General features: G+C 45.8%; 1 protein-coding gene, 1 long non-coding RNA gene and 3 pseudogenes across 5 annotated transcripts; 3 read left to right on the top strand and 2 right to left on the bottom strand.

Annotated features, from left to right (window-relative positions):
• Positions 1 to 13879: 13879 nt before the first annotated feature.
• LOC109943609 (uncharacterized) lies at positions 13880 to 14796 on the bottom strand. Its single transcript, XR_002266653.1, has 2 exons — positions 14561 to 14796; positions 13880 to 14342 (listed from the first exon to the last, which is right to left on the bottom strand). It is a non-coding gene; the product is annotated as an uncharacterized lncRNA (long non-coding RNA).
• A 16910-nt stretch (positions 14797 to 31706) lies between these two features.
• Positions 31707 to 32113, top strand: LOC103634455 (phosphatidylinositol/phosphatidylcholine transfer protein pseudogene; annotated as a pseudogene). The gene is made up of 3 exons (NR_161237.1): positions 31707 to 31780; positions 31891 to 31990; positions 32081 to 32113. The product of NR_161237.1 is annotated as a phosphatidylinositol/phosphatidylcholine transfer protein pseudogene (transcript).
• A 228-nt stretch (positions 32114 to 32341) lies between these two features.
• Positions 32342 to 32759, top strand: LOC114545230 (phosphatidylinositol/phosphatidylcholine transfer protein pseudogene; annotated as a pseudogene). The gene is made up of 2 exons (NR_161238.1): positions 32342 to 32429; positions 32585 to 32759. The product of NR_161238.1 is annotated as a phosphatidylinositol/phosphatidylcholine transfer protein pseudogene (transcript).
• Positions 32760 to 40824: 8065 nt separating this feature from the next.
• LOC100279582 (putative ENTH/ANTH/VHS superfamily protein) lies at positions 40825 to 44101 on the top strand. Of its 2 annotated transcripts, none has more exons than XM_035966170.1 (2): positions 40825 to 41032; positions 41862 to 44101. In XM_035966170.1, the coding sequence occupies exon 2, from the start codon at positions 41928 to 41930 to the stop codon at positions 43845 to 43847; it is 1920 nt and encodes a 639-aa protein (XP_035822063.1). In that variant the 5' UTR covers positions 40825 to 41032; positions 41862 to 41927; the 3' UTR covers positions 43848 to 44101. The 2 variants fall into 2 exon arrangements, with proteins under 2 accessions (XP_035822063.1, NP_001146051.1); NM_001152579.1 differs by lacking the exon at positions 40825 to 41032 and adding an exon at positions 41276 to 41576 and having other exon boundaries at positions 41862 to 44050.
• Positions 44102 to 48555: 4454 nt separating this feature from the next.
• On the bottom strand, positions 48556 to 49016 carry LOC109943819 (uncharacterized; annotated as a pseudogene).
• Positions 49017 to 71729: the final 22713 nt, after the last annotated feature.

The raw sequence follows: 71729 nt of genomic DNA, 5'->3' as shown, positions 1-71729 counted from the left end.
CTCAGGTCCTTTACCGTTCTTGATCCTCATTTGGTGAATAATATTCGTGAGAATCCCAGGTACACCAAAATGTCGCCCGAAGAAGTCCTAGGAAAATTCGTCAGCGGGCGAATGATGATCAAGGAAGCAAGGTATGTGGACGACGCCTTGAATGGACCGATCAACGAGCCGCAACCTTTTGCTCTCAAAGCCACAAGGAACAAGGAGGCGCTATCCAGCAAGGTGGCGCAAATTGAGGCGGCCGGTCTTAATGATGAAGAAATGGCCCTCGTTATCAAGAGATTCAAGACGGTGCTAAAGGGTCGCAATGGACAGCCGAGCAAGACTAAGACCAAGGGGAAGCGATCATGCTTCAAATGCGGTAAGCTTGGTCATTTTATTGCTAACTGTCCTGATAATGAAAGTGACCAGGAAAAGGGGAACAAAAGGGAGAAGAAGAAGCACTACAAGAAAGCCAAGGGCAAGGCGCATATAGGCAAGGAGTGGGATTCGGATTGCTCCTCCTCCGACTCCGACAATGAGGGACTCGCTGCCACCGCCTTCAACAAATCGGCCCTCTTCCCCAACGAGCGTCACACGTGTCTCATGGCTAAGGAGAAGAAAGTAAGTACTCGAAACTCTACTTATGCTTCGTCTAGTGATGATGATTCTAGTGATGATGATGAAATAGACTATTCTAGTTTATTTAAAGGTCTAGATAGAATTACGATTGGCAAAATTAATGAATTAATTGATGCATTGAATGAGAAGGATAAACTCTTAGAGAAACAAGAGGATTTATTGTATGAAGAGCATGATAAATTTTTAGAAGCTCAAAAATCTCATGCTCTAGAAGTTAAAAGAAATGAAATGCTTACTTGTGAATTATCTTCATGCCATGAGACAATTTCAAAATTAAAGAGCATTAACAACGAGTTGAATGCTAAGATAGAAATAGCTAGTAAATCAACAACTTGTGTAGAAAATGTTGTTATTTGCAATAGATGTAAAGACTTTGATATTGATGCTTGTAGTGAACACATAGCTTCTATTGCAAAGTTAAATAATGAAGTGGCTAGTCTTAATGCCCAACTTAAGACTAGCAAAAGTGAATTTGATAAGTTAAAATTTGCAAGGGATGCTTACACAATAGGAAGACATCCCTCAATTAAGGATGGACTTGGCTTCAAGAGGGAAGTCAAGAACTTAACAAGCCATAAGACTCCCATTCCCACTAAGGAGAAAGGGAAGGCTCCTATGGCTACTAGTGCTAAAAAGAACCATGCCTTTTTATATCATGATAGGAGATATTCTAGAAATGCTTTTAAAGGTCATGATGTTTTTGGTTCACATGCTTATGACTCTTATGCTATGACTGCTTCTAGTTCTCATGTTATGCCTGGTAGAAATGTGCTTAGAAGAAATGTTGTTCATCAAATGCCTAGGAGAAATGTTGTTCATAATGTTCCTAGGAAAGTAGTAAATGAATCTTCTACAATTTATTGTGCTTTAAATGCTTCCTTTGCTATTTGTAGAATGGATAAGAAAATTGTTGCTAGGAAGTTAGGGGCAAAATGCAAGGGAGACAAAACTTGCATTTGGGTCCCTAAGGATATTTGCACTAACCTTGTAGGACCCAACATGAGTTGGGTACCTAAGACCCAAGCCTAAATTTGCCTTGCAGGTTTATGCATCCGGGGGTTCAAGCTGGATTATCGACAGCGGATGCACAAACCATATGACGGGGGAGAAGAAGATGTTCACCTCCTACGTCAAGAATAAGGATTCCCAAGATTCAATCATATTCGGTGATGGGAATCAAGGCAAGGTAAAAGGGTTAGGTAAAATTGCAATTTCTAATGAGCACTCTATCTCTAATGTGTTTTTAGTAGAGTCTCTTGGTTATAATTTGCTATCTGTTAGTCAATTATGCAACATGAGGTATAACTGTCTATTTACAAATGTAGATGTGTCTGTCTTTAGAAGAAGTGATGGTTCACTAGCTTTTAAGGGTGTATTAGACGGCAAACTTTATTTAGTTGATTTTGCAAAAGAAGAGGCCGGTCTAGATGCATGCTTAATAGCTAAGACTAGCATGGGCTGGCTGTGGCATCGCCGCTTAGCACATGTGGGGATGAAGAACCTTCACAAGCTTCTAAAGGGAGAACACGTGATAGGTCTAACTAATGTTCAATTCGAAAAAGATAGACCTTGTGCAGCTTGTCAAGCAGGGAAACAGGTGGGAGGCTCTCATCACACCAAAAATGTGATGACGACATCAAGACCCTTGGAGATGCTGCATATGGACCTTTTTGGACCCGTCGCCTATCTGAGCATAGGAGGAAGTAAGTATGGTTTAGTTATTGTTGATGACTTTTCCCGCTTCACTTGGGTGTTCTTTTTGCAGGAAAAGTCCGAAACCCAAGGGACCCTCAAACGCTTCCTCAGGAGAGCTCAAAATGAGTTTGAGCTCAAAGTGAAGAAGATAAGGAGCGACAACGGGTCCGAGTTCAAGAATCTTCAAGTGGAGGAATTCCTTGAAGAAGAAGGGATCAAGCATGAGTTCTCCGCTCCCTATACACCACAGCAAAATGGTGTGGTAGAGAGGAAGAACATGACGCTCATCGACATGGCGAGGACGATGCTAGGAGAGTTCAAGACCCCCGAGTACTTTTGGACGGAAGCCGTAAACACGGCTTGCCACGCCATCAACAGGGTCTACCTTCATCGCCTCCTCAAGAAGACGTCGTATGAGCTACTAACCGGTAACAAACCCAATGTATCTTACTTTCGTGTATTTGGGAGCAAGTGTTACATTCTAGTGAAGAAGGGTAGAAATTCTAAGTTTGCTCCCAAAGCTGTAGAAGGGTTTTTGTTAGGTTATGACTCAAATACAAAGGCGTATAGAGTCTTCAACAAATCATCGGGTTTGGTTGAAGTCTCTAGCGACGTTGTATTTGATGAGACTAATGGCTCTCCAAGAGAGCAAGTTGTTGATTGTGATGATGTAGATGAAGAAGATGTTCCGACGGCCGCCATACGAACCATGGCGATTGGAGAAGTGCGGCCACAGGAACAAGATGAACGAGATCAACCTTCTTCCTCAACTATGGTGAATCCCCCAACCGAAGGTGACGTACAGGTACCTCAAGTGGAGGCGATTGATCTAGGGGGAGCACAAGGTGATCGAGTGATGGAGGAAGAAGCGCAACCGGCACCTCCAACCCAAGTTCGAGCGATGATTCAAAGGGATCATCCCGTCGACCAAATTCTGGGTGACATCAGCAAGGGAGTAACTACTCGTTCTCGATTAGTTAATTTTTGTGAGCATTACTCTTTTGTCTCTTCTATTGAGCCTTTCAGGGTAGAGGAGGCCTTGCTAGATCCGGACTGGGTGTTGGCCATGCAGGAGGAGCTCAACAACTTCAAGAGAAATGAAGTTTGGACGCTGGTGCCTCGTCCGAAGCAAAATGTTGTGGGAACCAAGTGGGTGTTCCGCAACAAACAGGACGAGCACGGGGTGGTGACGAGAAACAAGGCTCGACTTGTGGCAAAAGGTTATGCCCAAGTCGCAGGTTTGGATTTTGAGGAGACTTTTGCTCCTGTGGCTAGGCTAGAGTCAATTCGAATCTTGCTAGCATATGCCGCTCACCATTCTTTCAGGTTGTACCAAATGGATGTGAAGAGCGCTTTCCTCAACGGGCCAATCAAGGAGGAGGTGTACGTGGAGCAACCCCCTGGCTTCGAGGATGAACGGTACCCCGACCACGTGTGTAAGCTCTCTAAGGCGCTCTATGGACTTAAGCAAGCCCCAAGAGCATGGTATGAATGCCTTAGAGATTTCTTAATTGCTAATGCTTTCAAGGTTGGGAAAGCCGATCCAACTCTTTTCACTAAGACATGTGATGGTGATTTGTTCGTGTGCCAAATTTATGTCGATGACATAATATTTGGTTCTACTAACCAAAAGTCTTGTGAAGAGTTTAGCAGGGTGATGACGCAAAAATTCGAGATGTCGATGATGGGCGAGTTGAACTACTTCCTTGGGTTCCAAGTGAAGCAACTCAAGGACGGCACCTTCATCTCCCAAACGAAGTACACGCAAGATCTGCTAAAGCGGTTTGGGATGAAGGATGCCAAGCCCGCAAAGACTCCGATGGGAACCGACGGACACACCGACCTCAACAAAGGAGGTAAGTCCGTTGATCAAAAAGCATACCGGTCAATGATAGGTTCTTTGCTTTACTTATGTGCTAGTAGACCGGATATTATGCTTAGCGTATGCATGTGTGCTAGATTTCAATCCGATCCTAAGGAGTGTCACTTAGTGGCGGTGAAGCGGATTCTTAGATATTTAGTTGCTACGCCTTGCTTCGGGCTCTGGTATCCAAAGGGGTCTACCTTTGACTTAGTTGGATACTCAGACTCCGACTATGCTGGATGTAAGGTCGATAGGAAGAGTACATCGGGGACGTGCCAATTCTTAGGAAGGTCCCTGGTGTCATGGAATTCTAAGAAACAAACTTCCGTTGCCCTATCCACCGCTGAGGCCGAGTACGTTGCCGCAGGACAGTGTTGCGCGCAACTACTTTGGATGAGGCAAACCCTCAGGGACTTTGGCTACAATCTGAGCAAAGTCCCACTCCTATGTGATAATGAGAGTGCTATCCGCATGGCGGAGAATCCTGTTGAGCACAGCCGCACAAAGCACATAGACATCCGGCATCACTTTTTGAGAGACCACCAGCAAAAGGGAGATATCGAAGTGTTTCATGTTAGCACCGAGAACTAGCTAGCCGATATCTTCACTAAGCCTCTAGATGAGAAAACCTTTTGCAGGTTGCGTAGTGAGCTAAATGTCTTAGATTCGCGGAACCTGGATTGAATTGTAGCATACATGTATTTATGCTTTTGATCATGTTCCTTTTTGCATTTTGTTGCTTATTGTGGTGCTCAAGTTGTACAAACACTCCCTGGACCTCGCAAGTCCGTTGCAAAGTGATGCACATGTTAAGGGGGAGATGTGTTACAACTTGACCCTTTGAGACTAACCATGTGGTTGAGTTTGATGATTTAGTCTCAAAGGAGGATTGAAAGGGAAAAGGTGGACTTGGACCATGAAAGACTTCCACTGCACTCCGATGAGAGGGTAACTTATTCCAAGTCCATCTCATGAACTCTTATTGCCATTTGCTCTTAATTGAAGATTTTGGTGAGGCAATGGGGTCAAAAAGGGCCACAATTGATCCCGTTTTGGTGCTTGATGCCAAAGGGGGAGAAAATAAAGGCCAAAGCAATAAATGGATCAGCTACCACTTGAGAGATTTTGAAAATAGTAGAATAGAGTTTTTGTTGTGTCAAAAGCTTTTATTGTCTCTATTGTCAAAAGTTGGTTTCTTGTGGGGAGAAGTGTTGATTATGGGAAATAGGGGGAGTTTTTGAAATCTTTGATCAATCTCTTTTGGAATGACTCTCTTTATGCCTCAACATGTGTGTTTGACATAGAAATAGAGATTTGAGTTTGATTTGCAAAAACAAACCAAGTGGTGGCAAAGGATGATCCATATATGCCAAAATTGAATCAAAACCAATTTGAGTTTTCATTTGAAGTGATTTTGTACTTGTTCTAGTTGCTTTATATTGTGTTGGCATAAATCACCAAAAAGGGGGAGATTGAAAGGGAAATGTGCCCTTGGGCCATTTCTAAGTATTTTGGTGATTGAGTGCCAACTCAAGTGCTTAAATGTGAATTTATGCAATGGATGAACAAAGTGCAAATCTAGAGCAAAGGTATGTTTCTAAGTCTTAGTACATTGGTTTTGTGTACTAATATATTTGTCTAAGTGTTAGAAACAGAAAGAAGAAGAGAAGAGAAGACTTGGCTGTGTGCAGCCAAGGGGCTGCTTCGGTCTGGGGCACCGGACTGTCCGGTGGTGCACCGGACAGTGTCCGGTGGTGCACCGGACAGTGTCCGGTGCGCCAGGCCGCCTCGGCCGAAGAGGCCGCTCTCGGGTTTTTCTCCGGCGACTTCGGCTAAAATTCACCGGACTGTCCGGTGTGCACCGGACTGTCCGGTGAGCCAACGGTCGGCCGGGCCAACGGTCGGCCGCGCGATCGGCGCGCGACACGTGGCCGAGCCAACGGTCGGGAAGGTACACCGGACTATCCGGTGTGCACCGGACATGTCCGGTGCGCCAACGGTGCGCAGATCTGACTCAGACAGCAACGGTCGGATGCGCTGTTTATGGAAACAAATCGGGCACCGGACAGTGTCCGGTGTGCACCGGACTGTCCGGTGCGCCCGACGACAGAAGGCAAAGATAGCCTTCCAGATGTGTTCTCAACGGCTCCTAGTTGCCTTGGGGCTATAAAAGGGACCCCTAGGCGCATGGAGGAGAACACCAAGCATTCCTACAACTCTTCTAAGCACCAAGACATCAATCTCACGCATTCGTTTCATTGTGATAGCATATAGAGCTCTTGTGGAGTTGTGAACTCTTTGTGTTGCGTTGCGAGCTCTTGTTGCGACTTGTGTGCGTGTTGTTGCTCTGATTTTTGAGTCTTGTGTGCGTTGCTCATTCCCACCTTACTCCGTATTTCTTTGTGAACTCAATTGTAAGGGCGAGAGACTCCAAGTTGTGGAGATTCCTCGCAAACGGGAAAAGATCAAAGGAAAGAAAAGCACCGTGGTATTCAAGTTGATCATTGGATCACTTGAGAGGAGTTGAGTGCAACTCTCGTCCGTTGGGACGCCACAACGTGGAAGTAGGCAAGTTTTGTACTTGGCCGAACCACGGGATAAATCTCTGTGTCTTTTCTGTGATTGTCATTTTGTGCAAGATCTCCTCCTTAGCCACTTGGCAACTATTGTGCTAACCTCTAACAAGTTTTTGTGGCTATAAGTTAAGATTTTACAGGATCACCTATTCACCCCCCCCCCTCTAGGTGCTCTCAGAACCTTCGGACATGCTTTGTTGAGACCAGTGTAGTCTACACACATCCGCCATTTCCCCCCTTTCTTTCTCACAAGCACAGGGTTGGCAAGCCATTCGGGATGGAATACCTCTTTGATGAACCCTGCTGCCATTAGCTTGTGGACCTCCTCGCCTATCACTCTGCGCTTCTCCTCGTCGAATCGGCGCAGAGGCTGCCTGACGGGTCGGGCTCCGGCCCGAATATCCAGTGAGTGCTCGGCGACATCCCTCGGTATGCCGGGCATGTCCGAGGGACTCCACGCAAAGACGTCGGCGTTTGCGCGGAAAAAGTCGATGAGCACTGCTTCCTATTTGGGGTCGAGCCCGGAACCGATCCGGATCTGCTTGGAGGTGTCGCCACTGGGGTCGAGTGGGACGGCCTTAACCGTCTCCGCTGGCTCGAAGTTGCCGGCATGTCGCTTCACGTCTGGCACCTCTTTGGAGAGGTTCTCCAGGTCGGCGATGAGGGCCTCGGACTCGGCGAGGGCCTCGGCGTACTCCACGCACTCCACGTCGCATTCGAACGCGTGTTTGTACATGGGGCCGACGATGATGACCCCGTTGGAGCCCGACATCTTGAGCTTTAGGTAGGTGTAGTTGGGGACGGCCATGAACTTCGCGTAGCATGGCCTCCCCAGCACCGCGTGGTAGGTTCCCCGGAACCCGACCACCTCGAACGTCAAAATCTCCCTTCGGAAGTTGGAGGGCGTTCCGAAGCAGACGGGAAGGTCGAGCCGTCCGAGGGGCTGGACGCGCTTCCCAGGAATGATCCCGTGGAAGGGCGCAGCGCCCGCTCGGACGGAGGACAGATCGACGCGCAGGAGCCTGAGGGTCTCGGCGTAGATGATGTTGAGGCAGCTGCCCCCATCCATCAGAACCTTGGTGAGCCTGACGTTGCCGACGATGGGGTCGACGACGAGCGGGTATTTCCCCGGGCTCGGCACGTGGTCGGGGTGGTCAGCTTGGTCGAAGGTGATGGGCTTGTCGGACCAGTCTAGGTAGACTGGCGCTGCCACCTTCACCGAGCAGACCTCCCGGCGCTCTTGCTTGCGATGCCGAGCCGAGGCATTCGCCGCATGCCCTCCGTAGATCATGAAGCAGTCGCGGACCTCGGGGAACTCTCCTGCTTGGTGATCTTCCTTTTTGTCGTCGTCGCGGGCCCTGCCACCCTCTGCAGGTGGCCCGACCTTGTGGAAGTGGCGCCGAAGCATGACGCACTCCTCGAGGGTGTGCTTGACGGGCCCCTGATGGTAGGGGCACGGCTCCTTGAGCATCTTGTCAAAGAGGTTAGCACCTCCGGGGGGCTTCCGAGGGTTCTTGTACTTGGCGTCGGCGACAAGGTCCGCATCGGCGGCGTCGCGTTTCGCTTGCGACTTCTTCTTGCCTTTCTTCTTGGCGCCGCGCGGAGTAGACGCCTCGGGGGCCTCTTCCGACGGGCGGCCCTGGGGCTGCTTGTCCTTTCGGAAGATGGCCTCGACCGCCTCCTGGCCAGAGGCGAACTTGGTGGCGATGTCCATCAGCTCGCTCGCCCTGGTGGGGGTCTTGCGACCCAACTTGCTCACCAGGTCGCGGCAGGTGGTGCCGGCAAGGAACGCGCCGATGACATCTGAGTCGGTGATGTTGGGCAGCTCGGTGCGCTGCTTCGAGAATCGCCGGATGTAGTCCCGAAGAGACTCTCCCGGCTGTTGCCGGCAGCTTCGGAGGTCCCAGGAATTCCCAGGGCGCACGTACGTGCCCTGGAAATTGCCGGCGAAGGCTTGGACCAAATCATCCCAGTTGGAGATCTGCCCCAGAGGCAGGTGCTCCAACCAGGCGCGAGCAGTGTCGGAGAGGAACAGGGGGAGGTTGCGGATGATGAGGTTGTCGTCGTCCGTTCCACCCAGTTGGCAGGCCAGGCGGTAGTCTGCGAGCCACAGTTCCGGTCTCGTTTCCCCCGAGTACTTTGTGATAGTAGTCGGGGGTCGGAACCGGGCCGGGAACGGCACCCTTCGGATGGCCCGACTGAAGGCCTGCGGACCGGGTGGTTCGGGCGAGGGACTCTGATCCTCCCCGCTGTCGTAGCGTCCCCCACGCCTGGGGTGGTAGCCTCGGCGCACCCTTTCGTCGAGGTGGGCCCGACGGTCGCGACGATGGTGCTCGTTGCCGAGGTGGCCCGGGGCCGCAGGCGCGGTGTTGCGCGTGCGCCCGGTGTAGACCGAGGCTTCCCGCATGAATCGGGAAGTCGCGGCATGAGGTTCCGAGGGGTATCCCTGCCTTCGGAAGGCAGAGCTCTCGGCCCGTCGGGCCGCAGCGCCTTCCAGAAGATTCTTGAGCTCTCCCTGGATTCGTCGACCCTCGGTGGTTGATGGCTCCGGCATCGCGCGGAGGAGCATCGCTGCGGCTGCCAGGTTCTGACCGACCCTGCTGGATGCGGGTGGCGGCCTGACCCTGACGTTGTTGGCGACGCGGTGCTGGAAACCCTGGGCAGGTGACGTATTTCTCCGGCCGGGGGTTGGCCCGCCCATACCTGCCCGACATACCGGCGGATCGACTCGAGCGCTCCTGCTCCCTCGTCGAGCCTGGCCTGCGCCCCGCGGACTTGCTCGAGCTGTGGGTCGTGACCCCCCGCCGGAACGGGGACCACAGCTAGCTCCCGCGGGATGTCGGCGCGAGGCACCGGCCTAGGGAGATCACCGTCCTCCGGCATGCCGAGATGGTTGCCTTCGGAGGGATCCCCTAGCTCGACGTGGAAACATTCGCGGCTTGGGCCGCAGTCCTCGTCGTCAAGGCTGCGGCTACCGTCGGAACAGTCGGAGAGGCAGTAGTCACATGCGGTCATAAAGTCCCGCATGGGACTGGGGTTGCCAAATCCAGAGAAATCCCAACAGATGCTGGGATCGTCATCTTCCTCGGACCCAGAGGGCCCGTAGGTCGAGACGTCCGTCAATCGGTCCCAAGGCGACCGCATACGAAACCCCAGAGGGGTTGCACTCGCCTCAACGAGAGCGCCCGCCAAAGCGAGGTCGCTAGGCGGGTTGAGGCCGAGTCGAAATGACGTAGGATGGGAATCAATCAGTACCTTTTGGTCGACGAGGAGCGACATAGTCACGTCGGGGACTGATTGCGCCGTCGTCTTAGGTACGAGGGCGACGTCCTGCAGGCCCTCCGCGAGCGCGCTGGCGTCGTCCACTTGCTCGGGATTGGCGTGTCGCGGGGGGACGGCGCTCGCCTTCGTCTCAAACGCGAGGTCGACGCCCGACGCGCCCCCCGTTGGGGCGCCGGGGACGTCGATTCGCTCGACAGCCGACGAAGCGCGGCCTCCCGCTTGGCCTTGGTTGCCCCGCCTCCTCCTCCATTGGCGGGGGAGAGGACGGGGCGAGCTCGAATGTTGTTCTTCCACCATGCGGGGAAGATGTCGTCGATTCCGCCGCCGGCGGGCGGGTTGTCGGCCGCCATTGTCGTTGTCGCACGGCGGTGGAAGGAGTATCATGTCGTAGCTGCCGTCGAGGGACATGAACTCAAGACTCCCGAAACGGAGCACCGTCCCGGGTTGGAGAGGTTGTTGGAGACTGCCCATCTGGAGCTTGACGGGAAACTGCTCGTCAACACGCAGCAGGCCCCTACCTGGCGCGCCAACTGTCGGCGTCCCGAGACCGGGGGGTCCCTAAGCCGACGAGTGAGTGTGCCGCGTGCCCCAGCCCAGATGGGTCGAGCGCGTGGGCGAGCGCGAAGGGGGGAAGCGAGGTGGCCGGAGACGGGCGTGAGAGAGGTGGAAATCCCGCGGCCTTCGTGTTCGTCCCGCGCCCAGGTCGGGTGCGCTTGCAGTAGGGGGTTACAAGCGTCCACGCGGGTGAGGGAAGCGAGCGGCCCCAAGAGAGCGCTTGTCCCGTCCTCGTCCCCGCGCGGCCAACCTTCTCTAAGAAGGCCCTGGTCCTTCCTTTTATAGGTGTAAGGAGAGGATCCAGGTGTACAATGGGGGTGTAGCAGAGTGCTACATGTCTAGCGGGGGAGAGCTAGCGCCCTAAGTACATGCCAATGTGGCAGCCGGAGAGATCTTGGCACCCTGCTGGTGTGATGTCGTGGCTGTCGGAGGAGCAACGGAGCCTGGCGGAGGGACAGCTGTCAGAGCGGTTGGGTCCTTGCTGACGTCCCCCTGCTTCCGTAAGGGAGCTGAGAGCCGCCGTCGTCACAGGGCTAGCGGGGCGCCATCATTGCCTATCTGGCGGAGCTAGCCAGATGGGACACCGGTCTTGTTCTCTGCGGCCCGAGTCGGCTCGGGGTAGGGTGATGATGGCGCTTCCTGTTGACGTGGCGGGCCTGTGCCCTAGGTCGGGCGACGTGGAGGCTCCTCCGAAGCCGGGGTCGAGTCTGTCTTCCATGGCCGAGGCCGAGCCCGAGCTCCTGGGTCGGGCGAGGCGGAGGTCGTTCGGCAGAGGCCTTAGCCCGAGTCCGAGCCCTGGGTCGGGCGGAGCGGAGTTCGCCGTCTTCCGGGGCCTTAGCCCGAGTCCGAGCCCTGGGTCGGGCGGAGCGGAGTTCGCCGTCTTCCGGGGCCTTAGCCCGAGTCCGAGCCCTGGGTCGGGCGGAGCGGAGTTCGCCGTCTTCCGGGGGCTTAGCCCGAGTCCGAGCCCTGGGTCGGGCGGAGCGGAGTTCGCCGTCTTCCGGGGCCTAGCCCGAGTCCGAGCCCTGGGTCGGGCGGAGCGGAGTTCGCCGTCTTCCGGGGCCTAGCTCGAGTCCGAGCCCTGGGTCGGGCGGAGCGGAGTTCGCCGTCTTCCGGGGCCTAGCCCGAGTCCGAGCCCTGGGTCGGGCGGAGCGGAGTTCGCCGTCTTCCAGGGCCTTAGCCCGAGTCTGAGCCCTAGGTCGGGCGGAGCGGAGTTTCCTATGGCGCCTTTGGCAAGGCCTGACTGCATGTCAGTCTCACTCTGTCAAGTGGCACTGCAGTCGGAGTGGCGCAGGGGGCGCTGTCCTTCTGTCAGACCGGTCAGTGGAGCGGCGAAGTGACGACGGTCACTTCGGCTCTGCCGGGGGGCGCGCGTCAGGATAAAGGTGTCAGACTACCTTTGCGTTAAATGCTCCTGCGACTCGGTCGGTCGGCGCGGCGATTTAGTCAGGGCTGCTTCTTAGCGAAGGCAAGGCCTCGGGCGAGCCGGAGATGTGTCCGCCGTTAAAAGGGGGGCCTCGGGCGAGACGGAAACCCCTCGGGGTCGGCTGCCCTTGCCCGAGGCTAGGCTCGGGCGAGGCATGATCGAGTCGCTCGTATGGACTGATCCCTGACTTAATCGCACCCATCAGGCCTCTGCAGCTTTATGCTGATGGGGGTTACCAGCTGAGAATTAGGTGTCTTGAGGATACCCCTAATTATGGTCCCCGACACTAGGAAAATAATACAGCAGACAGAATCAAGCTATAGGATTGGTGTCAGTCCTGCGTTTGCAACTTTGTGTAACCTTTACTAACAAATAACACTTGAGTGAGACCAGAAACTGCACATATTCTGGATTTGGTACGTCTTTCGTCTTTTGGTTACGGTGATCGTCTTTGGTAGAGGCTTGATTTTATCGTCAAGATAGGACAACAATTGCTCGTCTCGCAATACTAGAAGGAATCGAGCCTTCTATAATTGAAAGTTGTCCCAAGTGAGATTCTCGACATGACTGCCGATGAAGATGGACTTAACGATATAGCAACAATTTCTTAAAAGCTAGACGCACATAAAAGAGGTGGCTATGATTATCATATGAAAATATGTTAGTGTGTTACTTTTATCAGAAAGCTGTGGCTTGAATCTATATATGAGAATCGCAATAAAAGTCCATGTCAGTTATAACTTATAATCACTGTACCGTACGTGTTTATCTCTAAGCTTTCTACCTATGCACATAGAGAATTCTAATTAGATTACTATACTATGTATGCAGTACATTTTTAGTGTGTTTGGTTTGAGGAATGAAGTGATTTATCTTCTTCTCACTCCTCACTTTTTTATTTGGTTTGTGGAATATAATGAGTTGATATATCACCACTTATTCCTCATAAGCTAATAATTAGTATATACATGAGGAGTGAGTTGATTCCACCAAAATTAATAGAATGAACTTATGATGCATTACCTCATGAAGCATAGAGTGACTCTACAAACCAAACACTGTTGCATCACCCTCAGAGAAGTTCGAGCCGAGTCTCTACCATCTATCGTCTTCTAAGATTAAAAAGGTTAAAGTTCCACTGTTGCAAATTGCTGGCTGATTATGGAAGCCACCTCTGACAGGATTAACTTACTCATTTCCTCGACCTAAATCTGGACCTACGGGCAATTCTTTGACCCAGTACGAAAACAATGGAGGGAAGTGGTTAGCCGACGTATGCGATTCACATGGCACACCTGGTTGTAGCCTTGTAGGCTGCCGTCGCATGCATTTAATAATACTGTTAATCACTGAATATCTTTACTTATCAGCTGATGATAGGCTTAAGCAGTGCAGGGGCAGCACAACTCAGCATTGGATTGGTCTGTGCTTGCCTCCCCGTTGTCACTGTCGCCATCTCCAACTACGCATCATCGTCTATCCTTACCATAATCCGCCATTGATCCAGGTAATAATAGTTGGCTCCAGCCAACCACCGCGCCTGCTGGCCCTTCTCTACCATGGCCTTAAGAATGATGGTAGCCACAGCTCACAGGCTGGTCGTGGCAGACTGATTTTCTATGTTGAAATGACGCGTACGTCAGCTACGTATTCCATTAATCTAATACCCCTGTCTGTGTCTGTATATATACAGCCAAACATTCTGAGTAAGCAACGCTAAAGCTTCCTTGTTGGAACAGATTTCGACACATCACAGACGACGGTTAGGCCACGCGGGGGCGATGCGACAACTATTAGTCTAGTCTATAATTGAGTGTCGCCTTCTTTTCTTTATACCGTAACAAACCTTTTTTCGCCAAGGTTATTAATGAATTTTCTTACAGAAATAGTGGAACTCGAGGCGCAAATCAAATATGCCACTATCAGAACACACGAGTACTTTGGTCATATCGCTGTTCCTATTTTATACGTGTCGCATGGAGCTTGCATTATAATTATATGCTTCTCTGTTACAAATCTCTGAACAATCAATACGCACTTGTCTACAGGGCAAAAAAAATAAAGTTCTTTTCTTTTCAGAATATATAGCCAACTGCTTTGCGAAGCCACCTGAGGCGTCTTTCCCGCCTAGCTAGTAACAAAACAACTTTGATGAGTGAAAGTGAGCCAACGTGGACATTTTGCTTGCTGGCTAAGAGATGCCGTCCCATGGATGATTCAGAGCCAGGGGACCCCTCCACCTCCACTCCACCCGTGGCCACGCACTGGCCTATGAAGAAGAAAGAACACGATGCCTCGCCTCGCCTTTTCCTCCAATCGTCTTTACCTGTATGGGAGAAGAGAAGGAAGTGATGGGGGTTCAGAAAGCTATTTCGAACAATCTGGACGAGTCTGGCATTATTGACACTGCCGGCTCTTTGTGGCTAGCTAGCTCTTCGCCGGCGACATTTTGAGAACGAACAAGCTCTAGATGTGTGCGTGCACCACGGGAGCACGTCGATCGTGCGTGTGGTAACGGGGGAGGGGACAGGAGCGCACAGAAACCTTGGCTAGTTGGCTCGCTGCCGCTGTGGCGATGGATCAAATTTCCCCGGTCGTCTCGGAATCGGAAGTCGGAAGCCGGCGCAGAGAAGGGCGGAAGGCGGCCTAGCTGCCTAGCTGGTGTGAGGCGTTGAACGCGGCCTCGGCTGGCTGTGGGCTGTGGCCATTCAGATGCCAGATGCACGAGTACTACTGCCGTGCCTCTGCAGGCTAGGTACAGCAAGGACGTCGCCACGCGGAACAGCCGAACAGGCCCGGCGCCCAACCGTTCTGTAGTCGTTGTTGCAACTTGCAAACTGGGACTTCGTGACGCACTTCGCTGTCTACCTTCTTTCATTTTTCAAATGATATCTTGATAATTGTTGGCATCGATCTGGTCACGAAACACTAAAAGTGTACCGTCTGTGATGGTGTGGACGGTCCGTGACTCTAAGCCAGACGGCCCGCGACCTCGCAGCAGGGGCGTCTTCTTCCTTACGTCGCTCCAGACAATTCGCGCTCCGTCTGGGGGAAGCCGTCTTCCTCCACACAAAACCTAGATATCTCCTTCTGGGGGAGGGATCTTAAGGTGCTTCGAGTCGGCAGGTCATCCGGGGCGTCCCCATACGACGTAGAGTGGCTTATGAATTAAGAAATCATCTCGAGTAAGTGTATCTTGAATGGTTGAACTAGATCTTGTCCGCTCCGAGAGGGTTAAGATCTTAGGGTCGTCTTGAGGTCGGCATTGCCACCCAAGACGGATCAAGACGATGTATAGTCGAATAGGGGTGGAGGTGGATATGCGGAAAACTACAACTAAGATTACGCTACATTTACTTCTAGGGCACTAATGGTAAAGAAAGTAAATTGATTCAGTTGAAATGTGTTCGGAGGTTCTCAATCAGTCATGTCATTTCATATATATAGGGGATGTTTGAACCCATCACTAGGCGATAACTAACATATCTCACGTGATTAAATGGATAACCACGCACTAGATAAAGATAATCACCCGAATCAATCTGATTGCGGACCGTCCATCACTTTTGGTGTTCAACAATAATCTCGGTGAATGTGTGGTTACTTGGTTTATAATTGATAATTTATATGACTTAAAATAATTTCTTTTACTAAGTGCTATTCAGGGCAACTTTTGATGTTCATACTTCATAGTAATCTCAGTGAATGTGTGGTTACTTGATTTATAATTGATAATTTATATGACTAAAAATAATTCCTTTTACTAAGTACTCCCTCTAATTTTTTTTAACGTTTGTTGGTATAAAATTGTACTGTTAAATGTCAAATAAAAAGAAATGAAGGTACCACTATTCGTCTCTGTACTTTTCCACTGATCTAACAAGCAAGGTGATAACTATTAGGGCTAAACCCTGCTACTGTGGTTTGTTGTCGATAGTACACTCGGTCGGGGAGGAAATAACCACTATTTTCATATTATATTAACAAGAGACTGAAACAATGGTCTTGACCGGAAAATCTCCAAACCATGTTTTTTTGGCTCAGTTGACTATGCAGTTCATGCCTATTTTGCTAAAACTTCCATCAGTTTCAAAATAGTATTCGTTTTAGAGTGTTAATAGATTCATACAATATTTAATGTATATATTTTATGCAGACGTCTAGGTTCATTGTCATCAATCTGAATATGGACACAAAAAATAACCTAAAACAAATAATATATTGGAACAGAGAGAGTACTACATAACAACCTCTGCATTAAATCAAGCATTCCAGGCTTAGAAAAAAATTATGCGCAAATCGGATCAATAATATCCTATTAGTTGTCGTTTTGGACAAGGTTTGAGTCAAAAATTATGCGCAAATCGAATCAATAAAATTTTGACTACAAATAACTATTTTATTTTGTAGTTTTGAAACATAATGTTTATATGCACTGATTTATCTTAACAAGTACTTTTATAGAAGTATAAATGAATTAAGAGTTTATTTGTATTTTAACAAAAAATATTGGTCAAAATTATATTTTGGAGACCGTGTCGCTGTCCTAAATGACAACTAATAGTACTTCGGAGGGGGTGGTAGAATTGATGTATCTAGAAAATCTAAACACAACTCAATATATTAGCGAGGGCTAGGTTGGAAACTTAAATCCTTCTGGGATTGGAGGAGAATAAGGAGAAAATTAGTGAAGCTGTCAAACTTAAATCCCTAGCAAAGCTGTCGGAGTACTAAGGGCTTGTTTGTGACAGTTCCACTTCAATAATTATAACTTCGGTTTTCTAGCTTCACCATAAAACAACTTTAGCAAATTATTAAGCCTGGTTACAAAATTGTTTGACTTGTAACTCCAGCTTCTATACTTCAATTAATTCGTGCGATTTTACTTAATTATCCATGTTAATTAGTGGGTTGTGGTGGACACCATCTCGTTAGATGCAAATAGTGGGCACGGATATATTGCTAGTTTTTTTATTGTGCAACACATTATGGACTACGGCAAATTGTTAAGGTTTGCATGCGACCTATACTTCTTTTGGCTTTTGCATCCAAGAGATATTTCTTAGCTGTAAATAGGGATGGCAATGGGTACGGCTATGAGTAAATAACCGTGCATAATTATCCATTGGATATGAGTATGATGGAATTTAGTATCCGCGGGTACGATTATGGTTATAATAAGATATTAATAGATAATTTTTTCACGAGTATAGATATCCAATATCCTTACCTGTTACATACGGATATCTGACATATGGGCCATCCAGATTTAATATATTATCATAAATTCTCATTTTACATTTTTTATTCATGACATGTTGTTTGGTGCTAAAAGTATCATTTGATGTTGTTGGAATGATAATTATTTTGAAATGTGATAAAATTGTTGTTTGGTGTTGAGTGCTAAAATTATAGTGGACGAGCGGGTGACGGGTATCCGTCGGATAGCGGATACCCGACGGATACAGGCATGGTTTTGAAAATCGCCGATTACGTCGCGCCTAGGCGCGCCTAGGCGCTAGTCCTTGGCCTTCCGCCTGGACTAGGGGTGTAGTCGGCCTCCTAGTCGATCGGAGCGCCTAGGCGGCGCTTGGCGTCGATTCCACGCGGATTCCACGTCGCCCAGAGGCCAGGCGGTCGTAGAGGCGGGCCCTAGGCGTGCGGCGCGCGTGCGAGCTGGAAAAGCGCGCGGGAAAGTGCGCGATAGGGGAAGAGCGCGCGTGTGGGAGGGGATAAGGGAGCGGCGCAAAAGGCAAAGGGAAGACGCGATAGGTTTACCCCCTGCTTGCGGACGCCGGAGACGGGATACCCCCTGCTTGCTTCTCCGCCGGACGCCGGAGACCCCTCTCCCTGCGCGGACGCCGGAGACCCCCTCCCTGCGCGGACGCCGGAGCTCCCTGCGCGGACGCCTCCTGCGCGGATGCTGGAGACCCCCTCCCTGCACGGACGCCGGAGACCCCCTCCCTGCGCGGACACCGGAGACACTCCCTGCTGCTTGCTTCTCTCCCCTGTTTCTTCACCGATAGAGAAGTCCTCTGTTCTTTGCCGACAGAGAACAGAGAGGTCCGTATGTTCCATTGTTCCCCCTCCCCTGCTTTTCTCCTCTCATCTCCTCTGTTATCTATACTACTTATTAAGAAGGTAAGAGTAGTCTGCCGTTCTGCCGTTCTGCCATCTCTCAATCTCCACCGTCCATCACACGTTCCTGTTTCTCGTGCGTCGTCCGTCAGCCGTCCTGCGCCCGTCCGCGCGAGCAACCTAGCTCCCTCTGCCCTTTCCCGTTCGCAGTTCTCCTCCGCATGCTGGCAACCGCTCTCTCTCTCTCCGCCTCCACCTTCGGCGCCGTCGCGCGGTCATGCCCCCGCTCGACCCTGCCCCGGCCAGCGCATGCCCGCCCGAACGCCCTTGCTCCCCCAAATGCATCTGATCTCGCATCTGTTCTCAGCGTCGCTCCCCCTGATTTGGAAATGTGCTGGAAATTGCAGTACCGTTCCCAACGCACGCGACCACCGATTTGGCGTCACTAATGTTTGCACTTCCCCCCCCCCCCCCGATCCACCGTACCTTGCCTTCTGCGCTGTCCCCTACCGTGAGACCAATGCCCCACACCCAGATGGAGACGACAATGGAGGGGCTCGGCTCGATGGCAGGCTATGGGTCCGCAAAGACCCGCTGCTGGGAGGAGCGGAGACGAAGGGCGGCGGGTCCTCGTCGCGGCAGGCTAGCGCCTCGGTACCCAACCCCGTGGTCCACGCTGGGAGGTGCTGCGGGGGCTGCTGACGCTATGGGAGCGGAACAGGGTGAGGGACTCATCCTCTGTCTCCCCTTGCCACCGTGCTAGGCGTGCTGCTTCAGCTTCTTCCCCCAGGAAGCATTGTAGAGGGCGCTGTCGACCAAGGACAAGGAGGTCCGCCACAGGTCCTGTGACGTCCTCGGCATCGACGCTGACGAGTGGGACAACGAGAATAGGAGGATGACCATCGAGCTCAGGAGCAGCAACACCAGCTCAGGAAGGCACTGGAAGACCGGGTGCAAGTCAGTAGTGAGACCACCAAGATGGGGTGATGGGTCAAGCTCCATCAGGTAGAATTTGCTGACAACCCATCGGCTGATATGCTTTGTCTGATGTTTTTACTTCTCAGTCATGTGTTTGGGAGAGATGGCTACCTAGGATGATGAAAATCGTGTAAGAAAACTGTTCGGTGCTTTCACAATTCATGATTACTGTGCTTGCTGAAAATTCTACTGCATGCAAGCTTTTTCTTTGTAGCTTGTGATGTTGTTCTACAGAACAAAACTTTATGTTGTTCTATAAACAGTAATTGAATAACAGGTAACCATTATTTTTCATAAACAGCAATAGAACAAAACTCTATTTTGAGGTGTTGAACTCAAAATAAAAATTTATGGTTATTGTTGTTCTATGAATAACAGTAATAGAACAAAACTTTATGTTGTTGCAGATGAATTCTCTATGCCTACTTCTAGAGTGATGTTCAAAGAGGTTGACGCTCCTTCACCATCCCCAGCTTTGTGGAATGGACCACAGGTAGCCATTTAGGATGACAAAGCCACAAGGGTGTCCTTCATCAAGGCTATGCTAGAAGCCTCAAACTTGTGTCTGAGGAAAATTCATAAAAATGGTACATAGAAGAACACAGAAGAGCCACTGCTTGATGTATCTGGTAGAATCATTGAATGCACAACATGCATGTTACTTTTCTAACCTCTATCAATACATAGCGATGGCTAACTTAGTCTCTTTTCTGACTATTTATAGGAGGCTGGGAAGAAAGTGGAAGAGGAATTTAGCACTTACCCTCTGTCAGTCCTAATGATGAGCGTTAAAAACAACACCAAGGTATGCAATTTATCCAGGGTCCAAGGGTGAAACTTGGTTTGGCAGTCTGGATTCTTTCTGCTTGTCCAGTGAAGGAAGGTACTTGAGGTGGTAGAAATTCAGTTTTTAATAATTAATTTGAAATATAGTTTTTATTAGTTATAGATTGTTTTAAGAGATTTCTTGTGAGGCATGCTTCTTTATCCAAATGCAAGAACTTGAAGTCCCTTGTAAAAGGACAACAGCTTAAATACCCCATGCTTTACATGTTGATGCACCAAAAACCATGTCATTTATTTAAGTATTATTATGACACAGATACTGAAAGCAAAGATGGCTTGTTCAGTCGGGCAGCGGCAGCAGAGGGGGTGGGGCCATTGACGGAGGCGGAGAGGAGAACCCATCGATTTGGTGGCGTAAGTGTTAGCTCATCGAGGCCGGTGCATTTGGGCAGGTCTACCGCAGGATGAACCTAGACTCGGGCGAGATCCTAGCTGTCAAACAGGTGGGGGCGAGGCAGGGGGTTCGGCACGCCGGACCATTATTATGTTTTCATCGTTTATGAAGTTTTGTGGATAGGCTCATATTAAAGAGCCCGAAGAAGTGAAGCTGCTCAAGAACCTGTCTCACCCCAACATTGTTGTGAGTGGATGCAATTTTTTGCTCTCATTAGGTAATTGCTAAGTTGTTTGATTTACTCTCTTTGGTCTGAAAAGAGATATCTTGTGACTGTTCGTGAGGAAGACACACTAAACATTTTGCTAGAATTTGTTCCTGGAGGGCCTATTAATTCAGTCGCTTTTGGGGAAGCTCGGTTCATTCCCAGAGCATGTAAGTAATCATCAAACTGTGTGACTTGCAATTCTTGTGAGTACATAGTGGTAGAACTTATCCATTATATCTGTTCTTTTTTCTGGCAACTCACAACAAGACGAATAAATTTATCAATTGAAAAAGATGATTTAGAAGAATATGGATATTCAATTTATATGTTTATTATACTATTATCTCACTTTAAGGGCTTGTTCGGTTATTCATATCCCATGTGGATTGGATGAGATTGGAACCTTTTGCGAGATGTTCCTGTTCGTCAGGTAACCATTAGAGTAATTTATTTTTTCATTTACTTGCTCCCTTTTTGTTCTTAAATAAAATATCCTTTGTAGATTTTTATCACAGTTTACTTCTTCAAAGCAACCTTGGATGAAAATTCCAGTTTAGCTGATATTGAGGTAGCTCTGATCCCAATCTTGGCAAGGTCATGTGAATAGGTTAGTGCCTTAGTGGAGATTATTTGATATGACCTTCAAAGTTCAAACATTTCTTACAGTAATAATTGATATCTGTTACTCAGAACCACATTCGAACCTTGTATATGACTTAAAGGTTTTTAATAAAACCAGACTCCACTCCACCAGGTATGACCGTCCTAATCCCCGTCCTCACCTTCATGACATCAATATTTTCATGTTAGTACACTAACTGCACCCTCATGTAGGCTTTATGTGCGCTCCTGGACAAGTAATTGCAGTTTGGAAGGATAAACAATTGTGGCCTCATGTAGGGTTTCTGTCTTATATTTAACAACTCTTTCACCGGACGCCTTGAGGTGACTTTAGTTTCTTGTCTTTGAAAGGGAATTAGGCTTACACCTAGTTCCTATATATTTTTGGTGGTTGAATTGCCCAACACAAACATTTGGACTAACTAGTTTGCCCAAGTGTATAGATTATACAGGTATAAAAGGTTCACACTTAAGCCAATAAAAAGACCAAGTTTTGGATTCAATAAAGGAGCAACAGTGGCAACCGAAGGCCCTCTGGTGTGGGAGCACCGGACTGTCCGGTGTACACCGGACAGTGTCCGGTGCACCAGAGGACTCTAGCTCGAACTCGCCACCTTCGGGAATTCCTCAGGCCGGCGCGCTATAATTCACCGGACTGTCCGGTGTATACCGGACAGTGTCCGGTGCGCCAAGGAGAAGTCGCCTCAGGAACTCGCCAGCCTCGGATTCTAATTCAAGCCGCTCCGCTATAATTCACCGGACTGTCCGGTGTGCACCGGACTGTCCGGTGAACCACGGAGCAACGGCTACTTCCGCGCCAACGGTCACCTGCAGGCGCATTCAATGCGCGCCAGTGGCGTGCAGTCGTCAGGCGTGCCCATACTGGTGCACCAGACAAGGAACAATGCTTGTCCGGTGTGCACCGGACATCTAGGCGGGACCACAAGTCAGAGCTCCAACGGTCAGAATCCAACGGTAACGATGACGTGGCAGGGGGCACCGGACTGTCCGGTGTGCACCGGACTGTCCGGTGCGCCATCGTGCAGACTGCCTTCCCAACGGCCACATTTGGTGGTTGGGGCTATAAATACCCCAACCACCCCACCATTCATTGTATCCAAGTTTTCCACTTCCCAACTACTACAAGAGCTCTAGCATTCAATTCTAGACACACCAAAGAGATCAAATCCTCTCCAAATTCCACACAACGCCATAGTGATTAGAGAGAGAGATTTGCTTGTGTTCTTTCGAGCTCTTGCGCTTGGATTGCTTTCTTCCTTCTTGATTCTTTCATTGCGACCAAACTCACTTGTAATTGAGGCAAGAGACACCAATCTTGTGGTGGTCCTTGTGGGAACTTTGTGTTCCAAGTGATTGAGAAGAGAAAGCTCACTCGATCCGTGGATCGTTTGAGAGAGGGAAGGGTTGAAAGAGACCCGGCCTTTGTGGCCTCCTCAACGGGGAGTAGGTTTGCAAGAACCGAACCTCGGTAAAACAAATCCGCGTGTCTCACTTGTTTATTCGCTTGCGATTTGTTTTGCGCCCTCTCTCGCGGACTCATTTCTTTATTGCTAACGCTAACCCGGCTTGTAGTTGTGTTTATATTTGTAAATTTCAGTTTCGCCCTATTCACCCCCCCTCTAGGCGACTTTCAATTGGTATCAGAGCAGGTTCTTCATTAGAGCCTAACCGCTCGAAGTGATGTCGGGAGATCACGCCAAGAAGGAGATGGAGACCGGCGAAAAGCCCACTACAAGCCACGGGAGCACTTCATCGGAAGAGTCCCGCACCAAGAGGAAGGAGAAGAAGAAGATCTCCTCCAACAAAGGGAAGGAGAAGAAATCTTCTTCTCACCACAAAGAGAAGAAGGAAAAATCTTCTCCCCACAAGCCGCATCGGAAAGGTGACAAGCACAAGAGGATGAGGAAGGTGGTCTACTACGAGACCGACACTTCATCAACATCGACCGCCGACTCCGATGCGCCCTCCGTAACTTCTAAACGCCAAGAGCGTAAGAAGTTTAGTAAGATCCCCCTACACTACTCTCGTACATCTAGACATACTCCATTACTTTCCGTTCCATTAGGCAAACCGCCAACTTTTGACGGTGAAGATTATGCTAGGTGGAGTGATTTAATGAAATTTCATCTAACCTCACTCCACAAAAGTATATGGAATGTTGTTGAGTTTGGAGTACAGGTACCATCCATAGGGGATGAAGACTATGATGAGGATGAGGTGGCCCAAATCGAGCACTTCAACTCTCAAGCGACGACAATACTCCTCGCCTCTTTAAGTAGAGAGGAGTATAACAAGGTTCAAGGGTTGAAAAGCGCCAAGGAGATTTGGGATGTGCTCAAAACCGCGCACGAGGGAGACGAGCTCACCAAGATCACCAAGCGGGAAACGATCGAGGGGGAGCTCGGTCGGTTCCGGCTTCGCAAAGGGGAGGAGCCACAACACATGTACAACCGGCTCAAGACATTGGTGAACCAAGTGCGCAACCTCGGGAGCGTAAAATGGGATGATCACGAAATGGTTAAGGTTATTCTAAGATCTCTCATTTTCCTTAACCCTACTCAAGTTCAATTAATTCGTGGTAATCCTAGATATACCAAAATGACCCCCGAAGAAGTTATCGGGAATTTTGTAAGTTTTGAGTGCATGATCGAAGACTCGAGAAAGATCAACGAGCTTGACGAACCCACCACATCCGAGGCTCAACCCGTCGCATTCAAGGCGACGGAGGAAAGAAAGGAGGAGTCTACACCAAGTAGACAACCAATCGACGCCTCCAAGCTCGACAATGAGGAAATGGCGCTCGTCATCAAGAGCTTCCGCCAAATCCTCAAGCAACGGAAGGGGAAGGATTACAAGTCCCGTTCCAAGAAGGTTTGCTACAAATGTGGTAAGCCTGGTCATTTTATTGCTAAATGTCCCATATCTAGTGACAGTGACCGAGGCGACGACAAGAAGGGGAGAAGAAAGGAGAAGAAAAGGTACTACAAGAAGAAGGGCGGCGATGCCCATGTTTGTCGGGAGTGGGACTCCGACGAAAGCTCAAGCGACTCCTCCGACGACGAGGACGCCGCCAACATCGCCGTCACCAAGGGACTCCTCTTCCCCAACGTCGGCCACAAGTGCCTCATGGCAAAGGACGGCAAACGGAAGAAGGTTAAATCTAACTCCTCCACTAAATATGAGTCTTCTAGTGACGATAATGCTAGTGATGAGGAAGATAATTTGCGTATTCTTTTTGCCAACCTCAACATACAACAAAAAGAGAAGCTTAATGAATTGATTAGTGCTATTCATGAAAAGGATGACCTTTTGGATTCCCAAGAGGATTATCTAATTAAAGAAAACAAGAAACATGTTAAGGCTAAAAAGGCTTATGCTCTAGAAGTAGAAAAATGTGAAAAATTATCTAGTGAGCTAAGCACTTGCCGTGAGATGATAGACAACCTTAGACATGAAAATGCTAGTTTAAATGCTAAGGTTGATTCACATGTTTGCAATGTTTCAATTACCAATCCTAGAGATAATAATGATGATTTGCTTGCTAGGATTGAAGAATTGAACATTTCTCTTGCTAGCCTTAGAAATGAAAATGAACAATTGCATGCTAAGGCTAAAGATTTTGATGTTTGCAATACTACCATTTCCAATCTTAGAGATAAAAATGATATTCTTCATGCTAAGATTGTTGAACTTAATTCTTGCAAACCCTCTACATCTATTGTTGAGCATGTATCTATTTGTACTAGATGTAGAGATGTTGATATTAATGCTATTCATGATCATGTGGCTTTAATTAAACAACAAAATGATCATATAGCTAAATTAGATGCTAAAATTGCCGAGCACAACTTAGAAAATGAAAAATTTAAATTTGCTCGTAGCATGCTTTATAATGGGAGACGCCCGGGCATCAAGGATGGCATTGGATTCCAAAGGGGAGACAATGTCAAACTTAGTGCCCCTCCTAAAAGATTGTCCAACTTTGTTAAGGGCAAGGCTCCCATGCCTCAGGATAACGAGGGTTACATTTTATACCCTGCCGGTTATCCCGAGGACAAAATTAGGAAAATTCATTCTAGGAAATCTCACTCTGGTTCTAACCATGCTTTTATGTATAAGAGTGAGACATCTAGCTCTAGGCAACCAACCCATGCTAAGTTGCCTAAGAAGAAAATTCCTAGTGCATCAAATGAACATAGCATTTTTTTTTAAAACTTTTGATGCATCGTATGTTTTGACTAACAAATCCGGCAAGGTAGTTGCCAAATATGTTGGGGGCAAGCACAAGGGGTCAAAGACTTGTGTTTGGGTACCCAAAGTTCTTATGTCTAATGCCAAAGGACCCAAAACCATTTGGGTACCTAAAGTCAAGAACTAAACTTGTTTTGTAGGTTTATGCATCCGAGGGCTCAAGTTGGATACTCGACAGCGGGTGCACAAACCACATGACAGGGGAGAAGAAGATGTTTTCCTCCTACGAGAAAAACCAAGATCCCCAACGAGCTATTACATTCGGGGATGGAAATCAGGGTTTGGTCAAAGGTCTTGGTAAAATAGCTATATCTCCTGACCATTCTATTTCCAATGTTTTTCTTGTAGATTCTTTAGATTACAATTTGCTTTCCGTTTCTCAATTATGTCAAATGGGTTACAACTGTCTTTTCACTGATGTAGGTGTCACTGTCTTTAGAAGAAGTGATGATTCAATAGCATTTAAGGGAGTGTTAGAGGGTCAGCTATACTTGGTAGATTTTGATAGAGCTAAACTTGACACTTGCTTAATTGCTAAGACTAACATGGGTTGGCTCTGGCACCGCCGACTAGCCCATGTTGGGATGAAGAATCTTCATAAGCTTCTAAAGGGAGAACACATTTTAGGACTAACAAATGTTCATTTTGAGAAAGACAGGATTTGTAGCGCATGCCAAGCAGGGAAGCAAGTTGGCACTCATCATCCACACAAGAACATCATGACGACCGACAGGCCACTGGAGCTCCTACACATGGATCTATTCGGCCCGATTGCTTACATAAGCATCGGCGGGAGTAAGTACTGTCTAGTTATTGTGGATGATTATTCTCGCTTCACTTGGGTATTCTTTTTACAGGAAAAATCTCAAACCCAAGAGACCTTAAAGGGATTCTTGAGACGGGCTCAAAATGAGTTCGGCTTAAGGATCAAGAAAATAAGAAGCGACAACGGGACGGAGTTCAAGAACTCTCAAATTGAAGGCTTCCTTGAGGAGGAGGGCATCAAGCATGAGTTCTCTTCTCCCTACACGCCACAACAAAATGGTGTAGTGGAGAGGAAGAATAGAACTCTATTGGACATGGCAAGGACCATGCTTGATGAGTACAAGACTTCGGATCGGTTTTGGGCCGAAGCAGTCAACACCGCCTGCTACGCCATCAACCGGTTATATCTACACCGAATCCTCAAGAAGACATCATACGAACTCCTTACCGGTAAAAAGCCAAATATTTCATATTTTAGGGTTTTTGGTAGCAAATGCTTTATTCTTGTTAAAAGAGGTAGAAAATCTAAGTTTGCTCCTAAAACTGTAGAAGGCTTTTTACTAGGATATGATTCAAACACAAGGGCATATAGAGTTTTCAACAAGTCCTCTGGACAAGTTGAAGTCTCGTGTGACGTTGTGTTTGATGAGACTAACGGCTCTCAAGTAGAGCAAGTTGATCTTGATGAGATAGGTGAAGAAGAGGCTCCATGCATCGCGCTAAGGAACATGTCCATTGGGGATGTGTGTCCTAAGGAATCCGAAGAGCCTCCAAATGCACAAGATCAACCGTCCTCCTCCACGCAAGCATCTCCACCAACTCAAAATGAGGATGAAGCTCAAGTTGATGAAGTAGAAGATCAAGCAAATGAGCCACCTCAAGTTGATGGCATTGATCAAGGGGGAGATGCAAATGAGGAAGACAAGGAGGATGAGGAACAAAGACCGCCACACCCAAGAGTCCACCAAGCAATCCAACGAGATCACCCCGTCGACACCATCCTCGGCGACATTCATAAGGGGGTAACTACTAGATCTCGTGTTGCACATTTTTGTGAACATTACTCGTTTGTTTCCTCTATTGAGCCACACAAGGTAGAGGAAGCACTTCAAGATTCGGATTGGGTGGTGGCAATGCAAGAGGAGCTCAACAACTTCACTAGGAATGAGGTATGGCATTTAGTTCCACGTCCTAACCAAAATGTTGTAGGAACCAAATGGGTCTTCCGCAACAAGCAAGATGAGCATGGTGTGGTGACAAGGAACAAAGCCCGACTTGTGGCCAAGGGATACTCCCAAGTCGAAGGTTTGGATTTTGGTGAAACCTATGCACCCGTAGCTAGGCTTGAGTCAATTCGCATATTATTGGCCTATGCTACTTACCATGGCTTTAAGCTTTATCAAATGGACGTGAAAAGTGCCTTCCTCAATGGACCAATCAAGGAAGAGGTCTATGTTGAGCAACCTCCCGGCTTTGAAGACAGTGAGTATTCTAACCATGTCTATAAGCTCTCTAAGGCGCTTTATGGGCTCAAGCAAGCCCCAAGAGCGTGGTATGAATGCCTTAGAGATTTTCTTATTGCTAATGGCTTCAAAGTCGGAAAGGCCGATCCTACACTCTTTACCAAAACACTTAAGAATGATTTGTTTGTATGCCAAATTTATGTTGATGATATCATATTTGGGTCTACTAACGAATCTACATGTGAAGAGTTTAGTAGGATCATGACACAAAAGTTCGAGATGTCTATGATGGGGGAGTTGAAGTATTTTCTAGGATTTCAAGTGAAGCAACTCCAAGAGGGCACCTTCATCAGCCAAACGAAATACACTCAAGACATTCTAACCAAGTTTGGGATGAAGGATGCCAAACCCATCAAGACACCCATGGGAACAAATGGGCATCTCGACCTCGACACGGGAGGTAAGTCCGTGGATCAAAAGGTATACCGGTCGATGATAGGTTCATTACTCTATTTATGTGCATCTCGACCGGATATTATGCTTTCCGTATGCATGTGTGCAAGATTCCAAGCCGACCCTAAGGAAGCTCACCTTACGGCCGTAAAACGAATCTTGAGATATTTAGCTTATACTCCTAAGTTTGGGCTTTAGTATCCTAGGGGATCCACATTTGATTTGATTGGTTATTCGGATGCCGATTGGGCGGGGTGTAAAATCAATAGAAAGAGCACATCGGGGACTTGCCAGTTCTTGGGGAGATCCTTGGTGTCTTGGGCTTCAAAGAAGCAAAATTCGGTCGCTCTTTCCACCGCCGAAGCCGAGTATATTGCCGCAGGCCACTGTTGCGCGCAATTGCTTTGGATGAGGCAAACCCTGCGGGACTACGGTTACAAATTAACCAAAGTCCCCTTGCTTTGTGATAATGAGAGTGCAATCAAAATGGCCGACAATCCCGTCGAGCATAGCCGCACTAAGCACATAGCCATTCGGTATCATTTTCTTAGGGATCACCAACAAAAGGGAGATATCGAGATTTCTTACATTAACACTAAAGATCAATTAGCCGATATCTTTACCAAGCCTCTTGATGAACAATCTTTTAACAAACTTAGGCATGAGCTCAATATTCTTGATTCCCGCAATTTCTTTTGCTAGATTGCACACATAGCTCACTTATATACCTTTGATCATATCTCTTTGTATATGCTATGACTAATGTGTTTTCAAGTCTATCTCAAACCAAGTCATAGGAATATTGAAAGGGAATTGGAGTCTTCGGCGAAGACAAAGGCTTCCACTTCGTAACTCATCCTTCGCCACCACTCCAAGCTTCTCTTCATCTTTGGGGGAGAGAGTAAGCCCAAAGCAAAAGGACTTCGTCTTTGGTATATTCTTAACTCATTTATTTATGACCAAAGGGGAAGATAGCACTTCGAGGGCTCTAATGATTCCGTTTTTGGCGATTCATGCCAAAGGGGGAGAAAGTAAGAGCCCAAAGCAAAAGGACCGCACCACCACCAATTTCAAAAAACTTAAGTGTTGAATATTTTCAATTGGTATCCTATTGTGTTCAAAAAGGGGAGAAACTAGTATTTCAAGATGGTATATCAAAACCCTCTTGAACACTAAGAGGAGGATCCTATTTAGGGGGAGTTTTGTTTAGTCAAAGGAAAAGCATCTGAAATAGGGGGAGAAAATTTCAAATCTCAAAAATGCTTTGCAAAATCTTATTCATTTACCTTTGACTATTTGCAAAAGATCTTTGAAATGAATTTACAAAATAGTTTGCAAAAGCAAAACATGTGGTGCAAACGTGGTCCAAAATATTATATAAGAAAGAAACAATCCATGCATATCTTGTAAGTATTTATATTGGCTCAATTCCAAGCAACCTTTTCACTTACAATATGCAAACTAGTTCAAATATGCATTTCTATACTTGCTTTGGTTTGTGTTGGCATCAATCACCAAAAAGGGGGAGATTGAAAGGGAATTAGGCTTACACCTAGTTCCTATATATTTTTGGTGGTTGAATTGCCCAACACAAACATTTGGACTAACTAGTTTGCCCAAGTGTATAGATTATACAGGTATAAAAGGTTCACACTTAAGCCAATAAAAAGACCAAGTTTTGGATTCAATAAAGGAGCAACAGTGGCAACCGAAGGCCCTCTGGTGTGGGAGCACCGGACTGTCCGGTGTACACCGGACAGTGTCCGGTGCACCAGAGGACTCTAGCTCGAACTCGCCACCTTCAGGAATTCCTCAGGCCGGCGCGCTATAATTCACCGGACAGTGTCCGGTGCGCCAAGGAGAAGTCGCCTCAGGAACTCGCCAGCCTCGGATTCTAATTCAAGCCGCTCCGCTATAATTCACCGGACTGTCCGGTGTGCACCGGACTGTCCGGTGAACCACGGAGCAACGACTACTTCCGCGCCAACGGTCACCTGCAGGCGCATTCAATGCGCGCCAGTGGCGCGCAGTCGTCAGGCGTGCCCATACTGGTGCACCGGACAAGGAACAGTGCTTGTCCGGTGTGCACCGGACATCTAGGCGGGACCACAAGTCAGAGCTCCAACGGTCAGAATCCAACGGTAACGATGACGTGGCAGGGGGCACCGGACTGTCCGGTGTGCACCGAACTGTCCGGTGCGCCATCGTGCAGACTGCCTTCCCAACGGCCACATTTGGTGGTTGGGGCTATAAATACCCCAACCACCCCACCATTCATTGTATCCAAGTTTTCCACTTCCCAACTACTACAAGAGCTCTAGCATTCAATTCTAGACACACCAAAGAGATCAAATCCTCTCCAAATTCCACACAACGCCATAGTGATTAGAGAGAGAGATTTGCTTGTGTTCTTTCGAGCTCTTGCGCTTGGATTGCTTTCTTCCTTCTTGATTCTTTCATTGCGACCAAACTCACTTGTAATTGAGGCAAGAGACACCAATCTTGTGGTGGTCCTTGTGGGAACTTTGTGTTCCAAGTGATTGAGAAGAGAAAGCTCACTCGATCCGTGGATCGTTTGAGAGAGGGAAGGGTTGAAAGAGACCCGGCCTTTGTGGCCTCCTCAACGGGGAGTAGGTTTGCAAGAACCGAACCTCGGTAAAACAAATCCGCGTGTCTCACTTGTTTATTCGCTTGCGATTTGTTTTGTGCCCTCTCTCGCGGACTCATTTCTTTATTACTAACGCTAACCCGGCTTGTAGTTGTGTTTATATTTGTAAATTTCAGTTTCGCCCTATTCACCCCCCCTCTAGGCGACTTTCAGTCTTTTATATGTATCCTGACATAAAACCAGTGCTTGTTTTTCACTCACGGCAATAGCCTTTCACCTTGACGTCGGCGCTATGCTCTTCCTCCTTCCCACTGCTCGGTCTTCGCAGGAGTTCCTCCCTGCCGCTCCCGGTAGTCGCATGATCTCTTCCCAGCCGCCGGATTTGTTGGATATACCACCACCGTTTTCGAGGACTCCGGCGTGTTCCTTCACTGCTACAAGGTAACGAAAATGCCGGATTGTCAATGGTGCATACACTATTGTGGTACAGTTGCAGTCAATTACTCTCGTATGTCATTGTTTTTCTGTCCTTTCTTGTTTTCAGCCACCAAAGGCTAGAATCGATGACATCGGTTTCATCAGTGAACTGATCGGTTTCATCAACGCACATATTTTTCTAATGAATTTATTTCATACAAATGAACTGAAGTGAACTGAAGTGCCTCTTGAACAGTCACTACTATTTTGCCAAATTATTTCATAGAACAGTCACTACTATTTTGCCAAATATTTCATAGAACAATCACTACTATTTTGCCAAATTATTTCATAGAACAGTCACTACTATTTAACCAGATTAGTTTGCAAACAGGGAGAACGTATGGCGTTTTAGAACAGGGAGCAACATACGACAGTTGTGTTGCATGGGATCCAAATGGCCCACCAATTTGATTTCAAACAGATTAAGTCTCTAAATAATGGCAACAGTTGGAGATCCACAATTTTTTAGCACCCAATAGCTGTTTACAAACTTGCTAAATACAATTTTAAGGAGATATATTTTACATAACTACTGGAGCTGCTCTTAGGTGCTCGGTTCGAACTACCAGAGTAGGCTTCTTGAAGTAATAGATTCGAGGTAGGTTTGTATTCAAGGGTTGCATAGCCCATTCTCTTCATAAGATTCAGCCCTCAACCTGTAATAACTAATAATGCTTGTATTTTCTAATAATGCTTGTATTTTCTCAGTGAGTTGCCAGAATTCCTTGGTGGTTCATGCACATGTAGTGACAAGGGTGGTTGCCTTGGATCGAACAAAGGGCCATGGAATGATCCTTATATATTGAAGGTACCCTTTACTGCTTCGTGTTTACATGAAAATAATTCATCTAGATGCTGTCCTTGTTTTTCTATGTAATGAAGGATATATTATTTGTAGCTGATCCACAATTTGGAAGTTGGATGTATGAGGGAAACCACCAAACCTGTTTATGAGGGTGGAGAAAGAAGCAGCTCTTCCTTTCGGTTGGAACAGATGAAAGTAAAATTCTAAAATTACAACCTTCAGCAGTAGTAATTCAGGAAGCTGGTTGCTTTTCAGTAATTCAGGAAGCTGGTTGCTTTTCTGGATTCTTGTTCTAAACTACTACTATATTTGTCTCTTTCAGTGGCAGGGCATGTTAAGTGATACATCAAATGATGAATCAGGATCTGATGTTGATGATTTTGGTCCATCATTTGTTCATAAAGTTTCAGGCTATGGTTGCTTGACTCCGGTTCGTGAGGAGGTAAGTTTATCTGTCTGCCTTTGTTCTTACAGTTGGGTCTGCTTTTCCCTGTGCTATTAGTCTTATGAACCGCATTGGTCATGCTGTCCTGCTTGTGTCCATGACTCCATGGCACGTTGCATTATATTGATTTTTCGTATTTATTTCTACCAAAGGTAAAGGGCACAGATTGTGCAACATACTTGAGCTGCGATGATCAAAGTCACCCGGATATGGTTCCTGAATTTTACCATGGAGTGCAACGAACTACTGAAATGGTGCAGAAACAAATGGCTGATTTCAGGCAATATTCCACCAACGGAAGGCCTCGTGATTTAGGTATCTTATTTTCCTATCATTCTGGGTAAATGAATTCTGAACCTGTAGTTGTTTGTTAACATTTAATAAAGAGTAAGGCCATTGAAGACGGTGTATAATAGTAGCATTATTCATGATAAATTGTTGCCTTGTTAATAAATGTTATACCAGGAAACTATCATCTAGAAAAAACCTGGTTCAGCAGGAAAGCAATTGAAAGAAGCGCAAAGTATAAATAAATCTCTTTTTGCTTTGGCTGATGTTATTGGTGCTTTATCTTCTGATGGACAACATATACCTTACCGGAACCATAAGTTAACAATGCTTACGAGTGATTATCTAATGTGGATTGTCTGCAAAAAAAGGTACTATACTTTAATCAGTCGTTTATCTTTTCATTATGATTATCTAATGTGGATTGTCTGCAAAAAATACTATACTTTAATCAGCCGTTTGTCTTTTCATTATTCCAATCTTTATTTTAATAGTTTCCATTTCCAGTTTTTTTCAGTTCTAATTACAAGATGATCATGATGCATATGTTCCTCTATTTTTTACAGACTACAACGATGTAGAGCATGTGGCTAAATAATATAACATAAATCACACCCGACGGGAATGCGTTCGACCTTACCAATGCAGAGCTGACTAGCAAAACTTAGCGAGGAACCTTCCATGCCATTTTGCTCTAGGTATTGCTTTTGAGAGTGTCAATTTTAATTTTGACTATAATAGCTTTTACCAATTAACAGTACATGCCTTCTTATAGCTTGCTAAACTTCATTGAAGGGAGAAACCAGAACTATCAAGTTTAGCATCAGTAATATAATAAGGAGCATGCGACAACTGTGCCCCAGCATGGCAACGACATGAATATGGACATCGAGCATGTGCTCAAGGAGAAGTTCGGTGACGTTTTCAAGGAAATCCATTAGGTGTTCGACGGGGACCAGCCGACAACAGAGACAATGTCCGAGGTCAGTGAACAAACTCACCACCGTAGACAACACTATCGCAGTACAATAATCAATATCACTCATTGGCATGCAGATCCTTTGGTGGTGATGTGCTGTTGTTGTAGGCGGTGAACTGGCGCCTGGACATTCTGCGGCCACCGATTGGGAACTACAGCGGGAGCGTGGATGCGTTGGCCGTCGATGGCGAGGACTGCCTGGCGAGGTATGACATACTGGAATCCATTGGCAGCGATATCAAGGCGTCCATCATGGAGAAATTCCCTACTATATTCAGTAAACAGTAGTAATGTATCTCTACTTTAGTATTAGTATAACAGGTACAATTTATGAAAGAATTATGCATAGTTGACATGGTTAGATCAAAGCAATAATTCCCATGCAAAGCATTCCCTAAAGAATGTAATTGTTTGAGAGCAGAAAGTTCGTTTATATCACTAATGAAGATTGAATGCCCATCCTTTGCAAATAATTTTATTCCAACTTTTCATCACATCACCAAGAGGCCTGGAGCCCTGGACACAACTTTGCCTTTTCTATTTCCTCTTATCATTATGAGGATAGCAATATCAATATATAAATATAACCTCGGCAAAACACATTTGATTATTGTCTCATGCCTGAAAAATCACTCTATAAAGTGTAACATTTTTTACCTCACCAATAATGAATGAAATTAGAAGGCTTGAAAGTTAACAATAAGTTTTGACTCAGAGTGAACAAAAATATTTTATCAATACAACTCACCATTAGATTATCTTCACTTAACGATTTCATCAGTTGTTATTGATCAAATATTTGTAGGGATGTCAAACATGTCAGTATTATCGGCTTAAAAGCAGCTAGGGTCTTTGTCAAAGGCACACGATGTTTCTTCATCCCAGGAACACAAATTCGCATTCATGTGTATCATAGGTTTATAACTATCTTTCACGTAGTCTTTATTGTACATTTTGTGGCTACTGATTTTCTTCTTATTTGTTGTCCAATCATATCCAGAGAATGTTATCGAAAGGAACTTGAATTGAACCTGTACAGGTGAAATTATTTATAGAAACAACTATCTGAATTGTTCTTGGTAACAACAAGCTTCTGTTTTTTCGGATTTTCTTGTACGCAGACCACCTCCACCTACATCACGAAGTTAAGTTCACTCCTACCCTGCTCATATCCTCTTGTGGCTATTTTTTTAACAGTTCTGTAAAGGAATTGACTGAATATTCATCATGCACATTAACACCTTTATTTAATAGTTCTAGCAAGGAATCGACTGTGAGCATTCATCATGCACATTAACACCTTTATTTAATAGTTCTGGCAAGGAATCGACTGAAATCTTGGAGGCGTGAAGCCTTTCCTACCCCCTCACGCCTTGTTGCTACCTTGGAGGCGTGAAGCCTTTCCTCCCCTCTCTGGCGCAGGAGCAGCAACTGTCTCTGCCTCCATGACTTCACGCCCACATGACTTCACGCCCAGGGAGGAGTTGAAATCTTTAGAAAATTACTTAGACTTGGCTCAATATTTAAATATTTTAATAACACTTGCTATATAGTATATAAAATGAACGGTATGATTTGCACCTTAGGGGGCTAGAACGACCAACTCGCCCACATGACTTCTTGTTACTTCTATGTTTCCTGTAATCTAGACATTAAGCTTCACTTTTTCTAGAAATTGAGCTGCTAATGCTATCAGTTGTTACACCATTTTTTTCCTGATAACAATATTTAGGTTGTGACCCCATACATGCAATTCAAGGATTGTGAGTGGCAACTTGAAGAGACAAAATTTCAGTATGCCTTGGTATTTCTGGAGCCTCTGTGAAAATACTAGACTCTCAATATGGTGTAGGTTGTTTGTCGGAATGCTAGAGCGGAATATGATGTCCTTCGTCATGCTCGTGCAGGGCTACAACACGCACGCTGACATGAATAGAGCATGATGATGCTGGTGAACACCTGGATGAGAGTTGGGATTCCGCGTCATCGCTATAAACAACAAGCAACACGGTGTGCGTCGTCTGCATATGTAACCTTTGACTGTCCAACTTCATGGTACATGTGAATTCGTAAATATTTATATACAAACGTGTGTCGGGATTGCTTGGATCTCTTTTAATAAAACTGGCATACTTCAATATTTATTATGATTATTGAGTTGATTCTTACTAGCATTACTAAACAATGGCCTATGTGTGCACTGTTATTCCCGTTGCAACGCACGGACATATACCTATATATATAATCATGATATTATATGTTCTCGTTGCAACGCACGGGCACTCACCTAGTTCACATATGATGGCTTGAACTCAGATGACAGAAGGTCAATATGAAGAAACTGCAAGTGCACCGGAGGGAGTTAGTGTCCTTAGAAGAAATTCAGATGATGTGGGATGGGAGTATGGGGTTCTTGTTGATGTAAACAATAAGGACAAGGTAAAGTGCATACTGTGTGACAAGCAAATGTGTGGAGGGGTTTATCGATTGAAGCAACATATCGCCCAGGAAGGAAAGAATGCGAAGAAATGCCAAGGCATGAAGACCACCAAAGAGAAGTTGCTGGAGGCTCAAGAAAAGTGCAAGAAAGCACTAGATGGAGCAAAAAGGAAAAGGGAGGTGAAGACTGTTCGTGAGCTAGAACTTAGAGAGGAAGTTCATGTGTCTAGGGTTGGAGGATCAGAAGAAGTGACTTGTGTTGGAAGTTCAGAGCCTCACAAATTAGGCCCCATGGACAAATGGACAAAAGCTATTGATCCTACAGCAACCAAATCTGAATCTTTGACTCAACAGAGGCTGAACAAAGAACTTTGGAAAGAAAGATTACATGAGGTGCATAAATATATTGCAAGATGGGCCTTTAACCATGGTAATTTCCTTGCTGTTTATTAATTTCAGATTTCATATTCATCAGATTTCCTTGCTGTTTTGTAATATTGATAGCAATATCATTCAATGCATGTGACAACGATGAGTTCAAGCAAATGTGTGAAGCAGTTGGACAATTTGGGCCTGGAATTGAACCTCCAACTATGTTTGACCTGCGAGGGAGATTGTTGGAAGAAGAATATGCAAGAACCAAGAGTTTGCCGCAAGAACGTGAAGCCGAGAAGATGAAGAATGGGTGTTCTATTATGACCGATGCTTGGTCAGATAAGAAGAGGAGAAGCATAATGAATGTGTGCACTAATTGTGCTGATGGAACTAGTTTTATTTCCTCAAAAGAGATGTCAGATGTGTCATACACAAGTGAAGTGATCTTTGAACTAGTGGACAAAGCAATCGAAGACATTGGTCTAGATGATGTGGTGCAAGTTGTGACTGACAATGCTTCTAACAACATGGGAGCAAAGAAGCTACTGCATGTGAAGAGACCACATATCTTTTGGACCTCTTGTGCAACTCACACAATTAACTTGATGCTCCAAGGAATTGGCAACATGCCTCGGTTCAAGAAGGTGATTGACCAAGCAAAGGCATTCACCATATTTGTCTATGGGCACACAAGAACACTAGAGTGCATGAGATACTTCACTGAGGGGAAAGAGATAGTAAGGCCAGGAGTGACTAGGTTTGCTTCAAACTATCTAACTTTGGACAGCATACAAGAGAAGAAGAACCAGCTAAGAAAGATGGTGGTTCATAGTAGGTGGGACTTGAAAGGAAATTAGGCTTACACCTAGTTCCTAATTGATTTTGGTGGTTGAATTGCCCAACACAAATAATTGGACTAACTAGTTTTCTCTAGTGTATAAGTTATACAGGTGCCAAAGGTTCACACTTAGCCAATAAAAAGACCAAGAAATGGGTTCAACAAAGAGAGCAAGGGATAACCGAAGGCTGCCCTAGTCTGGCGCACCGGACAGTGTCCGGTACACCAGGGGACTTCAAGCCAAACTCTTCACCTTCGGGAATTTTCAGAGGGCTCCGCTATAATTCACCGGATTGTCCGGTGCACCACCAGACAGTGTTCGGTGCTCCAGAGGAGAGCGACTCTGAACTCGCCAGCTTCGGGAATCCGCTCCGCTATAATTCACCGGACATGTCCGGTGCACACCGGACTGTCCGGTGAGCCAGCGGAGCAACGACTACTTCGCGCCAACGGTCGACTGCAGGCGCATTGAATGCGCGCCAGCGCGCGCAGAAGTCAGAGCACGCGCGGGTGGCACACCGGACAGCCTACAGGGCTTGTCCACTGCACCACCAAACAGCCAGGCGGGCCCACAAGTCAGAACTCCAACGGTCGGAACCCAACGCCCTGGTGACGTGGCTGGCGCACCAGATAGTGTCCGGTGCGCCATGCGACAGCAGCCTCCACCAAACGGCTAGTTTGGTGGTTGGGGTTATAAATACCCCCAACCACCCCACATTCAAGTCATCCAAGTTTTCCACCTTCCAACTACTTACAAGAGCTAGGCATTCAATACAAGACACACCCAAGTGATCAAATCCTCTCCCAATTCCACAAAAGCTTTAGTGTTAAGTGAGAGAGATTTGTTGTGTTCTTTTGAGCTCTTGCGCTTGGATTGCTTTCTTTCTCATTCTTTCTTGAGATCAAACTCACTTGTAATTGAGGCAAGAGACACCAATCGTGTGGTGGTCCTTGTGGGAACTTTGTGTTCCAAGTGATTGAGAAGAAAAGCTCACTCGGTCCGAGGGACCGTTTGAGAGAGGGAAAGGGTTGAAAGAGACCCGGTCTTTGTGACCACCTCAACGGGGAGTAGGTTTACGAGAACCGAACCTCGGTAAAACAAATCCGCGTGTCACACTCTTTATTCGCTTGCGATTTGTTTTGCACCCTCTCTCGCAGACTCGATTATATTTCTAACGCTAACCCGGCTTGTAGTTGTGGTTAAGTTTGTAAATTTCAGATTCGCCCTATTCACCCCCCTCTAGACGACTTTCAGGACTCACTGAAGGATGTGAAATCAAAGAAGGGAAAAATGCCACAACAACTATATTGAATCCAACCTTTTGGAAGGATGTGAAATTGACATTGACAGTTTTTGCGCCATTGTTCAAAGTTCTCTGTTTGGTTGATGGAGACTTTGATGCTGACCCATCAATCTTTGATGTTCCCATCAATCTTTGATGGGAAATGCAAGAACAAGCAACCAACATCGAACTACAGAAGTTTCAGAATAGAGAAGGTCCATTTAGCAAGAAGCTTGCAAGGACTTTTGAAAATTTTGATTATAATCCAGGTAACAGTTGTTTGTAAATAGAGAGGTTTTTTATTTCAGCATTGTAACAAGCAATCTGTTATACTACTAACTAATAGAGAGGTATTTTATTTCAGCATCATGGTGGCGGCTTTATGGAACTGAAACACCAGCTCTACAAAAGATGGCTACCAAGATCCTATCTTTAACAACAAGTTCTTCTGGTTGTGAAAGAAATTGGAGTGGGTTTGATGGGGTAAGTACTAGTGTACTACCTATCTGTTATCAAAATTACAGCAGCATTACAATAAAATTGCAGAACTAAAAGTGATCTTATTTTTAATTTATAGGTGCACACTAAGAAGAGAAATAGGCTTACTACAGACCGCCTCAACAAGTTGGTCTACATTCAGTTCAACAACAGGCTAATTAATAAGAGAGCAAAGATCAAGTCCAAGAAAATTACTGATGTTCTCTTGTCTAGTGGTACAACTGAAGCTCAAGGTTTCCTCCAAGAGAATTGAGATGATTGTGCATTAGTCTCCTTTAGAGATGACGAAGACGAGGAAGAAGTCATGGAAGGTACAGGGATACCTTGGTCTGTGCTTGGAGATGCAGTGGGAGCAGAAGAACAGCTAGAGCCGCGTAGAAGTGCAAGGGTGAGAGAGCTCAATGAAGAAGAGTTTGAGTCCGAAGAAGAAGAGTTTGATGAAGATGACGATGAGGATGAGATGGATGAAACCGGCGTGTGAGCCAGCTTCATGTCATGTTTTAGCTTTTATTATGCATCCATGTATCTTTAACTTGTGAACTTAGAACTCCTGCTGTGCGCTTGTGTTTTGTGTTGTGGCTTGTGAGAACTGAATCATGCGCATGTGCTTGTTATTTTATTTCGTGTTGCTGCATTTTATATGTGTTACTGCCTGCTGTCCCTTCATGTTTGTGATTTCTAAAGGCTATCCTATGGTGCTGATCAGTATTTAATGGATGGGAGAAGGGTCAGACCTCAGATAAGTACCTAACTTGCTATTTCCTATTTTTTATCACTTGTATTGATGCCCAATTGCATCTAAAAGTGTTGTCCACTTCTATTGCAGCAGTGCTTGAGGATTCAGTGATCAGCAGATCTACAAGAACAAAAGGTATGTCTACTGATCCTTCTCTATTTTTTTATCTATAAATGTATATATTATATAAGTTGGCAAAACGCTTAGAAAAACGTCTAGCATCGCCTAGGCAAGCCTAGGCTGGACTAGTTTCTAGGCTAAGGGTCATCGCCTAGATTCCGCCTAGCGCCTAGCAAAACTTTGGATACATGTATGGATACAGATCCATACCCAAGAACGTTTATGGATACGAGTATGTATTGAGTTTTATCTCACAGTTATAGATTCGCGAACTATATATCTGTATACTACATGTCTGATTGTCATCCCTAGCTGCAAATAACTGTCACACGCCAACTCAGCCTTTTTTTATTAGCTTTGGAATAACGGAAGCGCGGAAAGTGATCGTGAGACCTCACTTTCGTGTAAAAAAATAGTGGTGTGGTGGGTAATGTACTCTAAACTTTACGGGGCCGTATGAAAAATATTGTTTTCGAACCATCATTTGAGAAGCTTAATTTTTTTATAAATCTGGGTTCTAATTTTAATTTTTAAAACTAGAGCTTGTGGAGCTTAACCTATTTGGATAAAAAAAGTTATAATAAATCTGAAATTCTTAAAATAAAGCTCTCCTAAACAGGCTCTAATTACGGTGAACACATGAGTGCAACAAACTTTTGACTCAAAACTAACTGATCTCCAAGTGTAGCGTAGCCTACGCAACGAAAGCGACCGTGGTGGAATTCAAGCGTGGCAGTAAACGCAGCACGGATCATTGTCGCCGGAGCTGCAAACCCAGCCACACAAATCAATGTCCCGACGACCCTCCGGCGTCACGCTGTTCCGCTGTCCAGCTGTGAGCTGTCAAGGGCGGCGCCACATAATTTTCCTCCCGCCGTCGCCCCAGCGCCAGCCACGGACAGGGTCGTTGGTACGGATCCGCGGGCGTAATATACGCGTACGCGCGCGCGCGCGCACGGCGGCGCCTTGCTGGAAGCGCAGCGGCGAGCGGCAGCGCCGATCCCATCGCCGAACCGGTCAACACACCCCTCCTCCACCCGCACGGTACCGCCCGACACCCGAGTATCCAGTAGCCCTTGATTTGAACCTGTGTCCCGTTCCCGTCGTCGGCGCGGGGAAAAACCGGCGCGGCGTGGTTCCTCGCGTCGGACGCATCCGTCGGTGCGCGGTCGACGGGAAGCATCGCGTGCTCAGACTCAGACCCCACGCGCCGGCAAACCCACCCGAACCCCAGCGTAAACGTATTAAAATCTTGAAAACACCAAAGCACCGAACCCCCGAGAGGAAGACACAACAGCGCCTCACCAGCCAGCCACCACCGCGCTCCATTTCCTTTCTCTCTCTCTCTCGGCTCCTCCGCTCTCTTGCCCGAGTCGCTAGCTTCCCTGCCCCGCCTCCTCCCGTCCCCGTGGACAGACAGCTCCCCCCACCTCCGCTTCCATAGCATCCGAGCTAAGGTCAACTCCTCCGTCGGCGGAGCGAGAGCGGGGAAGAGACGGGAGGGTCCCGGATCCGAGCCGAGCTGCGCTCCCCGCGCGACCGACACCCAGGTCTCGTCGTCCCATGCAGATCTGCTCCTCCTCCTGAGGTAAATCTTCGATAGTTCGGTGGTTTGGCTGCTAGCTTCGCCGCTTAGACCTGCTCTAGGAGGTGATAAGCATCGGCTAGTATATCTACTAGCCACCCTAAATTTGGTAGATTCGCCAAATGGAGTGGAATCCGGCCTCTCGGCTCGGCGGATTTCCCTACACAGAACGTTCGAAATTTCAGAGATCTCCGCGCGCCAAAGCGCCTAGCTGATACCAAGAGTGAACATCGCTGAAAAAAATTCTAATTTCTATAGACTCATCATGTGATACCCTTTTGTGTTCAGATCTAAACCGAAGCTTGAGCTCCGGTTGTTGGTGGTTGGTCGGCGGCGGCAGGGGAGGCTGCGAAGATGTCGTCGAGCACGATCCGCAAGGCCCTGGGCGCGGTGAAGGACCAGACCAGCATCGGCCTCGCCAAGGTCACCAGCAACATCGCGCCCGAGCTGGACGTGCTCATCGTCAAGGCCACGAGCCACGACGACGAGCCGGCCGAGGAGCGCCACATCCGCGAGATCCTCCACCTCACATCCGGATCCCGCGCCCACGTCGCTGCTGCCGTGGCAGGCTGCTCCCGCAGGCTCTCCCGCACCCGCGACTACGTGGTCGCGCTCAAGTCGCTCATGCTCGTGCACCGCCTCCTGGCCGATGGCGACCCGTCCTTCCACCGCGAGCTCCTCCACGCCACACGCCGGGGCACCCGCCTGCTCAACCTCTCCGATTTTCGGGACGAGGCGCACTCTGGATCCTGGGATCACTCTGCCTTTGTGCGCACCTACGCGCTCTACCTTGACCAGCGCCTCGAGTTCTTCCTCCATGAGCGCAAGCAGGGGTCAAATGCTGGCAGCAGCAGCAGCACCAATGGTCCATCACCGCGGGACCGTGACCGCTGGGGTTCACCTGATCCCTATGGCCGCCGCTCTCCCTCCTACTCGTCACCCCCTGGGTATGGCGGATATGATGATTACCGCGAGAGAAATGGTGGAAACAATGATGACAAGAGACCGCCCACCCCAGTGAGAGATATGAAGCCAGAGCAGGTCCTTGCTCGTATGCACCACCTACAGCAGCTGCTTGACAGGTTCCTTGCTTGCCGTCCCACCGGTGGGGCGAAGCACAGCAGGATGGTGCTGGTTGCGCTGTATCAGATTGTGAGGGAGAGCTTCCAGCTCTACGCCGATATCTGCGAGGTGCTGGCGGTGCTGCTGGACAGGTTCTTTGACATGGAGTATGCTGAATGCGTGAAGGCTTTTGAGGCTTATGCTAGTGCTGCAAAGCAGATCGATGAGCTCTGTGCATTCTATGCATGGTGTAAAGATACCGGAGTTGCAAGGTCATCTGAGTACCCAGAGGTGCAGCGGGTCACCGATAAGTTGCTGGAGACGCTGGAAGAATTTATGAGGGACCGGGCAAAGAGGCCCAAGAGCCCATCACCGGAGCCTGAACCTGAGCCTGTCAAGGAAGAACCTGAGCCAGATATGAACAGCATCAAGGCGCTTCCAGCACCAGAAGATTATAAGGAGCCTGAACCTGAGAAGGTGGAGGAAGAGGTGAAGCCAGAGCCACCCCTGCAGCCACAGGGTGACTTGGTGGATCTCAGAGAAGATACTGTTAGTGCAGATGAGCAAGGTAACAGGCTTGCTCTAGCTCTCTTCCAGGGGCCACCAGCTGCTGGTGGAAGCAACGGTTCATGGGAGGCTTTCCCTTCAAATGGTGGCAACGAGGTGACTTCGGCCTGGCAGAACCCTGCAGCTGAACCTGGGAAGGCTGATTGGGAGCTTGCCCTTGTAGAGACAGCAAGCAACTTGTCCAATCAGAAGCCAGCAATGTCAGGTGGCATGGACCCGCTGCTGCTGAATGGTATGTATGACCAGGGTGTTGTGCGCCAGCATGTCGGTGCACAGGTGACCACCGGGAGTGCCAGCAGTGTCGCGCTGCCTGCTCCTGGACAGAAGACTCAGATGCTTGCTCTGCCCGCACCGGATGGTTCGATGCAGACTGTTGGTGGTGATCCCTTCGCGGCGTCCCTTGCCGTGCCACCGCCGTCCTATGTGCAGATGGCAGATTTGGAGAAGAAGCAACAGCTCTTGACGCAGGAGCAAATTATGTGGCAGCAGTACCAGAGAGACGGCATGCAAGGGCAATCGAGCCTGAACAGGCTCGACCGCGCCCCCAACCCGGCCATGCCCTACGGGATGCCCATGGCATACAACACGAACCCCATGCCAATGGCTTACACCGGGAACACTGGGTATTACTACCCTACTTACTGAGGAGGCCTGTTCTTTAATCATCCTTACAGTTGCTGTGAATTTTTGTTCTGTGTTGTGATCTTCCCCGCCCTGCGGTTGTGTCCAGCATCAGCTGTTGTTCCCCTGTCCCTGGATCAAACCTTTTGGTCTGATATATGTAATGTAATTTTCTTTGTTTGGAACCAAATGCAGCATCCGAGGGTGGTGGCTATAGTTGATTACATAATCTCATGTTGATCTTTACACTGTTTTTACTGATCCTCCGCATGTTATCACTTCTCTTCACACGATTTTTTGTCACCTGCTTGTAGATGTTCCTGAGAGAGTGGTACTGAGTGTCTCTCACCTATGAATACATGATCTACTTGCTGTGGTTAGAAATGGCCTGTTTCTCAGATCTAGATCGCCATGTTTGTTGGAAAAGCTTGCTGGTTGTTGGCATGAAGGGTGTCATGTTCGGTGGTAATCAGCTATTGGTATTTTTGTTGTGGCCAATACTTTTCAGAAATAGACTTGAGAGTTGAGAGGCCCTACTTCTTAGCATGTCTGGTGTGTGGATCTCTTGGACTACAATGGCGATAATTATTCTTGATGAGAATACACTTTTGAAATCAACAAGGACGAAAAGGGTCCGAAACTGTTTTCAAATTGGTTGAAAACGACAACTTTTTATGTTTTGCTGAGCTCGAAAAATGTATAAAAACGATCTGGTGCGGTATGGGAATTTCTCTTACTCGTCTGGAGTCAGTATTTTACTGGCGATTTTCGCTAGATAAAATATTCACCATTCAATAAATCACGGTGACCTAATTGGTCCGTCACTGACTTTAGTCTTTATATCTAATCCGTTAGGGAGGAGGCAGGTGTAGTGCTTGCCGGACATGGACACCTTTTGGAGTGTGACAAGTAAACGGGTCAAAAGAACCTGGAAATGGTTCATCACGTAGCGGGAAGCACTAAATTGAGAGGAGTTTCGGCCGATTCGGGGCGTTGCAGAGTGTGCGCTTTCCGGGCACGGCACGCTCGCCAGACGGTGACCACCGGCAGGATAACAAAAACGTCGCCGTCGACTCGGGGCTTGGATGGTATCTACAACTCGTCAAGGCACTATGCCATACTCTTTTTTTTATGCAAATTGATGGTGTTCCGTGTGCCGTGTGGCGAGGATTATCACAGCGAGAACAAGGGCTTTTCACCATTTATCAGAAATAGAAAGCCCTCGGATATCATGCTCTGAATTCTGAAGACGAATACTGCATGGACGCAACCTTATGGGCCCGACAACGGTGAGGCAAGCACAACGACGACATGGCGATTGACTAAAATCGTTGAGTTTTTTTTTGATTAATTTCCTGTAGGGAAAGCCCACACAGGGTAAATTATGTACATTTTTTGCCGGAGGTATTACATCAAGGGGGGATTGGGGGGTGGGGGGGTCTATGGTCTTTTGTAGCCAGGTCCCTGATAGAGGCCGCTACAGTGTGCTTTGCTCTATAACATAGGAGTGTCGTCTCCTCCTTGAGCATGCTTCTGCAGTTTGGTATAGTAGGTGGAATGTTTTCTATATCTTTAAACATTTTAATAGCTTTTCTATATTTTATGCACAATCTAGCACCATTTAAAGTTTTTTAGCAAAACGGGGCGAAGCCCACCTTTCATTTAAGAAAAAGTACAGGAGGAGGTTTGTACATAGACACTCAAGAAAAGTGCCCACTAGAGAGATATAAGAGTCGACAGGACACAAGAACACCACGCTTCTATCCCAGACCAAACAAGAGGGGGAAGCGTTTTTTTCCAAGTATAGATGACAAGGGCATCGAAGCTGTTAAACCCTAAACCCCAATGTCTTCAAATCCTTTGTGGTAAGCATCGAAGCTGTCAACTCGTGTAGATGAGATGTCGCCATGGAAGCGATTGCTTGGATTTGCGGCGAAATGGACGAAACATGGGTTTTGCTCAAAAGCTCCGGAGACGAAATAGTGGTTGCAAGGACACGTTGGAAAGCTAGAATACTGACAAGTGGCATGGTAACTACTACGACAAGAACCAAATTGTTAATACAAAATCAAGTGGAGAGTCTTCAATGCTCGAGACAAGGACTCGACCAAATAAGCCTTAGAGGCTACTGTTAAGGATATATATCAAGGATATCCTACTAACGATTAACTAAGAGGATCATAATAGGTGGTTTTGTGGGCTTGGTCAAGATGCTTAAGGGCTTGGCTCACGAGGCCTAAAGAAGGCTTTACATAAAAGGAAGTCTCTGGATGATCAAGATGGTAAAGATCTAATTAAATTAGGCAATCAAATCCATATCTTGTTAATAAGGCAAAATCCTGTACCGATAAGAGTAGGACTCCTGATAGGTGGATGTAGACTCAGTTAGGCTAGGGCGCTAGGCGGTTATCCATATCTGATAACTGACCCTGATGCGCAATCTGTAACCGACTCAAACACACTATAGCTGAAAGGGAAATGTGCCCTTGGACCATTTCTATAATGTTTTGGTGATTAAGTGTCCAACACATAGTAAGTGAGTAGCTATGTGCCAAACAAGCAAAAAGTGCAAATCATGTAACAAGGTACGTTCCTAGACTTAGTACATTGTTTTGAGTACTAACATATTTTGTCTAAATGCTAGAAACAGGGAGAAAAGAATTAGAAAAAGACTTGGCTCGATGCAGCCAAAGCTCAGCTCAGTCTGGCACACCGGACTGTCCAGTGGTGCACCGGACAATGTCCGGTGCGCCAAGCTGGTCTCCGGTGAAAAGGCCGCTCTTGGGAAAAGTTTAGCGGCGTACGGCTATAATTCACCGGACTGTCTGGTGAGCCAACGGTCGCCAGCGCAACGGTTGGCCACGCAATCCGCGGGCGACGCGTGGCCCGCACCAACGGTCGGCAGGGGGCACCAGACTGTCCGATGTGCACCGGACAGTGTGCGGTGTGCCAACGGGCCCGAAGCTACAACGGTCGGATGCGCCAGAAAAGGAAGGAGATTGCGCACCGGACAGCTACAGTGACTGTCCGGTGGTGCACCGGACTGTCCGGTGCACCACCCGACAGAAGGCAAGTTTGGCCTTCCTTGTTGGCCTCCAACGGCTCCTAGCTGCCTTGGTGCTATAAAAGGGACCCCTAGGTGCATGGAGGAGATATACAAGCATTCACTAAGCATCCTAAGGCATCCAGACTCTGTTCTCGCGCATTCGCTTCGTTGTGTTAGAGATTTGAGCTCTATTCGAGTCAAGGACTCCCTGAGTTGTCATTTGAGCTCAAGTCTTCTCTTGTGTGCGTGGGTGTGCTGCGATTTGTGTCTTGTGTGTGTTTCTCATCCCAGCCTTACTCCGTGCTTTCATTGTGATCTTTGTTGTAAGGGCGAGAGACTCCAACCTTGTGCAGATTCCTCGCAAACGGGAATAATCAACTAAAGGAAAAATCGTGGTATTCAAGTTGATCATCGGATCACTTGAAAGGGGTTGAGTGCAACCCTCGTCCATTGGGACACCACAATGTGAAAGTAGGCAAGTGTTACTTGGTCGAACCACGGGATAAAATCAAGTGTCTCTTGTGATTGATTTCTCTGTGATTGTTTTTATCCACAAGAACTCGCTCCTCAACTACTTAGTTGCACTAACACTTCTATAACTAAGTTTTGTGACTATTTAGTGTTGAATTTTACAGGATCACCTATTCACCCCCCTCTAGGTGCTCTCAATTGGTATCAAAGCCATACTCTTCATCTAAGGGACTAATCGCCCGAAGAGATGGATCCTAAGGGAAAGGGGATGATGGTCAACGACAAGGAGAAGGAGTCCCTCTTCAACGAGCCAAGGGACGACAAGCCCACTGACTCAGGATCGAGTCACAAGAAGAGGGACGGGAAGAAGAAGAGGCGCATCAAGAAGATCATCTACTACGACAGTGATGCCTCGTTGAAAGTCGCCTAGAGGGGGTGGATATGCGAGACCTAAAAATTATAACTTTACACCCCAACTAGATCCCTTGATTAGTGGTTAGAACAAGATTCACAATTATCGGAGTATAAAACTAAAACCTTTACTTGCAATGAGTATTGTTTTCAAAGAGTGCGGAATTGAATCAATGACAATACTATTAGAAATGTTAGTGGAGAATAATGTAAGAGGGCTTAGTTAAGAAGAAGATAAACACAAGTTCTTTCTTGCAAGGAGTTGCTTCTCTAAATAAGAATTTAACTTGAAGCAACACAAAATAAGGTTAGCAAAGAGTAGCACAAGAGAACTTAGAAAGAGAGAGAATACAAGCAATGAACACAAGAGACACGGGTGATTTGTTTTACCGAGGTTCGGCCCTCGAAGGCCTAGTCCCTGTTGAGGAGTCCACTAAGGACGGGTCTCTTTCAACCCTTTCCCTCTCTCCACCGATCCCAAAGATCGGCGAGCTCTTCTTCTTCTCAAGGATTACTTAAGACCCCGCAAGAATCACCACACACTTAGGTGTCTCTTGCTAGCTTTACAAGCCTCCAAAACTTTGGAGGAAGTTCAATGAGAGTCAAAACTCCACGCACAAATGAACGCAAGATGTAGCACACACTTTCTATCAATCAATCTTACAAGGCACTAGAGCTAAACTCTCACAAGAGGCTCCCTTTTGCTTGCTCTCTCTTTTGTGGCACGTGTGTGGTTTGTAGTGGTCTAAATCTTGTGTATAGGATGGATCAATGAATAGAGGTGGTTGGGAGGGCTTGAATATGTCAACTATATGACTTGGAATGTTGCTTGGACTCCCACACCTTGAAGTGGTCGGTTGGGGTGGTATTTGTAGCCACCAACCAAATTGTAGCCGTTAGAGAAGGGTGCTGGCGATGGGCGCACCAGACAGTCCGGTGCGCCACCGGACAGTGTCCGGTGCGCCACCGGACAGTGTCCGGTGCGCCGCCACGTCATCCTGTCGTTAGGGCTTTGAGCTAGTCGACCGTTGGAGGCTCTGTCCTCATGTGGCATCGGACAGTCCGGTGTCACACCGGACAGTCCGATGCCCCTGTGACCTGTTGCTCTGACTTTTGCCGTGTCACTGTGCTATACTGTTCATTCGTCAGAGTTGACCGTTGCGCGCAGATAGCCGTTGCTCCGCTGGTGCACCGGACAGTCCGGTGGCACACCGGACAGTCAGGTGAATTATAGCGGAGCTGCGCCTATGAAACTCGAAGCTAAGGAGTTTGAGTTGATTCACCCTGGTGCTCCGGACACTGTCCGGTGGCACACCCGACAGTCCGGTGCGCCAGACCAGGGAACACTTCAGTTTCCTTTTTGCTCCTTTCTTTTGAAGCCTAACTTGTTCTTTTTATTGGTTTGTGTTGAACCTTTGGCACCTGTAGAATGTATGATCTAGAGCAAACTAGTTAGTCTAATTATTTGTGTTGGGCAATTGAACCACCAAAATCATTTAGGAAAATGTGTAAGCCTATTTCCCTTTCAATCTCCCCCTTTTTGGTGATTGATGCCAACACAAACCAAAGCAAATAGATAATTGCAGAATTGAACTAGTTTGCATAATGTAAGTGCAAAGGTTACTTTGAATTGAACCAATATATATTTTATAAGATATGCATGGATGCTTTCTTTATATTTAACATTTTGGACCATGCTTGCACCACTTGTTTTGTTTTTGCAAACTCTTTTGGAAATTCTTTTCAAAGTCTTTTTGCAAATAGTCAATGGTAAATGAATAAGATTTTGAGAAGCATTTTCAAGATTTGAAATTTTCTCCCCCTGTTTCAAATGCTTTTCCTTTGACTAAACAAAACTCCCCCTCAATAAAATTCTCCTCTTAGTGTTCAAGAGGGTTTTAGATATTAATTTTGATAGGGGTTATACCAATTTGAAAATTCTATCAAAGATAAGATACCAATTGAAAAACCTTCTTTTAATACAAATTTGAAAGACTTCATTTTTGAAATTGGTGGTGGTGCGGTCCTTTTGCTTTGGGCTAATACTTTCTCCCCCTTTGGCATGAATTGCCAAAAACGGATACTTGTGAGTGAAATATAAGCCCCTTTTATTTTTGCTCCCCCTTTGGCAAACAATATATGAGAGAAGATTATACCAAATTGGAGAGCTGGCGGAATACCAGCAAGGAAGAATAATACCGAAGATGTAGAGTGGAAGCGATATCTTTGCCGAATACTCCATTTCCCTTTCAATCTAAGACTTAATACACGAGATGCTCATGGAAACATATTAGTCTTAGACTTGGCACAATAGAGATAGGAAATATGCAAATGTACCAAAGGAAAGAGACATGATTAAAAGGATATGTCAATTAAGCTTAAACAATTCTATATAATATATATTGCTCCCCCTAAATATGTACCTTGAAAGGAATATATATTTTAGCCTTAAATGCCAAGTGCTCATAATTAGGTTAATGAGAACACATCTTTATCATAGAAACTGTGAAGTGCAATGTGTCATAATAAAAGTGTGATGCTCATGACAGACTATGCACTTATGAAAGCATGTTGGAATCATTTTAAGCATTTACCCTTAGGGATTTCAAAGAGACTTAAGGACCCTCCACCTTTGAAACAAAGGTAGCTTATCCTCGTTACAAGGTTAAGCTTTAAGCTCTTTGACAGTAAAATCACTTCACCTAGTTTTAACAAAAATGCATTAATGCAAGAATGAAATTTTTGAGAGGTTAAACTAGGTATGAAGCAGGGATATGCATAGACATGCTTTCTCTTCCTTTTATACAAGATATGCAAGAAATGTATAGAAAAGGAAGATTTAGGTACATGTAAAAATGAGAGGAAGCAGTTTTACCCTTTTGTACCTTCACATAGAGACGCTCTCTTCATTGTGCTTTGTCCTCAGTCTTAGTAACTTAAGACCTATACTCAAGATAGTGTATGGAAATATTTTGCACAAGAGAGAGTTCTACAACTAGCGATCCTTTTCTAAGTCATGGTTATTATATATCAAGTAGATCATAAATTGTATAAATATATCATGAATTCTCCTTTTAACTTAGTGCATATCAAGAGAGATATCGATTCAAATTATATGAGGTACTAAGAAACATAAGTGTTAATTGAAGTTATTCAATGATCAAACAACAGATGCGATCAAAAGAACAACATAGGCATTAGATTTTCAACCAAGCTTAAAACAGGAGAATCCAGTAAATATGCTACTTTAACAATGAAAGCTACAATCCTTGATAAAGGTGACATTACTTTACCAAGATGGATTGATATGAAGTAGCATACTTCATGAGAAAAATGTTCCCAAACATGAGACTATATAAGATTACTAAGATAAAGTGTTAGTCTCAATATAATCAAGATATAGAAATAGGCTCCCCCTAAAGATATGCATCAAGAAATTGAATGAATTGGATAGATGCACTCACTTTTAAAGACAAATAGGGAGAAGCATTACTCATCTTGATCAAGGCTTATAAAATTTGCGATAAACAATTTATGCCTAGTATTCTCACAATGAAAAAGATTTAGAATGCTCACAACCACACCATTGATGTTTTGAAGATCTCATTATCCAAGTAGGTGTTGTTGCTCTTGATGTCTTCCTTTTTCATTTGAGTGTCCTCCCCTTATAGTTGACTCTTTTTCCTTCCAAACTTATTGAAAACACTCAAGAGAGATGTTAATAGCACAAGGGAGTATATGATGAAGAATGATTTCTTTTAGATAAGGAATATAAACAATTCATCATTCACAAGTCACACAGACATGAAGTAAAATCCTTAACATTAGTGCATATTATCAGAAAAGAGGAATAAGCACCTTTTAAATATCTTGATCAATCAGAGAAATTTTACTTCTTCATATTGAATTCATTATCTTGACTTAAAAGCATATCAATATGAGAATAGATATAGCAAAGGCATGAATTAGATTCTAATGGACAAGTGCATTTTATGAGAATGAGATTGAATGCACATCTGGCTGACTTAAGTCCAATAGAGAATCTATTCTTCACATAGGTAGAATTTAGAGTAAATAACCATTGATGGGAACTAAATTTGATTAATAAGATGAGTTCCCATACCTTTGCTTTTACCTTTCTTCCTTTGGGTGAAGAGTAACCCTTGAGCTTGCGGCTTGCACTTACTCTCTTGTAGATTTTCATAAGTAAGCTCAAGAGATATGTCATTAGTAACACAAGCACTAGTTTCCCTTTGTGTAATCATTTTGATAAGGAATGGAAAATAGATTACTAAAGCATAGAAACTTTATAATATGAACTAGGTTATTCCATGATGTATGCTTAATTAAAACAAGCATAGTTAATTCTTTAAGATTATGGGAATAAATCTAATTCATAACATGGAGAGCGATAAATATAGAAGAATCATATCCAATTTAAGCAGGAGGCAAAACAACATAAATCATTGGATTGACTTTTCTTTTCATGTTAGATTACGCATCTCCAAAGAGAAACTTATTCTCTACATGTGAGACTACTTAGGTTATTTAGACAAAAACATTAGTCTCACGATTTCTAGATATAAAGAGAGATTCCCTTTATAAATGTCCTAAGGAATTGAATTCCTTACGTGACACCTTATTGTTTTAAGAACATGGAATATCTCTCTATATCTAGAACATGGCAGTAATAGGATGATTAGTGTAAAGCATGTCATGAGATACTTACAAAAATTTAAAGCATGTAGATTGCCATGGTATAGAAATGATGAATATACAATCTACCATATGAGAGGAATTTCTTCAAAGAATGGTGACATAATTTAAAAATATTTGAAGTGCTTTCTTTTTCTATGTGACTACACAAGTGAAAGGGAAATGTGCCCTTGGGCCATTTCTAAGTATTTTGGTGATTGAGTGCAAACACAAGTGCTTAATTGTGAATCTATGCCCATGGATGAACAAGGTGCAAATCACAAGTAAAGGTATGTTTCTAAGCCTTAGTACATTGGTGTTATGTACTAATATACTTGTCTAAGTGATAGAAACAGAAAGAAGAAGAAAGAAGAAGAGTTGGCTGTGTACAGCCAAAAGACTGCTTCGGTCTGGGGCAACGGACTGTCCGGTGGTGCACCGGACAGTGTCCGGTGCGCCAGGCTGCCTCGGGCGAAGAAGCTGCTCTCGGGAATTTGCCGGCGGCATACGGCTATAATTCACCGGACTGTCCGGTGTGCACCGGACTGTCCGGTGAGCCAACGGTCGGCTAAGCCAACGGTCGGCCGCGCGATCTGCGCGGGACACGTGGCCTGGCCAACGGTCGGAAGGAGGCACCGGACTGTCCGGTGTGCACCGGACTGTCCGGTGCGCCAGATCTGCAACGGTTGGCAACGGTCGGCTGCGCCTGTTAAGGAAAGAAATCGGGCACCGGACAGTGTCCGGTGTGCACCGGACTGTCCGGTGCGCCCGACGACAGAAGGCAAGGATGGCCTGCCAGATTTGTTCTCAACGGCTCCTAGCTGCCTTGGGGCTATAAAAGGGACCCCTAGGCATATGGAGGAGAACACCAAGCAACTCTTGAGCATTCTTGATCATCCACACTCAGTCTTTGCGCATCCGTTTGTGATTCTAAGTGATTCGAGCTCTGTTCTTGTGAGAAACTGTGAGATAGTCTTTGAGCTCGATTCTTGGCCGTGTGTGTGCGCATTTCGCTGTGGATTTGTGTGTGTTGCTTCCCTCCCTTACTCCGTGCTTTTTGTGAATCTTAAGTGTAAGGGCGAGAGACTCCAATCTGTGGAGATTCCTCGCAAGTGGGATAAAGATAAGCAAGGCAAAATACCGTGGTATTCAAGTGGGTCTTTGGACCGCTTGAGAGGGGTTGATTGCAACCCTCGTCCGTTGGGACGCCACAACGTGGAGTAGGCAAGTTTTGTACTTGGCCGAACCACGGGATAAATCACCGTGTCTACTCTGTGTTGAATTCTTTGTGATTGTCGTATTGTGCAAGATCTCCTCCTTAGCCACTTGGCAATTATTGTACTAACCCTTAACAAGTTTTTGTGGCTATAAGTTAAGTTTTTACAGGATCACCTATTCACCCCCCCCTCTAGGTGCTCTCAATTGGTATCAGAGCCGTTCTCTTCAAGAAAGGGACTAGCCGCCCAAAGAGATGGATCCTAAGGGGAAGGGAATCGTGATCAACGATAAGGAGAAGGAGTCCTTCGTCAATGAGCTCAAAGATGACAAGCTTACCGACTCCGGCTCGGGTCATAGACGAAAGGAAGGGAAGAAGAAGAAGACGAGGCACATCAAGGAGATCGTCTACTACGACGACAGTGATGAGTCTACTTCTTCCCAAAAGGACGACGACCACAGCGACTACGAGCAAAGGAAACCGGTTAATTCTAACTTTTCCTTTGACTACTCTCGTATTCCGCAAAGCTCAAATTCACATTTGCTTTCCATTCCACTCGGCAAGCCCCCACACTTTGATGGGGAGGACTACGGATTTTGGAGCCACAAAATGTGTAGTCACCTATTTTCTCTCCATCCTAGTATATGGGAGATTGTAGATAGTGGAATGCACTTTAATAGTTCGGATAGTCCTATATTCATTAATGAGCAAATCCATAAGAATGCACAAGCTACTACTGTTCTTCTAGCTTCATTGTGCAGGGATGAATATAACAAAGTGAGTGGCTTGGATAACGCCAAGCAAATCTGGGATACCCTCAAGATCTCTCATGAGGGAAATGACGCTACCTTGCTCACCAAAATGGAGTTGGTGGAGGGCGAGCTTGGACGGTTCGCGATGATAAGGGGCGAGGAGCCAACTCAAACATACAACCGGCTCAAGACCCTTATCAACAAAATAAGGAGCTACGGAAGCACGCGATGGACGGACCACGACGTCGTCCGACTAATGCTAAGGTCCTTTACCGTTCTTGATCCTCATTTGGTGAATAATATTCGTGAGAATCCCAGGTACACCAAAATGTCGCCCGAAGAAGTCTTAGGAAAATTCGTCAGCGGGCGAATGATGATCAAGGAGGCAAGATACGTGGACGACGCCTTGAATGGACCGATCAACGAACCACAACCTTTTGCTCTCAAAGCATCAAGAAGTAAGGAGGCGCTACCTAGCAAGGTGGCACAAATTGAGGCGGTCGGACTTAATGATGAAGAGATGGCTCTCATCATCAAACGCTTCAAGACGGTGCTAAAGGGTCACAAGGGGCAGCCAAGCAAGACCAAGACGAAGGGAAAGCGCTCATGCTTCAAGTGCGGTAAGATTGGTCATTTTATCGCTAACTGCCCCGATAATGATAGTGACCAGGAAAAGGGAAACAAGAGGGAAAAGAAGAAGCATTACAAGAAGGCAAAGGGCGAGGCGCATCTAGGCAAGGAGTGGGACTCGGATTGCTCCTCTTCCGACTCCGACAATGAAGGACTCGCCGCCACCGCCTTCAACAAATCAACCCTCTTCCCCAACGAGCGTCACACATGCCTTATGGCAAGGGAGAAGAAGGTATGTACTCGCAACTCTACCTATGCTTCTTCAAGTGAGGACGAATCTAGTGATGAGGATGAAGTAGATTATTCATGTTTGTTCAAGGGCTTAGATAGATCTAAGATAGACAAAATTAATGAATTAATTGATGCCTTGAATGAAAAGAATATACTTTTAGAAAAGCAAGAGGATTTGTTGTATGAAGAACATGATAAGTTTGTAGAGGCTCAAAAATCCCTTGCATTAGAAATTAAGAGGAATGAAATGCTTGCTTGTGAAGTGTCAACATGCCATGATTCTATTTCTAACTTAAAGAGCATAAACGATGATTTAAATGCTAAACTAGTAGAAGCAAATAAATCCAACTCTTGTGTTGAATATGTTGAAATTTGCACTAGGTGTAAGGATATTGATATTAATGCTTGTAGCGAACACTTAGTTTCTATTTCAAAATTGAATGATGAATTAGCTAGTCTTAATGCTCAACTTAAGACTAGCAAGAGTAATTTTGATAAACTAAAATTTGCTAGGGATGCCTACACGGTTGGTAGACACCCCTCAATTAAGGATGGGCTTGGCTTCAAGAGGGAAGCCAAGAACTTAACAAGCCATAGGGCTCCCATTCTCACTAAGGAGAAAGGGAAGGCCCCTATGGCTGCTAGTGCTAAAAAGAACCATGCCTTTTTGTATCATGATAGGAGACAAACTAGAAATGCTTATAGGAGTTATAATGAGTACAATGATTCTTCTCATGCTATGTTTGCTTCTAGTTCTTCATATGTGCATGATAGAAATGTTGGTAGAAGGGATGTTGTTCATAATATGCCTAGGAGAAATGTTGTTAATATTCCTAGGAAAGTTAATGAGCCTTCTACAATATATCATGCTTTGAATGCTTCCTTTGCAATTTGTAGAAAGGATAGAAAGGTAATTGCTAGGAAGTTAGGGGCAAGATGCAAAGGAGACAAAACTTGCATTTGGGTCCCTAAGAATATTTGTGCTAACCTTGTAGGACCCAACATGAGTTGGGTACCTAAAACCCAAGCCTAAATTTGCCTTGCAGGTTTATGCATCCGGAGGTTCAAGCTGGATTATTGACAGCGGATGCACAAACCATATGACGGGGGAGAAGAAGATGTTCACCTCCTACGTCAAGAATAAGGATTCCCAAGATTCAATCATATTCGGTGATGGGAATCAAGGCAAGGTAAAAGGGTTAGGTAAAATTGCAATTTCTAATGAGCATTCTATCTCTAATGTGTTTTTAGTAGAGTCTCTAGGATATAATTTACTATCTGTTAGTCAATTATGCAATATGGGATATAACTGTCTATTTACAAATGTAGATGTGTCTGTCTTTAGAAGAAGTGATGGTTCACTAGCTTTTAAGGGTGTATTGGACGACAAACTTTATTTAGTTGATTTTGCAAAAGAAGAAGCCGGTCTAGATGCATGCTTAATAGCTAAGACTAGCATGGGCTGGCTGTGGCATCGCCGCTTAGCACATGTGGGGATGAAGAACCTTCACAAGCTTCTAAAGGGAGAACACGTGATAGGTTTAACTAACGTACAATTCGAAAAAGATAGACCTTGTGCAGCTTGTCAGGCAGGTAAACAGGTGGGAGGAACGCATCACAGCAAAAATGTGATGACCACATCAAGACCCCTGGAGCTGCTACATATGGATCTCTTCGGACCCGTCGCCTATCTAAGCATAGGGGGAAGTAAGTATGGTTTAGTTATTGTTGATGACTTTTCCCGCTTTACTTGGGTGTTCTTCTTGCAGGATAAGTCTGAAACCCAAGGGTCCCTCAAGCGCTTCCTCAGGAGAGCTCAAAATGAGTTTGAGCTCAAGGTGAAGAAGATAAGGAGCGACAACGGGTCCGAGTTCAAGAACCTTCAAGTGGAGGAGTTCCTTGAAGAGGAAGGGATCAAGCACGAGTTCTCCGCTCCCTACACACCACAGCAAAATGGTGTGGTAGAGAGGAAGAACAGGACGCTCATCGACATGGCGAGGACGATGCTAGGAGAGTTCAAGACCCCCGAGTACTTTTGGACGGAAGCCGTGAATACGGCTTGCCACGCCATCAACAGGGTCTACCTTCATCGCCTCCTCAAGAAGACGTCGTATGAGCTACTAACCGGTAACAAACCCAATGTATCTTACTTTCGTGTATTTGGGAGCAAGTGCTACATTCTAGTGAAGAAAGGTAGAAATTCTAAGTTTGCTCCCAAAGCTGTAGAAGGGTTTTTATTAGGTTATGACTCAAATACAAAGGCGTATAGAGTCTTCAACAAATCATCGGGTTTGGTTGAAGTCTCTAGCGACGTTGTATTTGATGAGACTAATGGCTCTCCAAGAGAGCAAGTTGTTGATCTTGATGATGTAGATGAAGAAGATGTTCCAACGGCCGCTATGCGCACCATGGCGATTGGTGATGTGCGACCACAGGAATACTTGGAGCAAGATCAACCTTCTTCCTCAACCATGATGCATCCCCCAACCCAAGATGACGAACAGGTACCTCAAGTGGAGGCGTGTGATCAAGGGGGAGCACAAGATAATCATGTGATGGAGGAGGAAGCGCAACCGGCACCTCCAACCCAAGTTCGAGCGATGATTCAAAGGGATCATCCCGTCGACCAAATTCTGGGTGACATTAGCAAGGGAGTAACTACTCGGTCTCGATTAGTTAATTTTTGTGAGCATTACTCCTTTGTCTCTTCTATTGAGCCTTTCAGGGTAGAGGAGGCCCTGCTAGATCCGGACTGGGTGTTGGCCATGCAGGAGGAACTCAACAACTTCAAGCGCAATGAAGTTTGGACACTGGTGCCTCGTCCGAAGCAAAATGTTGTGGGAACCAAGTGGGTGTTCCGCAACAAACAGGACGAGCACGGGGTGGTGACGAGGAACAAGGCTCGACTTGTGGCAAAAGGTTATGCCCAAGTCGCAGGTTTGGACTTTGAGGAGACTTTCGCTCCTGTGGCTAGGCTAGAGTCCATTCGTATCTTGCTAGCATATGCCGCTCATCATTCTTTCAGGTTGTACCAAATGGATGTGAAGAGCGCTTTCCTCAACGGGCCAATCAAGGAGGAGGTGTACGTGGAGCAACCCCCTGGCTTCGAGGATGAACGGTACCCCGACCACGTGTGTAAGCTCTCTAAGGCGCTCTATGGACTTAAGCAAGCCCCAAGAGCATGGTATGAATGCCTTAGAGACTTTCTAATTGTTAATGCTTTCAAGGTTGGGAAAGCCGATCCAACTCTTTTTTACAAAGACATGTGATGGTGATTTGTTTGTGTGCCAAATTTATGTCGATGACATAATATTTGGTTCTACTAACCAAAAGTCTTGTGAAGAGTTTAGCAGGGTGATGACGCAGAAATTCGAGATGTCGATGATGGGCGAGTTGAACTACTTCCTTGGGTTCCAAGTGAAGCAACTCAAGGACGGCACCTTCATCTCCCAAACGAAGTACACGCAAGATCTGCTAAAGCGGTTTGGGATGAAGGACGCTAAGCCCGCAAAGACTCCGATGGGAACCGACGGACACACCGACCTCAACAAAGGAGGTAAGTCCGTTGATCAAAAAGCATACCGGTCAATGATAGGTTCTTTGCTTTACTTATGTGCTAGTAGACCGGATATTATGCTTAGCGTATGCATGTGTGCTAGATTTCAATCCGATCCTAAGGAATGTCACTTAGTGGCGGTGAAGCGAATTCTTAGATATTTAGTTGCTACGCCTTGCTTCGGGCTCTGGTATCCAAAGGGGTCTATCTTTGACTTAGTTGGATACTCAGACTCCGACTATGCTGGATGTAAGGTCGATAGGAAGAGTACATCGGGGACGTGCCAATTCTTAGGAAGGTCCCTGGTGTCATAGAATTCTAAGAAACAAACTTCCGTTGCCCTATCCACCGCTGAGGCCGAGTATGTTGCAGCAGGCCAGTGTTGCGCGCAACTACTTTGGATGAGGCAAACCCTCCGGGACTTTGGCTACAATCTGAGCAAAGTCCCACTCCTATGTGATAATGAGAGTGCTATCTGCATGGCGGAAAATCCTGTTGAACACAGCCGCACAAAGCACATAGACATCCGACATCACTTTTTGAGAGACCACCAGCAAAAGGGAGATATCGAAGTGTTTCATGTTAGCACCGAGAACCAGCTAGCCGATATCTTTACCAAGCCTCTAGATGAGAAGACCTTTTGCAGGCTGCGTAGTGAGCTAAATGTCTTAGATTCGCGGAACTTAGATTGATTTATAGCATACATGTGTTTATGCCATTGATCATGTTCCTTATGCATTTTGTTGCTTATTGATGGTGCTCAAGTTGTACAAGCACTCCCCGGATCTCACAAGTCCTTTTTGCAAGTGATGCACACATTTAGGGGGAGATGTGCTACAACTTGACCCTTTGAGACTAACCATTTGTTTGAGTTTGCTTGATTTAGTCTCGAAGGAGATTTGAAAGGGAAAAGGTGGACTTGGACCATGCAAGACTTCCACTGCACTCCGATGAGAGGGTAACTTATTCCAAGTTCATCTCTATGATCTTATTGCCTTTGTACTCTTAATTGAAGATTTTGGTGAGGCAATGGGGTTAAAGGGCCAAGATTGATCCCGTTTTGGTGCTTGATGCCAAAGGGGGAGAAAATAAAGGCCAAAGCAATAAATGGATCAGCTACCACTTGAGAGATTTGAAAATAGTAGTAGGGTAGAGCTTTTGTTTTGTCAAAACTCTTATTGTCTCTTTTGTGAAAAGTTGGCTTCTTGTGGGGAGAAGTAGTAATTATGGGAAAAAGGGGGAGTTTTTGAAATCCTTGATCAATCTCTTTTGGAATGACTCTCTTTATGCTTCAACATGTGTGTTTGACTTAGAGATAGAGATTTGAGTTCGATTTACAAAAACAAACCAAGTGGTGGCAAAGGATGATCCATATATGCCAAAAATGAATCAAAATAAATTTGAGGTTTATTTGAAGTGATTTTGCACTTGTTCTAGTTGCTTTGTGTTGTGTTGGCATAAATCACCAAAAAGGGGGAGATTGAAAGGGAAATGTGCCCTTGGGCCATTTCTAAGTATTTTGGTGATTGAGTGCAAACACAAGTGCTTAATTGTGAATCTATGCCCATGGATGAACAAGGTGCAAATCGCAAGTAAAGGTATGTTTCTAAGCCTTAGTACATTGGTGTTATGTACTAATATACTTGTCTAAGTGATAGAAACAGAAAGAAGAAGAAAGAAGAAGAGTTGGCTGTGTACAGCCAAAAGACTGCTTCGGTCTGGGGCACCGGACTGTCCGGTGGTGCACCGGACAGTGTCCGGTGCGCCAGGCTGCCTCGGGCGAAGAAGCTGCTCTCGGGAATTTGCCGGCGGCGTACGGCTATAATTCACCGGACTGTCCGGTGTGCACCGGACTGTCCGGTGAGCCAACGGTCGGCTAAGCCAACGGTTGGCCGCGCGATCTGCGCGGGACATGTGGCCTGGCCAACGGTCGGAAGGAGGCACCGGACTGTCCGGTGTGCACCGGACTGTCCGGTGCGCCAGATCTGCAACGGTTGGCAACGGTCGGCTGCGCCTGTTAAGGAAAGAAATCGGGCACCGGACAGTGTCCGGTGTGCACCGGACTGTCCGGTGCGCCCGACGACAGAAGGCAAGGATGGCCTGCCAGATTTGTTCTCAACGGCTCCTAGCTGCCTTGGGGCTATAAAAGGGACCCCTAGGCATATGGAGGAGAACACCAAGCAACTCTTGAGCATTCTTGATCATCCACACTCAGTCTTTGCGCATCCGTTTGTGATTCTAAGTGATTCGAGCTCTGTTCTTGTGAGAAACTGTGAGATAGTCTTTGAGCTCGATTCTTGGCCGTGTGTGTGCGCATTTCGCTGTGGATTTGTGTGTGTTGCTTCCCTCCCTTACTCCGTGCTTTTTGTGAATCTTAAGTGTAAGGGCGAGAGACTCCAATCTGTGGAGATTCCTCGCAAGTGGGATAAATATAAGCAAGGCAAAATACCGTGGTATTCAAGTGGGTCTTTGGACCGCTTGAGAGGGGTTGATTGCAACCCTCGTCCGTTGGGACGCCACAACGTGGAGTAGGCAAGTTTTGTACTTGGCCGAACCACGGGATAAATCACCGTGTCTACTCTGTGTTGAATTCTTTGTGATTGTCGTATTGTGCAAGATCTCCTCCTTAGCCACTTGGCAATTATTGTACTAACCCTTAACAAGTTTTTGTGGCTATAAGTTAAGTTTTTACAGGATCACCTATTCACCCCCCCCCCCTCTAGGTGCTCTCAACAAGACACATAAGAAATGATAATTTAAGACACTTGCACTTAAAAGCATAATTGTTACATCCTTTGGCTTTCCTCCATGTTGTAGGCCTTGACTTTTCGACATAGAATTAATTCTTTATTTCCTACAACATCAATATCTTCCACGAGATGATATGAGTTTTAGATATAATTCAAAAATAATTTTGGGTCAATCTTGGATATAGATCATTGAAGATTGATAGCTTGAGTTAATAAAAATTGAATTGACTCTCTCAAGCACCCCAAAGCTTCATACCATCTCCTTTTCCTGCAAAGCTTGTCAAGCATATTTTGGTACCCATCGCTTGATGGGTCCATTAAGGTTAGTCAACAAAGATCTAGGAACCCAAATGTCCTTTGTGTTAGCATTAGGTAAACTCATTACCTTTCTAACACAAGTTGCAATTTTGGGTTGCCTAATTACATGAGAATTAATTGACAAGCTAGGAGTGGAATAGTTATCAATGGGACAATCCTTGCATTGATGTCCCTTCTTTTGGCATATGTACCAAAGGCGATCTTCAAGTCTTGAAGATTTCTTCTTTCCTTGTTTCTTGCTTGCTACATGGTTAGTTAATATTTTCTTTTCTAACACTATGCCTTTTTGTTTCAAATAGGGACAAGATTTAATTAAGTGTCCCTTCCTTGAGCATTTAAAACAAAGTTTATCATCCTTGTTACTAATCAAGTCATTTTTAATATAGGGACATGACCTAATCGAGTGTCCCTTTTCAAAGCATTCACTACACTTCTTACTTCTCTTAGTGTGAAGTGTGACTTGATTATTACCTTGGATGTTACCTTTTATGGAGGCTTTTGAAGGAGGTATTGATTTTCTTCTTTTGTTCCCTCCTCTTGGCAATCCTCAAGTCCTTGATATTTTCTTCAAGGGATTTAGTACATGCCACGGTTGTTCCCTTCTCAAGCTTCTTCACCATGTGATCACGATTATCTTGAGAAGGTTGAGCAATGCACTTGCCTTTTAGTTGTGTCAAGCTCATTTTTAGCCTCTCATTTTCTTCTTTGAGCTTTTGATATGTATCATCTTGTGTTCCAGCAAATCCTAGATCAAAGGAAGTTTTGCTTGTCGACGGACAACAAGCATTAGCACATGGTAATGCAGTTTTAATTTGAATACATGTGCATGAGTGAGGTTGTTGGGATTTTAAGTTTTCTATCACAACCTCATGAGCGATATTTAATATGATATGATCATTTATAAGATTTTCATGAGAACATAGAAGCATATCATATTTTTCTTGAAAAGCTAGATTTTCAACTTTTAGCTTCTCTACTTGGTCCTTAAGCAAGGCATTCCTATTTACTAATTGAGCGATACAATGTAAAGCGTTATCTTGCTCAATTGAAATAGTTTCATACCTTTGGACCAAATCAAAATGAGAGCACTTTAGCTCCTCATGTTCTTTAGTCAACTCATCAAAGTATAGCATTTTCATGGAGAGAACATTTTCTAGCCTTTGACGAGCTTCGCTTTGCTCTCTCGCTCTTTCTAGAAGATTGAGCATGACCGCCTTATCTTCTTGGCTTAGGCGAGCGTAGAGTTGCATGAAGCTCCTTTCTTCCTCCTCATCCTCATTTGTGCTTCCGATATCATTTTCATTAGCCACACAACATATGTGGGAATCGAAATGGGAAGACAAACCTTTTGGAGAGGTGGATTCATCGTTTGGTCTCCATTGGTCATTTTCTTCTTCTTCCTTGCAAGGGTTAGTATCACAAAGACCAAAGGAAGTAGAAGCACAAAATGAACTATCATGTTTGGACTCATCAAATTTGCTTTTAATTATAGTCCAAATATCATGCACATCACAAATAGGTTTATCATATTTTATTATGAAGGCATGATAATCTTCTTTGCTAAGGGATTTACTTAAGATGTCATAAGCTAGATAGTTTAAGCGTATACATCTAAGATCTTCCTCAGAAGCATTTTCCCTAGTATAGTTAGAAGGAATGATACTCTTATATATCATTTGTTTTAATTGTGGATCTATGGTTCTAAAAGCGTTTATCACCCTAGTAGACCATGAATCATAATTAGAACAGTCGGGAAGTAATATCTCAAGAGTTACCTCATTGTTTTCCTTCGGAGGTGTCTTCTTGTTCTCTTGGGATCTTTTACGAGCCATCACTTTGAGTTGTTAGACTCAAGATGAAGTGCCTAGCTTCGATACCAATTGAAAGTCGCCTAGAGGGGGGGGAGGTGGATAGGCGAGACCTGAAAATTATAACTTTACACCCCAACTAGATCCCTTGATTAGTGGTTAGAACAAGATTCGCAATTATCGGAGTATAAAACTAAAACCTTTACTTGCAATGAGTATTGTTTTCAAAGAGTGCGGAATTGAATCAATGACAATACTATTAGAAATGTTAGTGGAGAATAATGTAAGAGGGCTTAGTTAAGAAGAAGATAAACACAAGTTCTTTCTTGCAAGGAGTTGCTTCTCTAAATAAGAATTTAACTTGAAGCAACACAAAATAAGGTTAGTAAAGAGTAGCGCAAGAGAACTTAGAAAGACAGAGAATAAACAAATCACAAGCAATGAACACAAGGGACACGGGTGATTTGTTTTACCGAGGTTCGGCCCTCGAAGACCTAGTCCCCATTGAGGAGTCCACTAAGGATGGGTCTCTTTCAACCCTTTCCCTCTCTCCACCGATCCCAAAGATCGGCGAGCTCTTCTTCTTCTCAAGGATCACTTAAGACCCCGCAAGGATCACCACACACTTAGGTGTCTCTTGCTAGCTTTACAAGCCTCCAAAACTTTGGAGGAAGTTCAATGGGAGTCAAAACTCCACGCACAAATGAACGCAAGATGTAGCACACACTTTCTATCAATCAATCTTACAAGGCACTAGAGCTAAACTCTCACAAGAGGCTCTCTTTTGCTTGCTCTCTCTTTTGTGGCACTTGTGTGGTTTGTAGTGGTCTAAATCTTGTGTATAGGATGGATCAATGAATAGAGGTGGTTGGGAGGGCTTGAATATGTCAACTATATGACTTGGAATGTTGCTTGGGCTCCCACACCTTGAAGTGGCCGGTTGGGGTGGTATTTATAGCCACCAACCAAATTGTAGTCGTTGGAGAAGGCTGCTGGCGATGGGCACACCGGACAGTCCGGTGCGCCACCGGACAGTGTCCGGTGCGCCGCCACATCATCCTGTCGTTAGGGCTTTGAGCTGGTCGACCGTTGGAGGCTCTGTCCTCATGTGGCACCAGACAGTCCGGTGTCACACCGGATAGTCTGGTGCCCCTCTGACATGCTGCTCTGACTTCTGCCGCGACACTGTGCTGTACTGTTCATCCGTCAGAGTCGACCGTTGCGCGCAGATAGCCGTTGCTCCGCTGGTGCACCGGACAGTCCGGTGGCACACCGGACAGTCAGGTGAATTATAGCGGAGCTGCGCCTATGAAACCCGAAGCTGAGGAGTTTGAGTTGATTCACCCTGGTGCTTCGAACACTGTCCGATGGCACACCGGACAGTCCGGTGCGCCAGACCAGGGAACACTTCGGTTTCCTTTTTGCTCCTTTCTTTTGAAGCCTAACTTGTTCTTTTTATTGGTTTGTGTTGAACCTTTGGCACCTGTAGAATGTATGATCTAGAGCAAACTAGTTAGTCCAATTATTTGTGTTGGGCAATTCAACCACCAAAATCATTTAGGAAAAGGTGTAAGCCTATTTCCCTTTCACTCGTCTTCTTCACCAAGAGACGATGACTCGTCGAAAAAGAAACCAGTGAATCAAAACTATTCATTTGATTATTCTCGTATTCCATTCAACTCTAATGCTCATTTGCTATCAATTCCACTTGGTAAACCTCCACACTTTGATGGACAAGACTACTCTTTTTGGAGTCACAAAATGCGTAGTCACTTATTTTCTCTCCATCCTAGTATTTGGGAGATAGTTGAAAATGGAATGCATTTCGATAGTACGGATAACCCTGTGTTTATTAATGAGCAAATTCATAAGAATGCACAAGCTACCACTGTTTTGATAGCATCTTTGTGCAGGGATGAATACAACAAGGTGAGCGGCTTGTACAACGCCAAGCAAATCTGGGACACCCTCAAGATATCTCATGAGGGAAACGATGCCACCATGATCACCAAAATGGAGTTGGTGGAAGGCGAGCTGGGGAGATTTGCGATGATCAGGGGAGAGGAGCCAACGCAGACCTACAACAGGCTCAAGACCCTCATCAACAAGATTAGAAGCTATGGAAGCACAAGATGGACGGACCACAACATCGTCTGACTTATGCTAAGGTCATTCACGGTAATTGACCCACATCTTGTAAACCTTATTCGTGAAAATCCCAGGTACACCAAAATGACGCCCGAGGAGATACTCGGAAAATTCGTGAGCGGGCGTATGATGGTAAAGGAAGCGCGATACATGGATGATGCTCTTAATGACCCTCTACCCGTCTACGAGCCTCAACCCGTTGCTCTCAAAACAACAAGCAGTAGGGAGGCGCTACCAAGCAAGGTGGCACAAGTTGAGGCTGCCGGGCTAAACGAAGATGAGATGGCTCTAATCATCAAGCGCTTCAAGACCGCACTGAAAGGATGCAAGGAGTACCCCAACAAGAACAAAGTGAAAGGGAAATGTGCCCTTGGGCCATTTCTATAATGTTTTGGTGATTAAGTGTCCAACACATAGTGAGTGAAATATAATGTGCCAAACAAGCAAGAAGTGCAAATCATGTAACAAGGTACGTTTCTAGACTTAGTACATTGTTTTGAGTACTAACATATTTTTGTCTAAGTGCTACAAATAGAGAAAAGAAAAGAAGAAAAGGATTGCAAGTGACTTGGCTGTGTACAGACGAAGTCCAGCTCAGTCTGGCACACTGGACTGTCCGGTGGTGCACCGGACTGTCCGGTGCGCCAGGCTGGCTTCCGGTGAACAGGCCACTCTTAGGAAAAATCGGCGGCGTACTACTATAATTCAACGGACAGTCCGGTGGTGCACCGGACTGTCCGGTGAGCCAACGGCCGCCAGCGCAACGGTCGGCCGCGCAATCCGTGGGCGACGCGTGGCCCGCACCAACGGTCGACAAGGGGCACCGGACTTTCCGGTGTGCACCGGACAGTGTCCGGTGCGCCAACTGGCTCGGCGCTGCAACGGTCATCTACGCCAAAATAGGAAGGAGATCCGCACCAGACCATCTATAGTGACTGTCCGGTGGTGCACCGGACTGTCTGGTGCACCACCCGACAGAAGGCAACTTTGGCCTTCCTTGTTGGCCTCCAACGGCTCCTAGCTGCCTTGGGGGTATAAAAGGGACCCCTAGGCGCATGGAGGATTCACCCAAGCATTCACTAAGCATTCTAAGTCTCCCACACTCCGTCTCCACGCACTTGATCGATTGTGTTAGTGATTTGAGCTCCGTTCTAGTTGCGAACTCTTTTTGCTTCATTTTTTAGCTCAAGTCTTGGCTTGTGTGCGTGTGTGTGCTGCGGATTTGTGTGTGTTGCTTCCCATCCTTACTCTTGTGCTTTCATTGTGATCTTTGTTGTAAGGGCGAGAGACTCCAACTTGTGGAGATTCCTCGCAAACAGGAAAAAGAGATAAGGAAGAAAAGCCATGGTATTCAAGTTGATCATTGGATCACTTGAAAGGGGTTGAGTGCAACCCTCGTCCATTGGGACGCCACAACGTGGAGGTAGACAAGTGTTACTTGGCCGAACCATGGGATAAAATCGCGTGTCTCTTGTGATTATTCCTTCTTTGATTGTATGTGTTCGCAAGAGCTCGTCTCATTGACTTGATTAACCCTCACTAATATTTTTATAATCAAGGTTGTTGGAATTTAGTGTTGAATTCTACAGGATCACCTATTCACCCTCCCTCTAGGTGCTCTCAATTGGTATCAGAGTCGTTCTCTTCATCTAAGGGACTAATCGCCCGAAGAGATGGATCCTAAGGGAAAGGGAATGGTGGTCAACGACAAGGAGAAGGAGTCCCTCTTCAACGAGCCAAGGGACGACGAGCCCACTGACTCAGGATCGAGTCACAAGAAGAGGGATGGGAAGAAGAAGAGGCGGATCAAGAAGATCATTTACTACGACAGCGACGCCTCCTCTTCTTCACCAAGAGACGACGACGGCGATGACTCGTCTAAAAAGAAACCGATTAATCAAAACTATTCATTTGACTATTCTCGTATTCTATTTAATTCCAATGCTCATTTGCTTTCAATTCCTCTTGGTAAACCTCCACACTTTGATGGAGAAGACTACTCTTTTTGGAGTCACAAAATGCGTAGTCACTTATTTTCTCTCCATCCTAGTATTTGGGAGATAGTTGAAAATGGAATGCATTTCGATAGTACGGATAACCCGGTGTTTATTAATGAACAAATTCATAAGAATGCACAAGCTACCACTGTTTTGCTAGCATCTTTGTGCAGGGATGAATACAACAAGGTGAGCGGCTTGGACAACGCCAAGCAAATTTGGGATACCCTCAAGATATCACACGAGGGAAACGACGCCACCATGATCACCAAGATGGAGTTGGTGGAAGACGAACTGGGAAGATTCACGATGATCAGGGGAGAGGAGCCAACACAAACATACAACAGGCTCAAGACCCTGGTCAACAAGATTAGGAGCTATGGAAGCACAAGATGGACGGACCACGACGTCGTCCGACTAATGCTAAGGTCATTTACGATGATTGACCCCATCTTGTCAACCTTATTTGTGAGAATCCCAGGTACACTAAGATGACGCCCGAGGAGATTCTTGGGAAGTTTGTGAGTGGCCGCATGATGGTGAAAGAGGCTCGATATGTGGACGATGCTCTAAACGGTCCACTAACCGTCCACGAGCCTCAAACTGTTGCCCTCAAGGCAACCAACAACAGGGAGACGCTACCAAGCAAGGTGGCACAAGTAGAGGCCGCGGGCCTCAATGAAGATGAGATGGCGCTTATCATCAAGCGCTTCAAGACCACACTAAAATGACGCAAGGAGTACCCCAACAAGAATAAGACAAGGGGAAAGAGCTCCTGCTTCAATTGCGGTAAGACATGTCATTTTATTGCTCAATGTCCCGATAATGAAAATAACCAGGGGGAAGAAAGACATGGAAAGAAGGAGAAGAAGAAAAGCTATAGGAAGGCGAAAGGCGAGGCTCACCTTAGCAAAGAATGGGATTCAGACTGCCCTTCATCTGACTCCGACGATGAAGGACTGGCAGCCTCAGCCTTCAACAAGTCCTCTCTCTTCCCCAATGAACGACACACTTGCCTCATGGCCAAGGAAAAGAAGGTAAGTGTTCATGATACCCCTATATATACTACTTCTAGCGATGATGATTCTAGTGATGATGAAGTAGATTACTCTAGCTTATTCAAAGGTTTAGATAGAGCTAAGGTAGAAAAGATCAATGAATTAATTGATGCTCTAAATGCAAAGGATATATTGTTAGAAAAACAAGAGGATATTTTATATGAGGAGCATGATAAATTTGTTAGTGTGCAAAAATCTCTTGCTTTAGAAACTAAGAGAAATGAAATGCTATCTTCTGAGTTATCTGCTTGCCATGAATCTATCTCTAGTTTAAAAACTTTGAATGATGATTTAAATGCTAAGCTAGAGGTAGCTAATAAATCTAGTTCATGTGTAGAACATGTTGTAATTTGCAATAGATGCAAGGATTTTGATATTGATGCTTGTGATGAACATCTTGCGTCTATTACTAAATTAAATGATGAGGTGGCAAGTCTTAATGCTCAACTTAAGACTTGCAAGGATGATTTTGATAAGTTAAAATTTGCTAGGGATGCCTACACCATTGGTAGACATCCCTCTATTAAGGATGGACTTGGTTTTCGAAAAGAAACCAAGAACTTAACAAGCCAAAAGGCTCCCATTCTCAACAAGGAGAAAGAGAAGGCTCCTATGGCTAGTAGTTCTCAAAAATGTCATGCTTACATTTATGATAGAAAATTTGCTAGAAATGCTCATTATAATAGGAGTTATGATGCATTTAATTCACATGCTATGTTTGCTTCTAGCTCTACTTTTGTGCATGGTAGAAGTAAGCCTAGGAGAAATCACGTTGTGCATCATGTGCCTAGGAGAGTATGTAATGAACCTTCTATTATTTACCATGCTTGCAATACTTCTTTTGCAATTTTTTGTAAGAATGAAAAAGTAGTTGCTAGAAAATTGGGATCCAAATGCAAGGGAGACAAGACTTATATTTGGATTCCAAAGGCTATTGTAACTAACCTTGTAGGACCCATCAAGAGTTGGGTACCTAAAACCCAAGCATAAATTGTCTTGCAGGTTTATGCATCCGGGGGCTCAAGCTGGATTATCGACAGCGGATGCACAAACCACATGACGGGGGAGAAGAAGATGTTCACCTCCTACGTCAAGAACAAGGATTCCCAGGATACGATCATCTTTGGAGATGGGAACCAAGGCAAGGTCAAAGGCTTGGGCAAGATAGCCATCACCAACGAGCACTCCATATCAAACGTATTTCTAGTAGAGTCGCTTGGTTACAACCTCATGTCTGTAAGTCAATTGTGCCACATGGGTTATAATTGTTTGTTTACAAATGTTGATGTTTTTGTCTTTAGAAGGAGTGATGGTTCATTAGCATTTAAGGGTGTATTAGACGACAAACTCTACTTAGTTGATTTTTCGAAAGAGGAGGCCGATCTAGATGCATGTTTAATAGCTAAGACTAGCATGGACTGGTTGTGGCATCGCCGTCTAGCACATGTTGGGATGAAGAACCTTCATAAACTTCTAAAGGGAGAACATGTGTTAGGACTAACCAATTTCTGCTTCGAAAAAGATAGACCTTGTGCAGCTTGTCAGGCAGGGAAACAGGTGGGAAGCACTCATCACAGCAATAATGTGATGACAACGTCAAGACCACTGGAGCTTCTTCACATGGACCTCTTCGGACCCGTCGCCTACCTTAGCATCGGAGGAGTAAGTATGGTCTTGTAATTGTAGATGACTTTTCCTGCTTCACTTGGGTGTTCTTTTTGCAGGATAAATCAGAAACCCAAGGGACCCTAAAGCGCTTTCTAAGGAGGGCTCAAAACGAATTTGAGCTCAAGGTGAAAAAGATAAGGAGCGACAACGGGTCCGAGTTCAAGAACTTACAAGTTGAGGAGTATCTTGAGGAGTAAGGTGTCAAGCATGAGTTCTCCACTCCCTACACACCACAGCAAAACAGTGTGGTAGAGAGGAAGAACAGGACGCTTATCGACATGGCAAGGACGATGCTTGAAGAGTTCAAGATACCTGAGCAGTTTTGGTCAGAAGCTGTGAATACAGCTTGCCACGCCATAAACCGGCTTTATCTGCATCGTCTGCTCAAGAAGACCTCCTACGAACTCCTAATCGGTAACAAACCCAATGCTTCTTACTTTCGTGTATTTGGGAGCAAATGCTACATATTGGTGAAGAAAGGTAGACATTCCAAATTTGCTCCCAAAGTTGTAGAAGGGTTTTTACTAGGGTATGACTCAAATACAAAGGCGTATAGAGTCTTCAACAAATCATCGGGTTTGGTTGAAGTCTCTAGAGACGTTGTATTTGATGAGACTAATGGCTCTCCAAGAGAGCAAGTTGATCTTGATGACATAGATGAAGATGATGTTCCAACGGCCGCAAGACGCACCATGGCGATTGGAGATGTGCGACCACAGGAACAACAAGAGCAAGATCAATCTTCTTCCTCAACAATGGTGCATCCCCCTACTCAAGATGATGGACAGGTTCCTCAAGAAGAGACGTGTGATCTAGGGGGAGCACAAGGAGAACAAGTTTTGGAGGAAGAAGCACCACTGGCCCCTCCAACTCAAGTCCGAGTGACGATCCAAAGAAATCACCCCATCGATTAGATTCTGGGTGACATAAGCAAGGGAGTAACAACTCGCTCACGTTTAACTAATTTTTGTGAGCATTACTCGTTTGTTTCTTCTATTGAGCCTTTCAGGATAGAAAAGGCCTTGCAAGATCTGGACTGGGTGTTGGCCATGCAGGAAGATCTCAACAACTTCAAGAGAAATGAAGTTTGGAGCCTGGTGCCACGTCCTAAGCAAAATGTAGTGGGAACCAAGTGGGTGTTCCGCAACAAA

This window comes from Zea mays, chromosome 1 (assembly GCF_902167145.1).
Source record: "Zea mays cultivar B73 chromosome 1, Zm-B73-REFERENCE-NAM-5.0, whole genome shotgun sequence".
Taxonomy (NCBI): domain Eukaryota; kingdom Viridiplantae; phylum Streptophyta; class Magnoliopsida; order Poales; family Poaceae; genus Zea; species Zea mays.
Note: the sequence above shows the minus strand (reverse complement) of the source record. Positions and strands in the feature narration are given on the sequence as shown.

Bases quoted from the DNA above. Each gene is read 5' to 3' on its own strand.
- LOC100279582 (XM_035966170.1), top strand. From the start codon at position 41,928: ATGTCGTCGAGCACGATCCGCAAGGCCCTGGGCGCGGTGAAGGACCAG.